The sequence below is a fragment of the Perca fluviatilis genome, chromosome 4 (assembly GCF_010015445.1).
Source record: "Perca fluviatilis chromosome 4, GENO_Pfluv_1.0, whole genome shotgun sequence".
Lineage (NCBI taxonomy): Eukaryota > Metazoa > Chordata > Actinopteri > Perciformes > Percidae > Perca > Perca fluviatilis.
Genome location: NC_053115.1, coordinates 33,479,145 through 33,551,233, shown reverse-complemented (window position 1 = coordinate 33,551,233; position 72,089 = coordinate 33,479,145). Strand labels below are relative to the sequence as shown.

At 39.3% G+C, this 72,089-nt stretch overlaps 7 protein-coding genes and 2 pseudogenes across 7 annotated transcripts; 6 read left to right on the top strand and 3 right to left on the bottom strand.

The window, feature by feature from the left end:
- The first annotated feature begins 20,366 nt into the window (after positions 1-20,366).
- On the top strand, positions 20,367-24,737 carry LOC120557840 (small vasohibin binding protein). The gene is made up of 3 exons (XM_039798476.1): positions 20,367-20,520; positions 21,438-21,572; positions 22,727-24,737. The coding sequence occupies exons 2-3, from the start codon at positions 21,459-21,461 to the stop codon at positions 22,811-22,813; spliced, it is 201 nt and encodes a 66-aa protein (XP_039654410.1). The 5' UTR covers positions 20,367-20,520; positions 21,438-21,458; the 3' UTR covers positions 22,814-24,737.
- Positions 24,738-33,109: 8,372 nt separating this feature from the next.
- LOC120557830 (histone H3) lies at positions 33,110-34,396 on the bottom strand. Its single transcript, XM_039798464.1, has one exon. It carries the CDS (start codon positions 34,331-34,333, stop codon positions 33,923-33,925), a length of 411 nt encoding a protein of 136 aa, XP_039654398.1. The 5' UTR covers positions 34,334-34,396; the 3' UTR covers positions 33,110-33,922.
- A 312-nt stretch (positions 34,397-34,708) lies between these two features.
- On the top strand, positions 34,709-35,125 carry LOC120557834 (histone H2A-like). Its single transcript, XM_039798469.1, has one exon. It carries the CDS (start codon positions 34,722-34,724, stop codon positions 35,103-35,105), a length of 384 nt encoding a protein of 127 aa, XP_039654403.1. The 5' UTR covers positions 34,709-34,721; the 3' UTR covers positions 35,106-35,125.
- A 1,705-nt stretch (positions 35,126-36,830) lies between these two features.
- Positions 36,831-37,215, top strand: LOC120557838 (histone H2B 1/2-like). The gene has a single exon (XM_039798474.1). The coding sequence runs from the start codon at positions 36,838-36,840 to the stop codon at positions 37,210-37,212; it is 375 nt and encodes a 124-aa protein (XP_039654408.1). The 5' UTR covers positions 36,831-36,837; the 3' UTR covers positions 37,213-37,215.
- Positions 37,216-38,685: 1,470 nt separating this feature from the next.
- On the top strand, positions 38,686-39,029 carry LOC120557844 (histone H4). Its single transcript, XM_039798478.1, has one exon. The coding sequence runs from the start codon at positions 38,698-38,700 to the stop codon at positions 39,007-39,009; it is 312 nt and encodes a 103-aa protein (XP_039654412.1). The 5' UTR covers positions 38,686-38,697; the 3' UTR covers positions 39,010-39,029.
- Positions 39,030-41,220: 2,191 nt separating this feature from the next.
- LOC120557837 (histone H2B-like) lies at positions 41,221-41,764 on the top strand. The gene has a single exon (XM_039798473.1). The coding sequence runs from the start codon at positions 41,255-41,257 to the stop codon at positions 41,630-41,632; it is 378 nt and encodes a 125-aa protein (XP_039654407.1). The 5' UTR covers positions 41,221-41,254; the 3' UTR covers positions 41,633-41,764.
- Positions 41,765-43,502: 1,738 nt separating this feature from the next.
- On the top strand, positions 43,503-45,599 carry LOC120557825 (annotated as a pseudogene).
- A 1,326-nt stretch (positions 45,600-46,925) lies between these two features.
- Positions 46,926-47,436, bottom strand: LOC120557832 (histone H2A-like). The gene has a single exon (XM_039798467.1). It carries the CDS (start codon positions 47,424-47,426, stop codon positions 47,043-47,045), a length of 384 nt encoding a protein of 127 aa, XP_039654401.1. The 5' UTR covers positions 47,427-47,436; the 3' UTR covers positions 46,926-47,042.
- Positions 47,437-65,547: 18,111 nt separating this feature from the next.
- LOC120557843 lies at positions 65,548-65,888 on the bottom strand (annotated as a pseudogene).
- Positions 65,889-72,089: the final 6,201 nt, after the last annotated feature.

Below are 72,089 nucleotides of genomic sequence, written 5' to 3'. Positions count from 1 at the left end.
AAGTCTACCTCACCCCAACCAGCATTGCAGGTCCTCAGTTGTGGGCTTGGTAAAAATCCTCTTCTTGGAGCTTTCCAGAAATCTGATCCAGGGATCAGTTGAAATATCTGTGGTAAATTACCCTGCTACACTGAGGCATTGTTTGTTTAGTAGGTATTAATATACTGACTGTAAAAATGCTTTCAGATACAAATCATTTGCACTAGTCTACATTTGAAAGGTGATATGGTTAAATGACTGTTTGACACTCAAAACTAGACCATTACAGTTTAAAAATGTATTCTGTTCAGGACTTTTCCTAAACCCACAATCTTGAATTTAAGTGTTTTAACTGTCTGTGCACAAGCTAAGCCCCTAAATTCATTATCACCTCTGATGTGTATATGTTGAACGAACAAAACACACTCTTGAACCCTTTTTGTTTATCAAACAGAGAGCTTGGTGAAATATCTGCCGCTTCAAAGGGAAAAGAAAAACGTCTGTCCATTCTTGAAGGGAGAATTAAAGTCCCGTGTCGAAAGACAACTGATGGAACGGAAGCAGAGTTGTTGTTTGTTGGCCGGTCAGGTGTCATCTCTCCCCTGACCCCAGCCTATGCTGGAGCTTTCAGACAGCACACACATCTCCCATGTGGAACAGCTAGTACAGGAGTAATTTCACTTTCTGTTTTTACAATAATTCTAAACAATTTGAATGTAATAATAATATTAACAACAATAATAATTAATTACATTTATATAGTGCTTTATTATAGCGCTTGGGGGGGGGGGGTTGACTACTCTGTACCACCACCAACGGCAGCCTTAAGACAAAAAATGTAATTTTGCACACGTTTTATTATTTAATCACTAAACAACACCTGTGAAAATACATTAAATCTGGAAATAGGTGTTGCTGTTTAAAATGGCAAGATGGTGAACTAGAGGTTTTCATGTTTGTAAAGGAGAATTACGGTCGATTTCGACACGTAGGTATGTTGTTTGTTGTCACGTAGTGCTGTCAGTAGCGAGAACAACGCAACTAATCGGTGTTGCCTTCACCGAGTTATGCTACTGCTAGCTTTCGCACCCAGGCGGCTGAAACAAGGCAGGTTTTAAACGTGCTTTTAGCCTGTTAACATGTTCGAGATGTCATTACAAGTGCCTACCCATGTGAAGTGATTCCTTCCAAGTGAAAACAGTGAATATGGCTGCAGTAGATGTGAAAGAAATGCATAAAAGTTGTGCTAATTCATACCTCTGTTTGGTTTCGGTGTTTAGACGGAAAGACGAGTGCTTAGGGACCGTCTACAAACTACAACACCGAAAAGAGATAACAAAGATACTTATTAATTTAATGATTAAATAAGATAGTGTCTCCAAACTTACCTCAATTTTAACTTGTCTCCTACTAGTTGTACTACAGTCTACTTACTTAAAAAATAAGCATATGCCTATTTTTGAAAATCACTTTTCGATGTTTAAAAAGTTGAAAGTTTTTGACCAATATAGTGCTATTCAGGAGTGGGTCCCAGTTGTCTTTGTATCGGGCAACTAACATGCAAAGATTTGAATTTTCAATTTGTTTTTATTTGAATTTTTGAATTACATTTAAGTTGGTTTTCAGGGTGTGTTTCCTAGTTTTAGTTTAATTTCAGTTTTTCAGAAAGATTTAATTCAATTAGTTTTATATGTTTAACTTGAGTTTTATAGTAGGCTAGTTTTTTTTTTACAGCGCCAACTCGGTTCAGTTTCTTTAAAAAACAAAAACTGAAATGATTTGCGTTTTTTTAACCTGGCAATATGGTCCGTGTATCTTTGGTCATTCGATTTTCCTTTTATAAATGGGTATTACAAACCAAAAAATGAGTAGCTGTTTGATTTTCGTTTTAAAATAAAAAGATTTAGGGGCACCTGGCACCTTGTAGAGCGTGGGCCCCATGTACAGAGGCTCAGTCCTCGCCGCAGCGGCTGCAGGTTCAATTCCGACCTGTGGCCCTTTGCTCCATGTCGTTCCCCCTCTCTCTCCCCGTTCATGTCTAAGCTGTCCTATCAAATAAAGGCCTAAAATGCCAAAAAAATTATCTTACAAAAAACAGTCTTCATAGTCTAAAAGGGATGAACGAAATAAAAATGCTTTGATTTTCATTTTCTATTGTATATAAAAAAAACAATCACTAAAAAACAGAAACAAAAAAGGCCTGTTTTTTATATTCTGAGACTGTATGTTGTCATTTTTTATTTTTCGCTCATCCCCTTTTGACCATGAAAACGAAAAAAATGCCTTGTATCAACAATTTTTATTATGTATTTTAAAACAAAAATATAACAAACACATTTTTTTTGTTCTTTAATACCCATTCATGAAAGTAAAATTGAATGACCAAAGTTACACGGACCCAATATAGTTTCAGTATAGTTTTTCTTGAAGGTTTTAGTTTATATTTAGTTTGTTTACTGAAAATATTTTCACTGCTTCTTTTTGTTTCAGTTTACAATATAGCTTAATTTTAGTTTACTATAATAACCCTGGTATACAGTTCAATCATTTATGTAAATGGCAATTGTCACTGATGACTGTCCTGTTATAATCCTGTTAATGGCCTCACCTGCTGGGAATGTGCAGGATCAGACAAACACTACATGAGGTGAATGGGGCAAAATGGGGAAAGTGGGAATTTCCTGTAGTGCTGCTAATGCTAAAAACTCTCCTTATGATGTTTCATAAATGGGGCGACCCTTGCGAGCTAGTTCATGCAGCCAACTCAAGCTGCCATTTACCAAACACCCCCCCCTCAATTTGGCTGTCTATTTAAGCTGCCATCTCTGCCTTGTCAATGCTGCTGCTGTCCTGCACCTGTATCACTGACCGATGTTAGCCCCACCACCACCCCAGCATCCACCTGCAGGCTCTGGCCAGGGGGAAGCTACTTTATCATCACTCCCCAATATCTCATGTAAACCCATACTGTGAAGTGATGAGGTCGGAGTCTGGCCGTCAAACACAATGTTCTGCTGTTATAATAAACATTTCAAACGTGAGTTGTCTGACTGAACTGTTAGCTTATTGACTCATTAAGGCAAGGGCTGTGGATGATCATCCATAGACCCAGAAAATTAGATGTGCGATATGACGGGGCACTGGCATCACGGTGCCGGGAGCCTGCTGCAGTTGCTGAATGACGGCGGCTGGGGAAGCTGGCATAGCAGTGCTAGATTCCCCTGCTGAAACTGGTCTTTGCGATCTATGTCTTAATATGTATACGTAAGTATTTTAACAATAAAGTTTTACAAATATAAACTCCATAAACATAAGAGCAAGTTGTGATCGAAAGATCTGGGATAATTTCTTCTCGGTCTGCTATGACATACTTGGTATCACTAGGAACTAGAATTTCTGACTTTTCCAAAGACATTGAATGCAGCTCAATAGGAAAAGAACGATAAACGCTTTTTCCGGGTAAACAAGCAGTAAAACTTCAAGTTTTACTGTTAACACTGTCAAAATAGTCACCAAGGCTTTGTTATTTATTTATTTCCTCGAAACTGACTGAAAGCAAGTGTTACCCTCCTGATAAATCAGCAGAGAGCAGAATCTGCCCTTTGGATCAAATAGGGTTCAGTTATAATCACAGTGGGAGCCCTGGTTTTTTGTTCTTTGTCGCCATCTGCTGGCAATATCAAAGTGCTGATACTAATGAATATATCGTATAGCGTATATAAGGATTAACATTGCTGGACCATGCCAGAAGATTGATGAATGTGGAGCATCTAACTGAGAACATATGGACACTACACTGCATTTGCACTACTTGCTCAACGCTGATTGGCTCTGGGTTATGGACAGGGCAATATCTAGCCCCAGCTACAGTGCTGTGGTTGTTGAAAGTGGGCAGCGACATCCCGATGCCAGGTCCCCTAGATGGGGCTGGCTGGTGCTGTATTGCTGAAGCTTTGGGAAATTGTGTTGTTGTTGATGATCCTTTTTGTTGTTTCTGATGCTTTTCTTTTTGCTGTCTTGGAGCTGGAGAATGTGAATAAATTTCTTTAATGGGGCTCTAACATCATGACTTGTTACGGAAGTGAGTGTGATGATGATAAATGATACTAAGCGATGGGTTTGGTTTGCAAGTTTGACATTAAAGTATTAAAACATTTTGCATTCCTTTTGTGAATTGTGGCTACTGTCAGGTTGGATATTTTTGAAGGCTTGAGGTTGACGGTTTTAGCTGCTAGCTAGTGTTACCTTGCTTGCTTGCTAACTGGTCAGCAATACAAATCAAATCAAGAAAAATGTAATTATGTGGGAAACTGCAGCTATTTCATTAGAATGGCATGGATAAACGTTACTTAACATGGTTTATGATGGTGAAGAATACTGTACTCACTGACACCTTGACTTTCTTTGCAATTTGGCCATTTTTATAGCAACACGCTACTTTGTACTACAGTTCAATACTGTTCAAATAATGCTCACGAGGGTATGATACCACAGTGTGTTACAACAATACTTTTATGCAGATCGAGGGGGTTGAAAGTAATCCAGACAAGTTGGGACACCTGTGGGAATTGGTAGCACCAACTTTTAAGGCTTGATCAACCTCCATTGCTGCAGAACAGCTTTACGTTGTTAACCCATGTCTTGTTCCCTAAAAAAGGCCTTTTTGTATAATTCTGAAATCTTTTGAAAATTTTTCAGTTTTGGTAAAACCGTACCTTTTTTTAACCTCTGGCAGTTTACTACTTACCTTTATACCATTTCAAGCTATTCATTGGACTTGAACTGCTAAAATTTCAATAAAAAACTGAAACAATTGGGGTGTTCTAAAACTTTTGACCAGTAGTGTATGTATATATATAATATATATATATATATATATATATATATATATATATATATATATATATATATATATATATATATATATATATATATATATACACAACATTGGGTTGCGTTTCTTCCAAAAGTTGAGTCAGTCTCCACTTTTCGCGGTTTTTGCAGCTCCCCACCACTACAGCCTAAACGCACTATCGCCATTCAAAAGGAATGGGCAGACCTGTTTTTTTGTCACACTGTCTGACAGGTGTCGCAGGCAGTGTAAATGCAGGCTTATAATGGAGTTAACTGGAGCTACCCGTTAACCGGAGTTAACCACAAACTGGTGCTAACTGAGCCTGTTCCCGTTCTCTCCTTTTCCATGCCCGTACCCATTAACTGTATTTATGGACTTGAACCCAACATTTTAATAAGTTGGCTGTTGTAATAAAAATTTGAAACTACAATTCAGAGTTGTTTGAATGACAGAAATCAGTTCAGATAAGATCTTCATAAGTGCATCACGGACACATATATAATACAAAACAGCATGTTTATTAGGATCCCAAAAAACATGAATTAAAACACTTTTTTAAAATGTATTTTATTTGATCTGTTCCAACATTTTAATGGAGAAAATGAGGCAGTATGATGCAAATCCACAAGCAGGTAAAGAAGAAGGCATTTTCAGTGTTTTCAGTCCCTCCAATCCCACCTCCTCTTCCCCTACCAGTTCCTTCAGCAAAAAAAAAAAAAAAGGGTAAACAAAGAAGGACATTAGACTAAGAATAAACAAATGCATAAGCAAACAGATAAATAGGATAAGAAACTAAATTAAAATAAAAAAATAAAATAAAAAGGAATCTGTCTCCGCATGGCATACGCATATCAAAATTGTTGCAGTACTTTAAAATTCGGCTTAACGGCCATGATATAAAAGATGCAGAGCAATCAACAACATGTTTGTAACAAATGTGGTGGCGGACAGGCAGCAGCAGACAGACCCCCAATATATATATATATATATATATATATACACTCACCTAAAGGATTATTAGGAACACCTGTTCAATTTCACGTTAATGAAATTATCTAATCAAACAATCACATGGCAGCTGCTTCAATGCATGTAGGGGTGTCGTCCTGGTCTAGACAATCTCCTGAACTCCAAACTGAATGTCAGAATGGGAAAGAAAGGTGATCTAAGCAACTTTGAGCGTGGCATGGTTGTTGGTGCCAGACAGGTTGGTCTGAGTATTTCACAATCTGCTCAGTTACTGTGATTTTCACGCACAACCATTTTCATTTCTTATAAAGAATGGTCTGAAAAAGGAAAAACATCCAGTATGCTGCAGTCCCGGGGGGCGAAAATGCCTTGTTGATGGTCAGAGGAGAAGGTCAGAGGAGAATGAGCCGAGTGATTCAAGCTGATAGAAGATCAACTTTGACTCAAATAACCACTCGTTACAACCGAGGTATGCAGCAAAGCATTTGTGAAGCCACAACATGCACAACCTTGAGGCGGATGGGCTACACCAGCAGAAGACCCCACCAGGTACCACTCATCTCCACTAAAAATAGGAAAATGAGGCTACAATTTGCACGAGCTCACCAAAATTGGACAGTTGAAGACTGGAAAAATGTTGCCTGGTCTGATGAGTCTAGATTTCTGAGTCTATATATATATATATATATAAAAATAGGAAATTGAGGCCATAGTATATAATAAATATACTAGCAACACAGGAGCTGCCACACGTGTCGCAAGCTTCTTCTTTTTTGGCGTTGTCTTTCTTTGTATGTTTGCTCTGCCCAACCAGTAGTCCGATAAACCTACTGGTTTATCGGACTACTGGTTGGGCAGAGCTAATGAAAAAATTGTAAATACCTCGGAATTGATGAGAGCAATGTTGGTACACATTTTGTGAATATCAGAGCAGCTATGTCCAAATTAGGGCATTCCACGCATAAGGAGGCGCTATGGAGCCCAGTAAACATGCATAAACTAAATTGCTGTATAGTCTTGCAAGTGTTTACAGATTTTGATGTCTGCTCTAACCTTTGTGCAAGCAGCTACAAGCACCTATGATCAGGCCTTCGCACCTCCTTGCGGCTGTGCATTTCCATGATCATAGGACACTGCGCAGAGAGCCAGGTGCTGTATGTGATGTACTGCAAGTTTTGGATAACTTTTTGTCCACTCTGTGTCCCACTAAACAAGCATTATGTTGCACTATATAAAGTGTAGACCACACAATGTCAATTTTATGTAATTTTAATGTTTGTCAACTAAGGCTGATTTCCTGTTGCCAGTAGGTGGCGCTATGACAATGTATTAATATTGTCCATCAAGCATGAGCAATTTGTGTAACATCAAAATTTGCCGTGCCAACATGGCCACCCTGTTAAACAAAAACATACAACACCTTTTTTTTCAACCTGCACCCTATTTTCCTATGTTTTTGTGTCTAAGTGACTGAATCTTTGAAATTGGTCCAGTATTAAAGCAAAACTAAAGAACTTTTCCTGCTATGGTCCCCCTACAGGTTGGAATTGTCCATTACATTAAATTGTCCAGTTCATTCGAACTACAGATCCGCTACCCGATCTGGCAAACTTGCATAATGTAATGTAATGGACAATTCCTCTTCCAACCTGTAGGGGGACCGAAGTGGGAAAAGTTCTTTAGTATTGCTTTAAGCGATTTTGCTGCAGTTGGCAGTGGCGAAACAAGCTACAATGTGAGTTAATAGGACAATTGTCCAGCTTGTATTTACCTTCACAAAAGTGTTTGCTTTGCCACTGACAGGCTTAGATTAATATTCTAAGTGTCCAACAACATTATGTAAAGGATTTCTAAGGATGTCGAGCGTTCTGTTCAAGAGTAAGATCCTTTTTTTTTTTTTAAACATAAAAACATCCATGAAATTGTATTTGCTAAACCCACCAGACTCCATGTAAATAAACAGCAATTTTAGTGTCGTAAACTACACTTCATTCAAAGTCGACAGAAAAAAAATAAAACTATGAAAGTCGTTTTGGGTCCCTTTTCCAACCATCATAACTCTAGTTTTGGTTTTAATAAACACATAGTTTAACGATTTACACATGGAAATATGTTGGCTCTATACACGCTAAAAGTATTGCTTTTTTAAATGTAGTCTGGTGGATTTAGCGCTAGCGACTTCAGAGCTGTTTCTTGTTAAAACAGAAAGGTCTCAAAGAGGTTTTAAAGGTCTATCTCTGAAGGGATCCCTTACATAATGTTGTCAGACACTTAGAATATTAATCTCAGGCTATCAGTGACAAAATGAGCACTTTTCTGAAGGTAAATACAAGCTGGACAATTGCCCTATTAACTTACACTGTAGCTTGTTTTGCTGCTACGCTTAATACTGGACCAATGTCAAAGATTGTTGTTCCCATCGGTCACTTAGACACAAAAACATAAGAAAATAGGGTTGAAAAAAATGGTAGTTACTCTTAAAGGCTTTTCCGACCCCATTGCAGGTGGATCTGGCCAACCCGCTAGGTCGAGAACGACTGTAACTTCCTGTTGCCAGTAGGTGGTGCTATGACTTTAACTCAGTATTGGCTTGTAGATGCCAATATAAAATTTTATCAAACATGTAAAGTTTTGGACAGATTGCACAATGTACAGTCTAGTTACAAACCTGAGAGTAGTTACAAACTACTTCTGTTTGCGGCCTAACATGTCTACAAAATCAAAAGCTGCGCATTTAGCTTTGCCAAACAATTTTAAAGTTAGTTGGGTTAAAGTGGCTATAAGTAACTTTGAGTTTGTGTTGATTATAGTGGCTCCTTTAGATAAAAGCAGTAGTGTTTTTACCACACCTGCTGTCGTAAAGATCTTTTCTATGACATGTAATGTCCACCGGAGGAAAGCATATATTACCCACTGAAAAACTGAGTTAGCCTTACCAGGAGGTCATATAGTTGCAATGAATGTTTTGCTTGAACAGAAAATTCTTCACTTATTTACAATAAGAGAATAAGTAACTGATGCGTTGTTGCATTTCAAATGTCACTGTTTCACTAGCCAAAGTAATAGTTTGTTGTAGCAACTAACATAATAATAAGATATTATTATATAGAGCATTTCATGAAACCTAAGGATGCTTTACACAAGTGCAGGGGGACTAAGAGAAAATATAGGATAACACAAACATGAACTGAAAATAAATAAAAACTGGGCGCTACATGAAAGGGGGGCGTAATATCATGTAGGCTACTGAAAAACAATCGCGTCTCGCATTGTGAAATAGACATACCGTAAAACTTCAAATAATAGCCCGGGCTTCTATTTACCCAAATCGCCGAAATGCACCGGCTTGTATTTGAGACAGGCGTCTATAAGAGACAGGCCTTTAATTGACATGCTTTGCCCGCATGCTGTGGATCCACTCACACACGCTCACCTCCAGCTCTTCACTGACCTTCTTCCTCCCTCCACCTCGCAGTCTGGCGCTTTTGTCGTCTTCCTCGGACAGACGTTGCAGTTCTGCTTTATGTTTACGCCATTCTCGCACTCTCTTAGGATCAATCGAGAAATGTCTTGCCGCTGCTTCTCCCGAATTTTGTTCGGTAAATTTGACAACTGTCAGCTTAAATGTCAAATCATACTTTTTTCTTTTTGTCTCCATGGTGGTATTGAGAGAATTAAGAAAAACTGAAGACTAAAAGAAAGTTCGTTAACCTGTTTGTTATGTTGCCATAGTGATTTGTGTCGAGTCGTTTATGAAGGGTTGCGTCTGTCACGTGAAATCAAATCAAAACATAGAACAAACGATCTGACGGGTTTTAAAAGATCAAATACAACCCGACACGAAAAAAAACAAAAAACAGACCAGGCCTCTATTTGAGACCGGCCTTTATTTACCCAAATCTGTTGTCACACCAGGCGTTTAAAAGAGACAGGCGTCTATTTGGGACTCGGCTATTATTTGAAGTTTTACGGTAATACATACCTGTCTAAGAGGGGGAGGGCAAATTCAGGGTCGGTATTAAATACGACGTCTGTCACCCAGGCTTCAGTTGTTCTTCGTTTTAGTTCTTTTTTTTTTCCTGTGTTGGCCTTGTCCCAGTATGAGCCATAACTACAACAGATAACTTCTAAGATAAAAATTAAAATACAATTAGGCCTGTATAAAGAAATCTCCTGCTACCTTTTACCTGGCTGGCACTCACAGGTGTTACACCGAAATCTGTGCGCCATTAGAATGTGTTAGTGAAGAGCGGGTCTGCCTCGTGTAAATCATTTTGTGAAATTGGACCCAGTCGAAGGCATTAATAAAACCTATATTAAAATAGTGCTGTACTAGAATTACATTAAGGTACAGCCCCTGCAAAATGTAAAAAATGACACTAAATTCAATATGGCTGACTTCCTGTTGGGTTTAGGGTATGGCACCAATGTCCAGACACACATGCCTACCGAATTTCTTACATTAAGGTGAAAGGCCTACTTCGTTGAAATTTTAGTTGGGCCACTATCGAGCCAATTTGCCATGCCCCAGCCCAAGAGTTCTGCAAATTCTGATACATGTGCAGTTATCGGTGCTGGGGCCCTAATAATCCTATCAACTTCACTAGGGCCTTTGCCGACCGACAATGTCTGAATTATCTGCGTTACTGAATGCATCAAAATGAAAACTTTCTGAAGGTGTGCTCCATGAACATTTCATGCTGAAATGAGTCAAACATGTCTGTGATGATTTTGTATCATGTAAACCAAGAGGAATGAGTGCCAAAACATTATGTACATAGATTTTTGGCCAGAGGAAGAGAGAGACTTCCTGACATACCAAGCACTGACTCTCCCTACGGCACTTACAGTATAAAGGGGGAAAAAGATTAAAAGGCTCACTTAATCATTCCTGAAAATAATTGTTTCCGGCCTTCAGGGAATCTGAGTGAAATGTAGCTGCTCCCCTTGTCTAAGTAAGAAAAATTACCTTTCTTTTGAATTTGAAATGTATTGCTTTAAAGAATATGCGCCTCGTACGAGCTGCGGTAACAGAAACTTTAGGAAGTAAGCTCTCCTATTTATGTCCACAATGGAGTGTGATGAGGATATTACCCTTGTCAAAAGACAAAGAGAGCTACATCATTGTATCTTATTGGAATTGTGTAGTAATCTACATTTGTAGTGATGTAATGTCACAGACCGGAGCTCGATAGTCGAAACCAAACCTGCACTGCACTAACCATATAGGTCAATGCATTGTATCAAACGAATGTCTGGCTCAAAAGAAAGAGGAATCTTCCTCTTTCATGTGAGTTAATGAAGTTCAGAGCTGAGTGCTGTGTTTGAAGTTGTCCAGCAGTGTGTTTTTTTAGGCTGGGTGGGTTCACGTCTCAGTTGGCTTGGGTGCTGCAGGTCAGCAACACAGTGGGTCAGCCTGACAGCACAGGCCTTTGTACTTAACAACAGATGCTCGCACAGGAAGGCAGTGCTGCTTTGATCGTTGGGTCAGCTGAATCACCCACAGGTCACTCGAGAACTGTGATTATTAAGCTCAAAGCTGCACTCTAAGAACAAAGCTTCTACATCTACAAAGAAGTTGTCTTTTTGAATTTCCTCATATTACTATATCCAATTCATATTTTTTACTTCTAGTTAATTGTGTTCACTACAAATTTCAGGTGACACATATAGGCAATGAGAAGTAAATGCCTTGTTTTCCTTTCTGAAGATAGCATAGTCATTTAATGGTGGCAGCAATGTATTCATTTTAAAGGTCCCAGGGCATGAACATTTCACTTTATGAGTTTTTTTTTAACGTTAATATGAGTTCCCCCCAGCCTGCCTACGGTCCCCCGTTGGCTAGAAATGGTGATAGGTGTAAACCGAGCCCTGGGTATCCTGCTCTGCCTTTGAAAAAATGAAAGCTCAGATGGGCCGATCTGGAATCTTGCTCCTTATGAGGTCATAAGGAGCAAGGTTACCTCCTCTTTCTCTGCTTTGCCCGCCCAGAGAATTTGGCCCACCCATGAGAGAGAGACATCATGGCTTTCAAACGAGCAAAGTGGCAGTTGGTCAAGGCCAAAATTTGGACGTTTTAGCTCACAGGGATTTGTCTAAAATATGTTTACCTCATTATTCTGATGGCATCTGTGGGTGGCTTAAAAGTGGCAAAGAAACTTTATTTTAATGCCGATATGGGACATAACTACGGTGTCCGACAGGGGCACACGCCCTGCAACTTCAGAAAACACATGCAAGTAGACAAAACACAAGCAAATTAAGAAAACAACTTCATTAATTTGACACGTGCAGCATTCAGCAAACGCGCCGCAAATACACACAACACGATCAAATACACAAACGCGTTGCAAAAAGAAAAGCACACAAACCCCGAAAAAGAAGCGATGCAAAATAAAACTTCATTAATTTGACAACACATGCGCAGCATTCAGCAAATGCGCTGCAAATACACACAACACAACCAAATACATAAACACGCTGCAAATACACATAACACAACCAAATACATAAACACGCTGCAAATACACATAACACAACCAAATACACAAACGCGCTGCAAATAAAAAACGATGCAAAAAGAAAAGCACACAAACCCCGAAAACAAATGCAACAAAAAAATGCTGCATCCAGATTACACAACGGAAGTTCTCCAGACCTCTAGAGGGGGAGTGGAAAAGCTTGATTTTCGACCCCACAGGGAGAGAGCACTTTGCCTTTTTATTTGAGTTGGCTCCCGTCCATAGACTGTATATTAAATTCATATTATTATAAATAACATAATATAATATATTATTAATAAACAGCCTATGCTCCTGTCTCATGCCATCCCCGAGCTTCGACTTTTCAAAATAAAAGCTTGTGTCTGGTCCGCTCTTCGTACTTTGGTGTTTTGGATGTTTTTGAACTAAACAGTACGGCAATCATGCTAATGAATACAATAACTTTTTCAGCAGATGTCTTACTTACAACATGATGGAGCAAGCAAAGCAGTTTTGTGTTTATGTGCGGGCGGGATTTATTCAGTTTGATAAATCCCACGGTAAATTGACTGGTTTACTATTACAGGGAGGGACTATAAATCCTGTCTGTTTTTTGTATTTCAAGAGCGAATTGCTCCACAATATGAATACAGATTGATTACTTATTTTGTTGTATAATCACAATATTACACTTGAGGAGGCCTTACACTTCAGTGATGTGCCTTTCAGACCTCGAAATTAAACCCTTTCATGTAATATGGCTTAAACAAACGTCAAAGATAAACGCTGATGCAGTTTTAAATGTTTTATTACCACGAGACACGTCTCTGCTGATTTAGTATCACCTGTGACCTGAGCCGAGACACACCCACCAAACGAGAGAAAACATATCTCAAACATAGACTTAATATTTACAGTCTATGATCTCCCCGTTGCACACCGTTCTGAGATTGAACGTCTCTCTCTCTCTCTCTCTCTCTCTCTCTCTCCCCCTCCCCCATGTGGGGTCAAAAATCAAGTTGTTCCACTTAGCTGCTCCCTCAAGAGGCCTGGAGAACACGTAATCTGGATGCAGCGTTTTTTTGTTGCATTTGTTTTCGGGGTTTGTGTGCTTTTCTTTTTCTTTTTGCATCGTTTTTTAATTGCGTCGCGTTTATGTATTTGGTTGTGTTGTGTGTATTTGCAGCCTATTTATGTATTTGGTTGTGTTGTGTGTATTTGCAGCATGTGTTGTCAAATTAATGATGTTGTTTTCTTAATTTGCTTGTGTTTTGTCTTTGTGTTTTCTTAAGTTGCAGGGGGTTTGTCCCTGTCGGCCACCGTACATAACACAGAGTGAATGAATGAAAGCCAAAAAATGCTTTTTATTCACAATTCTGCTTTGTCATACAACTTACAAAACCTTAGAACACTTTCTTGGCTTAAAATTACTGCAACAGCTGCTGAAATACCACTACCTTGCTGTCCTATCTACCCGGCTGACAGACACACTTTTTTGGATTAAAATTACGGCAAGAACTGCTAAAAAACACCACTACCTTGCCGTCCTCTCTACCCGACTGACAGACACACCAGGGTACCCCCAGCATTCTTCAATCTAAATTTAAGACTTTTTTAATACCATCTAGGATGAAATTTAAAGCCAACTTCATGGCCATAAAATGGAAAAAAATGTGGATTTTAGGCCTGAGAAAAGAATGATTTACCAGGTAATGTCACCTGAATTTAATAAAACATTTTATTAAATACACAACAATCATATGTTCACAATAGCTTTTTTAAGGCATGTTTGTACTCTAATAACATAAGATAATTAGTATTTGTTGCATGAAGAGCTCTTATGCTATGAAACTTAAAAACACAAAATAAATGATATGATAAAAAATATATATATTTCACATGCATATATTTTCACTCTCACACACATACATACTCCTTTCACATACATGCATTTTCACTCTCACATACATATATTTACACCTTGATGCACATGTATTCTTTACTTTTACATACATACAATCTCTTACATATACATATTTTCAATCTCACGTGTTCACCATTTTCTCAAATACATATACTATATCTCAGCCACATACTTATATTGTCACTTTAGCATATGTATATTCTTGACGCTCATCTTTTGTGGTATCCATTACTTTCACTGACACAGGAAGTTCCTACTTAAACAGGAAGTCACTCTCAAACCGAGAAATACACGTGCAATACTTGTTTAGCTTGGTGTTAAAAATATCCAAAGAGGAAATACAGATTTCTTTGTTCATGAGAGGCTGTATGGAGAACTTCGTCATCACCAGATTTGTTGAAGATTCAAGAAATAGAGAAACGATCAATACATTAGAGTCTTTACATGGATATCTTCATTTTTTGGTGAGTGCTCATGAATGCAGGCCAAGAACCAGGTATGAGAACAGGTATGCCCTGTTGCCTCCACCTGTGATGACTGGGCTTCAAGGAAGGGCTCAATACAGCATTTCAAAGATCAAATCTCTCATCTAGTATCCCTTGGAATCAGACCTGTATAAAGTACTAGAGACCCATACTTGAGTAAAAGTACAAGTGCTCTATCAAAAAAGTGACTTGAGTAGAAGTAGAAGTGCTCTTTAAGCACACCACTTAAGTAGAAGTACTAAAGTATTCAACATTTTTTGTACCTAAGTATTGCAAGTAGTTTATTTTAAAATCTACTACTCAAGTACTGAAAGTAAAAGTACAAGTATTGTGTTATTTAGTTATTAAAGAAAGCAGTCAAAAGTTTGAATATCATATTGTTTATATTATGTCAAATGTTTAGCCTAAGGCTGTAGCCAAAGGAATTAACAAATATTAAATATATTAAAAATAACAAATATTAACAAATACTGAAATAAAATGTACAATTATCACACTGTGCAAATAAAATGAACATCCTCTCCAGCACGATTAAAGCCCCAAAAAACGTATCACACACTAGCTAGTAACATCTGTGATGTAGCTAGAGGAAAGTAAGCAAGCTAGCAACATACAGATAAACTAGCAGCTTCACATCACAGGGTCAAACTGTTAACATTCAGTACTCACTGCAGACTGAAACCACTCAGGAATAGATTAATCTGCTGCAACACTAGCTAAATAGAAAGAGTACAAATTTACATCGTCTCTGACTTCTGAATGGGCAACCGTAATGAAAAGAAACACGACGCGATCTCTGGGATTTCTTATGTAGGAAAATATACTGACAAAATATCTTACAAATTTTATTTTGCATCTCCAAAGCTATATTTACTATATATATTTTTTTTAAATCCAGGACCAAATAATAGGTGTGACTTTATAAAACGTCTACACAGAATCCAAATTTGGTTAAGTAGCAGACAAAAATATATTTTTTTTAAATGAAAGTCTTTGTGTAGGTAAAAACATATTTATTTTTATATTAATATTTTTATTTGATTACTGTAAAACATTCAGCAAAAGTAATTCATAAAATGTTATTCTTTCTATGTGGGGTGATTTCTTTTGTCTGAAATCTCAGTCTGTGATAAGTTTTAGGGAAAAAAAACTGGGGATTTCATGGGTGTTTATTACAAGTTTCAACCTAACCCTGTGAAAATTAAGCAATTGATTAAATTTATCTGCAAGGGCTATACTCATAACTAAGAATTTGGAGTAGGAATTTTGGGAGGTCCTATGGATTTGAGATCCTTCATTTGACATTCTGTGGAATGACTCCTGCTAAATTGACTAAGCATCCAAAGCAAAACAGAATTTTAACATTTTTAACAATTGTTGATGCACAGTTTACAATTTCTTTTTTCCCCTTTTCCTAATTTCCTTAGGCACAACCTAAAAAAAAACTAAACCGTTTTAAACAGTTTTATAATCTGTGCTCTCGGTTTTCTAAACTGTGCGCACAGATTCATAATCCGTGCTCTCGGTTTTATAAACGTAAGCAAAATTAGAAAGATATTCACAGATTCGAACTTCTGGGATCAATTATCTATAGCGAAATGTTATTAAATCACAAACTATGCATCTAGTAGTAGTAGTAAGGTTAACAACGAGCTACAAACTCATTGTCATCAAAAGGAGCCATCCTCCGACCAGGAGAAATAACATTATTGGTCTCTAGCAGCCGGCGGTGAGAGCTTACTTTTGGATCTAGCGATCTCAATAAATTGAATTAAAATCTGACTTGTTTTAACATATGTCCATTGTTGAACAGGATAAAAAAAAATCTAACAACACATAACAATACATTGGAAATCTGCAGAAACGGACATCAAGAGAAAGAGGGTTGGTCCAAGATGGCGACCTGTGCAGACGCTTTATTCTGAGCTCCAAGACTCTGACCGAGTACCAGTGATTTAAATTGACTTATTGAGACTATATCAACATATCATCGATAAACGAAGGAGTAGAACGTTGCTCTCGCATCCAGTAAGTTCATTCGCCCGAACAAAAGGACTTTAACTGGTCAAATTTAGTGATATAGCAACTAGCTAACGAACTGTTCGCTGTTAGCCAAAGTTGTGCTAACAGCCAGGACACGTGTGCTAAGATGTCAAAGAGAGATGCCAAGAATGTGAGAAAGGGAGGCCTGATAATGGATATAGCTCTGATATTTCCTACCTCAGAGTATTTATTTTTCTTTAACTAGTTCCTATAACCTTAATAGATGTCCAGTTCAGATTTATTTTCTTTTTTTTCTTTTATTATGACAGACTTCCATTTTAGTTCCTTAAAAATAATATCTTTTAATGTCAGGGGTATCCGTGACAACAAACTCACCAAACAAGACCCAATGGAAATGGAAATGGATAAGGCACACACTCAGAAGAAAGAAATCAATCACTAAACAGGCACTGACGTGGAACCCAAAGGGCAGGAGGAAGAGAGGCAGACCGAGAACCACCTGGCGAAGAACCACAGAACAGCAGATGAAGAAAGAAGGGCTGACGTGGCAACATCTTGAGCGGAGGGCCCAAGATCAGAGAGGATGGAAGAGCTTCATCGATGGCCTATGTTCCAATGGGAATTTAAAGGCCTAAGTAAGTGAGTAAGTATCCGTGACAGCAACAAAAGAAAATCAATCTTTTTGTTCAGTAGACGAAAAAATGCTGATTTGATATTTTTACAAGAGACTCATTCAGTGGGCAGTGATGTGAAATTTTGGAAAGCGCAATGGGGCGATCAATGCTATTTGTGTCATGCCTCTCAACAATCAGCAGGTGTCACCATTCTCCTTAATAATTTTAAAGGAGATATAGTTGAATCAGTGATCTCCAATGAGGGTAGATCTTGGTTTTCAAATTATACAATTCCTTCTTTATAGTTTGCAATTCATATAACTATAACAATACAGCTCTAGCAAAAGTGTTGGACTATTTTCAGCTGCTTCGGGTTTAACACTTAACAAATCTAAATGTGAAATTTGATGTCTGTATCAGACTGAAGAGGAAACATTTTTTAATATACCTGTTAAGAACTGTGTAAAATATTTAGGTATTCATATCTGGAAGGACCACATGGAACGTAAACAACTTAATTTTTCGTCTAAATTGAAGAAGACCAAAACAATACTGAATTTATGGCTTCAAAGAGACATTTCTATTTTAGGAAGGATTCTTTTGACTAAAGCAGAAGGGATTTCAAGATTTGTTTACTCTGCTCTCTCTGTCAATGTCCATGATTCAACATGTAAAGACTGAAATACCATATTTACAAATTTTGTATGGAAAAACAGACACCATCACTTAAAAAAGCAGTGCTCTCTGGTTCTAAGGATGAAGGTGGATTTGAACTTCTGGACTTTTGGGTCTTGAATTGCACCTTTAAGGTGAAATGGTTGAAGGAATGTTTGAGAGCACCAGAGTCTTTATTGTACCTTATCCCCAATAACATTTTTAATAGAGTAGGAGGTCTTACATTTTTATTGAAATGTAACTACAACATTATAAGATTGCCGTTAAATTTTAACGGCAATTGGGATAGTTTTAACGGTTAAAAATATGCCAATTTTATCAACAAGCTGTTTTGGCCTGGAAGCTGTGTAACTCTCATAACTTTTCTCTGCACAAGTCTATCTTATGGAATAATGAATGCATCACTAAAGGGAACAAGTCACTCTATTTGCAGAAATGGATCGATAGAGATATTATCTTCTTTTCAAAGATTTTTTGCGCTTTTCCACCTTTAATTCTTGACAGGACAGCTAGGTGAGACAGGTGAGAGAGAGGGGGAAGACATGCAGGAAATTGTCACATGTCGGTTTCTGACCATGGACCTCTGCGTCGAGCCAACCCAGCCACGAGATATTATCTTCTTAAAAGACTTTAGACCTTTTTGATTGTAATAGCCAATTACTTAACTATGAATCCTTTCTCAGAGAGAAGGCATTCCCAAAAACGTTCAAAGAATATAACTCAGTTTTCAAATCTATACTTAATGGCATATTAGAATTAATGAAAAGTTATAAAAAATTAAATGAAGTTCCTGGTTTTTATTTTACTCTTTACATAAATGATATTATGAGCAGCAAATGTACCTATAAGCACATTAGATAATGCTTTCTAAATGTAAAGAAAATAGAACCTCGTTGGAAATTTTTCTGGAATTCTCATTTTACTAATGCTTAGTATGGCGTGGCTTATTCCTTTTAGATATTGCATCACCAACAAAGTTAGGGAATTACATTTGAAAATATTGCATAATATATATCCTACAAACCTGTTTATCTCAAAATGCATGCCTGTTGATAATTATTGTAGTTTTTGTAAGACTGAACAAGAATTGTTAACCCATCTTTTTTATGTTTGGTCTTTATGTATTACTTTCTGGAAAAGTTTTGAAAATGATATGGTAACTAAAACAACACATACAATTACACGTGAAGGGGAAACACATTATTACATATTTTGAAAATATTTTGATGTAAATATAGGAATTTATGTAATATTGTAAATCTCTTCATTTTATTAGGTAACACCATGTTTAAAACTATTCCAAATTGAAACTGACATATACTTTGAGACTGTAAAATTGGTAACAAAAAGAAAGATATTTTAATAACTGATATCTACTCAAAATTATTTAATTAAGAACTCTGGCTGTCAATATCATTAATGAAGTTTGCAAGTCTGTCACTTCTTTACTTATGTATTTGTTTCTTTTTAAATTATTACTTCCATACTTACTTTCATATTATATTATTTTCTACTTATTTATGTATAGTTTTATGTTTACGGACTAAATAAAAAAATAAAAAAAATAAAAAGAAATAACTCATGCTCTTTGTTATAAACACAACTGGACTATTATACAAGAGCGACATCTTGTGGTCAGACCTACATGAACTAGTGGAATGAATCGATGGTACAATTTCACTCTTTCCTGCTGATAGCCTACTTCTGTTGGGAGTCCTTTAGGGAGCTACCCTCCACCCGGGCGAGCATGCAGTCAGACAGCAGAGTATTCAACCTGCTAATGAGATTTAGTGCACATTTAGCATGTTAAGAGATAAATGGTATATCTGAAAATTGAAGCATTGCTCGTGATTTACAAAGAATGTAAACGCTGGCTACATTTGTTACAAAGGTTCAGTTCACCCAATGCACAAAAACACTTTTTGGACTTAGAACTAATATTTAGCCATGCAAATCATAGTTTGAATTGATAAGGTTTCTAGATATCTTCATCTGAGATTAAATACAATGGAGATGAGGGGAATTACATTTGTGGTGCTCACAGCAATGAAGTGTAGCTAATGTCTGAGTCACCTAATCCACAAAGTTTACTCTTTTCATTGTATTTTCTAAGATAAACCAAAGATAGTTTAGTCATTTCGGATTAGTGGAAGGTGACCCTTCATTTTGTCATCGCATGCACTATTTAAAGAAATCTGGTAAAAAAAGTTAAAAACAAACAAGGAAGTACAAAATTGCTTTCTATCTTTTATCTAAATTCTTTTATTTTGAAGACAACGCCGCTGGATGGCGGTAAGGCAGGGGAAGTTTTAAATTTACCCATTTAACAGACAGACGAAGAAAAAACGGAACCCGCACAAAGCAGGAACCTTTGAACGAACGCTGCAAAACTCGGATTTGTTTATTGGTGACACCTGGGGAACAGCTGTTTTTGATCGGCTAACGTTGGTAGCTAGCTAGTTACAGACAACTTACTGGCTAACTTAACGCTAATCAAAGTATATTACTGGTTTCCGCCTTGTACAATTTAAAGGTATGTACGCCATTAACTAGAATAAACATGTTATTGTTGGTTGGAATCTTACTCTATAAAAAAGTTAACAACAGCTAACAAGCTAACGTTAGCTAGAGTAGCTAAAGCAAAGATCCTTTCTAAACCGTCTCCGGCTAAAGTTAACGTTATAGCTATTTATATCTATGGTTTAAAGCGTTAGCTAACCAACGTTTAACTTAATGGTACGTTCGCTTAAATGTAATAGGTAACGGATAGCCTACCGCTACACTAAAGAACAAGATTTAAGACCTCTAATGCACTGTTACGATTTGCTCTCCTATTCAACACACAACTAGCTAACGTTACTACATTCAGTAACGTTATTTTAAGTAATTATACATTGAGAAATGATTCAGATGTTGTAATTCGTACGTATGTGTTGATCAAGGGCTCGGTCGAAGACTTGTATGTTGGTTTTATTTAAAATTATCTCAAAAGTTGTTTGGGGTTGTTTTTACAGATAAGCACGACTCTTTAACTTTACAGTAGGGCTGGGCGATATGGAGAAAATTAAATGTCATGATATTTTTGACCAGATACCTCGATATCGATACCGCTATTAACGATATTGTAGTGTTGACTATTGGTGCTTTCACAAAATATTTACACAATGAGATTTTTGATAAATAATCATCAGTAATGTGGATATAATGACTAAGTGGGTAAAGGCAAATAATAGAACAGTTACAACAGTCTGGTAAGTTCAGAAAATGACATCACTTTACTGTAATGCAGCCTTTAAAACCAGGAAAAGACAACACTTATGCCATATTACGATATCCAAAATCTAAGACGATATCTAGTCTCATATCACGATATCGATATATTGCCCAGCTCTACTTTACAGTAAATATTGTCAAAAAAGTCAAATATCTTATTACCTCAAACCCACCCAGGTTGATTGGAGGGCTGTTGCCATGGAGCCTGCCTGCCGTAAAGACAAGCCAAAGCTGAACTCTACACCGACCAGAGGAGACAGAGCCAAACAGAAGTCCGCACAGCAAGAGCTCAAACAACGACAGAGAGCAGAGGTGACTAACATCACCCTTTTTAAATTACTTCTCACTCCTTCAAACTGTCTTTATTTAAACAACATTCAAAGACAGGCAGTCATTACTTCTCACTGCTGAAAAACAGAGATGGGGATTTAAAGGTCCAGTGTGTAGGAATTTCTCCCATCTAGCATTGAGATCATATATCGTAATCAACTGTCTCTTTCGGGCCACGCAGTTCAAAGTACTTATTACAGCTATGGTAGCCTTCTCCTTTTTTTCTGATGATGCCGGTCTCTTGCTCTTTTCAATATCTTTTTCTTTTTTGGGCGAAGAAGAAGACTCCTGTTCTTGAAATTTGGATTTTGAATATGTGTGCTCCTCCATGTTTCCTTCTTCAAACTTGCCGGGGCCGGGAAGCTATGATACCCATTAGCAGCATTAGCAGCACCTGTTAGTTTATCATCTGACAGCGAAAACGCGAAAGGCGGAGCAGTATATCCTGTATGTCTTGGGAAAAAAAAAAACTTGGAATTGATGGTGGTGGTAAATATTCATGAAAAAGGACAAGTTTGTGAATGGGCAACACAGATTTTGATAATGAACTAAACACGTTACACACTGGACATTTTAAGTCGCACACACTCTGTCCTCGAGAGACTTGATATTCGTATTTGTAAACAAAACTTTATTGTTTTGGTACATTAATATTAAGGAAATGCACCAATTCCCTCACTTGTTGTTATGCGGCCACCGATCACTGTAAGCTGCAGCAACAACACCATGACAAGCACACCTGCAACTGTTGTGCCATTTGTCATTACCTTTGGCTATTATAACTTCATGCTTTGAAGAAAAGCTTTCATTTAGTTTTAGTTTTCATATCTCATTGTAGTAGCCTTTTTAAAGTGATCATATACCAAACTAATCAACGCTGATACGGTATGCTAATAGATAAAAGAGTGATGATACAGTACATGCTTTGAATGCCTTAGATATAGCTATGCAGTGTTCTAAGTAGACCGGATGGCATGCAGCAGATGACAGAACACTCATTATAACCATAAGAGACTCAAGAGTTGACTTTGACTTGTGACCTGACTTGGACCTGCAAAAAATGGCTTGAGCATCTCTGCTTTTTTTTTTTTTTTATAATCAACTGCGTCAACTTTCTTCCCTTCTTTTATTTACAGATTTATGCCTTGAACAAGGTGATGACAGAGTTGGAACAGCAGCAGTTTGAGGCCTTTTGTAAACAGATGCAATCACAAGGAGAATGAGTCCCGCCTTCCTTTTTCATCTGGACCAGGACCCTGTCGCCCTGCAAAAACACAATGTACCGATACACAATCACACACTTATACTTACGCTGATGCTTGATAAGACAATCTTTCTGCTCTTGATGTGTTAGCGATTCAGATTCCTCACTCTGTAACCTGAATATGCTGGAGAGTATTGTTATAATTACCTGACCTGATTGGTAAATGAAAGCATTGTGGGTAAAATGTTGCCAGACAGGAACAACTGTAATCAGAGTTGCATATTTCCTACAAAAACATCAGGTCACTGATATTTATCAGTAGCTGCCAGGAGTTCCTCACCGGACACTGATTGGTTCGTTAAAGCACACTTTAAAAAAGCTTTGAAGCTTTGGTATCATCCGCCCATCACGTCTCAAGTCAGAAATACATTGTACTGTAAGCTAGGGTTGGTTGCAAATGTGTCGAAATCGCAATATGGACTAGTGCAGAGATCTTCAACAGGGGTTCCAGGACACCTAGGGGGTCCTCGGAAATGCTGCAGAGGGGCCACCAAATTACTGATCGATGGTTTTAAAAAAAAATATGTCTGAAAATATACATTAACATGAATCCAACATATTATTAGTAAATGTACACAACAATGATGATAGGCTTACTGGCCTATAGGTAAAGTAGCCATATGGTTGCCTTCTACATACAGTTAAGCTTAAGGATTCAATGTGCCACATTTCAGCATTAAAACTTGATGTTTAAATCTATGAATATGCCAACAATTTTTATTTTAAAAGCTTGGTATTTTATGCACCATTTAAAAAAATAAATAAATAAATAAATAAAAAAGGCCCAGTTTAATATGCAACTCAATTGTATGCAATATATGTATTAGGGGGTCCCTGCTTTGTCTCTAATCAGCTAGGGGTCCTTGGCCTAAAAAATGTTTGAAGACCCCTGGACTAGTGCAATATCCAAATTGCAGGTGGGGCACAATATTTGTTAAAGGCAAAATATGTGTCAAACCATTCTGAATTAAGTATGGTGGTGCTGCCGTGACGTCCCGGCCTACAAATCGTATCCAACAGACTAAGTCCTCGCAAAAATAACGCTATAATCAATTTAATTTTAATATTTTTCAATGAAAATAAGTGATACAAAATTGATCATTCCCTCCAATATCGTGAATCATATTGCAATTGCAATATCAAAGTAATCGCAATTAGATATTTTCCTCATATCGTGCAGTCCTACTATAAGCTTCTTTTGATTGATTGATTGATTGATTGAAATTTATTTCGAACATGTAAAAGAAAACAAAGGGTCATACAGAAATTAATACACAAAATAGAAAGCATATTGAGATACATGAACGACAAACGCAATGATTTTTTTTAAATATCTGAAAAGGAGTGGGAAGAAGTTCACTTATTTAATCACACCTTTACATAAATAATTGTTGACAAGCTTCCTCAGTCATTTTTTAAACTCATCCAAATATATAATTTTACTTGCCACGTATCTTATAAAAGATACCATTTGTTTCTCATACATTCATATCAAATATTTATTATTTCTTGCACATTCTTGAAGGTTTCACATCCAGTGTGCTTCTGATTTTCAACTACCAACAGCAGAACAAGAGGTTGTTTTTTTTTTATGGTTTTTACATATTGCTTAATGTAGCTCTAAAATAGACGGTGCCCTTAATATGCCAGTGTTATTGGTGCTCACTTTGAACACTATCTTGTGAACAACATTGTATGCAGTTCCACCTGGCCTGTACATATTTAATATAGCATTTTATTGTCACATTAACGTTTTGCAATCCAAACAACTTCTATTTATGACTGATAACTGTAAAATATTTATACTAAGTACAGTATGGCATCCACCTTCACTTGAGTTAAACATTTTTAATTGAATGAAAATAAAAGTGAGTTTAAAAAAATTAAGTGTTTTTATTTATTAGTTTCTGCATTTTATCCATATAAAGACCTCCATGTAAAGACATGTAAAATCGAAGATAAGGGTTGTGGCTACATGTCTAATCTCATCTTCCTTTGTAACTCCTGGCTCCTGTTCTTTAAATCTGGTTTTAGATTAATATAATCCTGTTAATTGATATTCAGCTAAATGTTTGAGGATTGATTTGTTAGTTTTCTCGAGTAATGGTGCACTCTTATTTTGAAATAAAGGCAAATGAGTAGAGAGCATTATCAGCATTCATATGATTGGCTAAGAGCTGATCTTGTGATTGCAGTTTGAGCATTTAATGACCAAGCCAGGACAGTTAATAATATTAAATCATCTGTGTAGTTTAGAGACAATGGTAAAAAGTACCTAAGGATATTTACTCAAGCACTGTACTAAGTACAATTTTGAGGTACTTGAACTTTACTTGAGTATACAATATTTCCCTCTGAAATGTTGTGTAGTAAAAAGTCGCATAAAATGGAACTACTCTACAACTACCTCGAAATTGTACTTAAAGCTTTAGTGCGTAACTTTCTAATTTTTTTAAGATTATTAGCGCCACTGTAGGACTCCGCCAACATGGGGCAAACGCTCTTACTGGGTGAGCTAGAGGCCGCCCCTAGTGCGTAACTTTTTGATATTAATGAACGTCCGTTACATTCAAGCCATTGCCAAATTAGTTGCTACAAAGCTAATTAAGACTATCAGCTCCACACAACTCTCTCTGGATTTCTCAGTATGGCTATGTTCAAAAGATTATGGCGTCCGGTGACTTTCCCGCGCAGAAACTCAAGTTAAGATAATGACCTCTTCTGAAGAGTCCATGTTTTTTTTTTAAAGCCTCTGAACACCCACACAGGTGTTTTCAGTTATTCTGGCTGATTATTAGGTCACAAATTCGTCGGTCATCTGATACGTGACGAGGCATGCTAGATGTAGCGGAACCTCACATATCCGGCAACGTTGAGTAAACTTTTAAATAGGCTCTATCTTGATAAATCGACCATAGATTTGAAGTTTAAACAACTACATTCTCGCATACAATAATCTTAAAACTGCATTTCGCGACACAACAGTAGTATTTTCAGGATTTATAATTTACAGTTAAATTCTCTCCTCCGCCATTGCAGCTGGCTCCACACACCAGGGATGTATTGGTGTTTTTCCATTACATGGTACCTGCTCGACTGAGAATGGTCCAGCTGCCACGCCCACAGGAAATTACGTCACTCACGCCATGCCCCCGGCCGCTCACGCCACGCACATTTCCGACTTTCAGACAATAAGGTACAGCTTCATCTTGCCGGTGATGGCAGCAACGATTACCGAGAAGCACCAGGTATGATTTTGATAATAGAGGTATTTAGCCCGTTATCGCTTGTCTAAAACCAGAAGAAACAGAACTGATTACTTTTCATGTATACCCTGACACATGGTCCCCAGGACATTTACTTTGTAATTGAACTTTTGACAAATAGCTCTGTGCATCTGAAAAAGGAAAATTAGTTTCATGTAACAAATAAATAATACAAATACTATTCTTCAGTACAGGAGAAGCTCGCAGGCAGTTTCGACTTACATTAGCTGTTTAGGTTTAATTACTAATGTTAACTAGCATTTTAGTTAGCAATAATTAGCCTGTGCCCCAGGCACGGCGTTATGGGTGGGCCTGACGGTCCTAGGCCCACCCACTTTTCAACAGGCCCACCCAAAACTTTTCTTCAGAAAACATTAATTAATTAATATATTATAATTTGGTGAAGAATTATTAAAAATCTGCAAATAATCTCATAATTTGTGCTAAAATTGTCTAAATGTTTAGTTTTCAAAAACAATTTTAAAAAGCTGGTCATGTCTATTTTTACTGTATGTTTCTGCGCAAGTTCAGCAGACAGTGAGGTTCGGGATCGGTCGGTATGCTAGGCTAGCTCCAAGTGATCTGAAAGTGTGAAAATCATTTCCAGTAAAGGACAATGTTGCAACAATCGTTGTTTAGGTACCTTAAACGTGCACGAGCGGTCTCAGAGTCATCCCTGCAACCAGGAGATGAAGCAGAGCTGAGATCCACAACACCTAGCACATCTTTGTCTCTGCCACCCCAGGATGCTAGCATGGTTAGCACGGCTAGCGCGATAGGCGCCGGTGCTAGTGCCTCTGACTCGCGAGTGGACGATATAGCCCTGTGGATCTGTCTTCCGTGGATGAGCCCGCAACTCAACCAGTGCTAACGTATCCGGTCGCTTCTTCTGCTTTAGCGAGTTTAATTGTGTAGGACCACCAGAGGATAACAGTAAGGTATGTGAAGGCTACTCTGCCTGTATTGTATTATGTCGTTATATGAGATATATGGATTAAAATAATCGATTCATAACTCGCTACAGAGCTCCAGGCGCAATTCTATTTCTACAACAGCTTGTTACTGTTGTCAAGTTGTTTTTCCCTCATGGTTTTCTCTTGTTATGGCCAATGATGCTTTAGGGCTTGTTAATGTGATTTATTTATTTTGTTACATGTTTATAACATGAATCATCACACTAAAGTAAGGAAATCACTTGAGTCTTGTTTTACATGACAGATGACGTTGTCAATGAACAAGTTCTGTGGCCGAGTATTGATTGAAACTGTCGGGCAGTGTTGTTGATCTGTATTGTTGAAAACTTAAAACAATTGAACAGAATTGTGAAATATTCGGCCTCATGTTATACGAGCAGAACTAAACTATGTTTTGGGGAAATATTAGATTCCTGACCACTTTTACAGTCTATAGGCCTTAGGTTAGGAGAGATGCGCTATAGCACAGCCAGGTATGGTGCGTAATGGAGATTCCAAAGCGCTCTTCTTTTGGTCAGAACCAAGAACGATTGTGGATAGGTCCGTTCTTTGCCCCCGAAAATTTTTAAAATGCAACAACATATTTAAAGAGCATCAAGCTATTACAATCTTTATTATGTAAGCACATATAATATATATAATATAACAGTATATTAGTCAGTAATTTGTATTAGGTTAAACAGTGATTTGATAACGTTTTTATTTTAAGGCCCACCCACAATTGGTCTGGCCCATCCAAAACTGGAATCCTGGCGCCATGCCTGCTGTGCCCATGTTATCTCCTTACATATACCTACGCTCTCCGTCTCTGCAAGATTCAGAATGATTGAGATTTCTCTTGGCACAGCTACCAGAAGACTTACAACTTTCAGACAGGTTGCTAACGTCACATTTACGTCGTCTCTCTCAGTTGGAGGTTGCGCAGTAACGCTCAGCGCTCACTGGAAAAGTGCTTCTAATGTCCTTCACTGGTCTCCGTCCAGAGCAATGGGATCTGTTGGTCCAGTTTATATACTGTCCATAGTAAGTACTGAAATGTACTTTCACTTTGAGTCGTGTTTTTAGTCAAACTCACCTTCACTGTGTAGAGTGTCAGCAGATTGAAGCAGCAGTGTTGCAGTTTTATACTTTTCTCTACTGTAGCTGAACTCACTCCAAGGAAGTTGTTATGTTTGAAGGATAATCTGATCGTCTGTTTTTTCAATCTGTGTTCTTGGGGTCTGAAATTCCCGGATGTGATTTGCTCTGCCCGTTTTATAGTTTCATCCTTATTGGGGATGCATAACATTAGATGGAGGTGACCATAGGCTAGACTGTAAATATTAAGAAAATCCAGCAGTTTCTAGAAGATGAAGAGGTGGCCAGGTTGGTTGCACTCTGGGAGGAAAAAGAGCAGAATAGTCAGAGGATGAAGGAGAAGATGGGGGCTCTGAGCAGAGAGATAGCAGCTCTTTCAAACACAAGCTAAGTTTCCATCCACTTGTCAATCGAATTATCTGAAGTTCGGTAAAAAAACTCATGCGAATAAAGCTGGTGAAAGTGTGTTTCCATCCAACAGCTCTAAATCGAATAAAAACCTGTACGTAATGACGTCACATGCTGTTTTGCGATTAAATTGCTATATCGAAATTGATTTGAGACATTTTATGGTGTTTCCATTCATTTTTGCACTGAATCGCACAACATTTGAGCGAACTTTTGCGAACAAAGTTTTGCTAGACAAAAGTAGTAGTTGTTGTTAATATTAGAAGCCAAGCTAAGCTATGATGGGCCTTTGACCGAGGATCTGATCCAGCTCATCAAAAAGGTGGAACTTGCCTTTTATTTTCACTCCGGCACCGCTGCGAGACAACTCTCTTTATGAGCCGTGTATCGCTGTTTGAGCGCCTTCCATTTACTCCGCAGGACGTCAAAGCCTGTCAAAAAAACAATCGAAATCCAACGATTATAGAAGTTATCTCACGTTAATGTTTTCGTCCATAATATTTGGACATTGGGTTAGATTTGACCGTTTTAAGTGGTAATGATGAGCAATATAGGAGAGGATTTTTTTGGTGATGATTGATCGTTGTTTAGGTACATTAAACCACGTTAAAGTGCCCATATTATGAAAAAATCACTTTTTCTGGGATTTGGGGTGTTCTTTTGTGTCTCTGGTGCTTCCACACACATACAAACTTTGAAAAAAATCCATCCATGCTGTTTTGAGTGAGATACAGTTTCTGAATGTGTCCTGCCTTCAGTCTCCTAGTGAGCTGTTCAAAATCGGCTTGGACTGTGACGTCACAGTCCGAAATGAGCTGGCTAACCACAACCGTTAGCTCGTTAGCATGCTAACCGTTAGCATTACCATGCTAACGCTAATGCTAACGGTAGCATGCTAAGTCGTTCTCAATAGCAAAGCACTGCTACAACACACACAAGTTCACCATAATCTACAAAAGAACTACTTACATGTGCGCCCTCATTTAGAAGTCTCCCAGCTAATCCTGCCTTGTAACTGACCAAAGTTGGAGAAACAGGCTCTCTTTTACTGTCTCTAGAGTTAGCTAGCTGACATGATCTACATCTGAACTACTGAGCATGTGCGAGTGCAATCAAAGATAGTACAGAAGAAGAAGATGAAAAGAGGTCTCACTCTGTAGCTAAAACAGAAACCAGGTGAAAAGAGGATCTACAGCAGTGAGAGAGAGCTGTGCAGTACAACAACAATATGGTGTTTTTTGAAAATTAAACCATGTAAACCTATTCTGGTACAACCTTAAAATACAGTTATGAACCTGAAAATGAGCATAATATGGGCGCTTTAAGCTTTTTCACATTAAGAGTTATAAAGCCAATGAGAACCGTGGAGAGTCAACCCCCAGCCGCTCCGCTGCCCTGCTGTGAAGCAGAAATGCTTTATGTCAGATAATGTCCATAATAACTGGACTTTGGGTTCGAGTTTTTGACAGTTTTCAGGGGTTATGAGGAGCAATATGAGAGAGAAATTAGGTAATCATTTATCATTGTTTAGGTAGGCTACATTAAACCAAAAAGCTTTTTCCTCGCCATAGGGCGCAATGATGAGAAAACATTGACAACACGTAAGATAACTTCTACAATCGTTGGATTTCGATTTAGTTTTTTTGACAGGCTTAAGTGTTTATGACAAGATATGACCATGATAAATCTGGTGATGATTGATCGTTGTTTAGATACATTAAACCACATTAAGCTTTTTCACGTTAAGCGTTTTAGAATGTCGTAACCTTTGTTGGTCATTTCCTTCACGAGCTCCAGATAAATGATGGCGTTTCTTAGATTTTTGCTATCTAAAAGAGCCGTTATATTTTTCTGGTAAATTAAATTAAAAAAGTATCTTGTCTCCTCGTTTGTCCGCTTACATCTGTTTTTGTTGACAGCTGTCATGTGTGCAAACAGAGCGGAAATACTGGGCGGTAATGAACTGAAACTTCTTCTTCTTCGTTTTATTGCGGGTTGCAACCATAAAATGACCTAAAACTTAATCGCAATTCATTATTTATTTGGCCAATAACGTTTCCATCAGCGTTTATCGCATAAGCCGTATATCGATCAAGAGAAAATCCGATGAGACCGAACGTATTTTCTTTGAGTCGATATTCATGAAATTCAGTCGGATTTTACTGTTTCCATAAGGCATTTTTCATTTGATATCACTTAATTCAGATAAAAACGTGTGGATGGAAACATAGCTATTGTCAGAGCAACAGAGGAGGACCTGAGAGCTAAGGACATCTCATTCCTGATCAACTACAAGGCTGCAGTAGAAAGAGTCCAGCAGCGCCCCCTGCTGAATGATCCACAGCTGCTCTCAGGAGCTCTGATAGATGAGGCCAAACACCTGGGCAACCTGAGCTTCAACATCTGGAACAAGATGAAGGACATGGTTCCTACACTCCTGTGATTCTGGATCCAAACACTGCTAAACCCAACCTAATCCTGTCTGAAGATCTGACCAGTGTGAGACGAGGAGAGGAACAGCAGCTTCCTGATAATCCAGAGAAGTTTGATAAACACCTCTCTGTCCTGGGCTCTGAGGGCTTTAACTCAGGGACTCACAGCTGGATGTTGAGGTTGGAGACAGTACATACTGGTTTCTGGGTGTGTTAGCAGAGTCCGGCCAGAGGAAGGGAGACATAGAGTCTAGATTATGGGGAATAGGGTTCCGTAAAGGTAAATACGTAGCAGTTTCACCAGATACACACTGTTCTCGTAGTCCAGAAGAAGCTCCAGAGGATCAGAGTGAATCTGGACTGGAACAGAGGAAAGCTGTCATTCTCTAATTCTGATACTAACACAAACATACACACCTTCACACACACTTTCACTGAGAGGATTGTTTCCATTCATCAACACTGGGGAAAAAGTCCCACTGAAGATATCACCATTTAAGGTGTGTGTGACATTTAAACAGCGCAGTTAGAGATAAAGAGGATGATTATATTCATGATGTTGTTTACTTCTTAAAGGGAAAAGTCACTTAACACAATTTAACCTCTTAATCTGCACCCTTCCTCCTGCTGTCTCAGTATTACACAAATTGGTTTATTTTTTCAGTTTGACAATCTTTTTAGTCGACCTTTAATGTAAAATGATTTAATTTAGTTTCTGCTCTTTTTGTTTGTTTAGTCTTTTCATTTTTGTATTGATATTGTTTCATTTTAAATTGTTCATGTTTTATTATTTTGACTTGTGTGTGGAGCCATGAACACCAGCGTAGGGGAAAAGTAAACTCTTATTGTAAATACTTTATTAGTATTATTTTAATAGATATTGTTTTGTTAAGTTTAGTCTTGTAATGTCTGTAATGTAGTCAGTTATATTCAAGAAACCAGATAAATGTAACCTTACTTATCACACTTTGGGATCCAGATCATATAGGTCCCACACACATTCACTTTTCTTTCTGTAAGTTTAGCAATATTCACTATCACTCATGTATCAAGATGGGTGTTCATGTTGTGATTTAGTGTATCATGTTTTAAGCCCAAATTAGGCCCCGCGGATTTATAGAGGAGGCTCTTCTCTCTGTGCGAGGGAGCCAGAAAGTGCAGGTTGAAAACTGTCTTTGGTTTGAACGACGATGAAGTGAAGGAGATGTGAGCGAGCAGGAACAGGGAAGGTAGAAAAGCCGATGTGCATCCTGTCTGTGAAGAGTTTTCTCTCTGAGACAAAGCTGAGATAGGCATATGATGTGTGTAAAACTATAAAACTCACTTGTACCTGGCTCCGTTCCAAAGTAATATGAGCAACCAAACAGAAATAATTAAGACACTGCAACATGAATTGCGTTCCACTCTGTTTACTTGTAAACATGTAATTGTTTAAATAAATCTGCATGCAGTGAACTTATGCAATAGACATGGAGTCGTCTGACCATTTATTCTGTACTGAGGCCGCTGTGGGGTCTCATGCAATTAGCAAGTAAATTACTTTACTTTCAATTTCATGGATACGCCCTTTAAGTTTAATTAAATAAGTAAGATTGAACCGGCAAACCCAGAAAACCACTGCAACAGTTGTTGAGATATTTCAGTCTGGACCAACGAGGTGGACAGACAGAAATCACCAAACATAATGAACTGGGAAGGCTGCTTCAGCAGTGAAATGTTAACAAAGAGAAGAGAACACGTTTTGCAAGACAAAGTTTTACAACTGGGAATAAAAAATAAGTGATACCACAGTGTAACAGAGACGTATGAGCTGGAGACAGGCTGAGACAGAGAGGCGGAAGACTTCAAGATAAAAGCATGTATTTTATTAAAGTTATATTCCTTTATTTCTTCAGAAAGAGTCATATCAAACATGTGACAAACTGGAACTTGTTGTCACTTTACTGCAAAAAGGGAAATATACTTACTCTAACCTCAAACGATGAGAAGCGATGGCATGAGTTTAGTTTAAAATCTTAAATTTCAGCAGGTAAACTGCAGTCTGGAGGTGTCTTAAGGCCAGATACTACAGGCAAAAACATTTTTCAGACAACCCAAATACACAGCCAGCTGTTTATTTTAATACACTTGCCTCTTTTGCACATTTAAACATAACATTTCAGAAAACTTGCAATACAAAAAAGAATTGTCTTAATGTCAGTAATCAACTGGGGAACTTTCATGGTGAAATCTTTTATTTTTATAGTATATAATATAGTGTCCTTAAATGTTGTGTATTCTGAGGAGAGGATCTTGTAGCAGGACTTTTCTGCTGATGCTTTATCGCCCTCTGCTGGTCAAAGTGTTCCACTGAACAGGATTCAACTGTAATAAATGTGACCTGTTCAATTCTTAATTTAACCACCAGTTTTTTCACATTGTTCTAATTATTTTTATTTATAGAAGAATTTCTCTCCTGAGCCAACACAGCTTATCTCAACATAAAATTCGTTTAATTATAATTACTTAACCGACAAATTAATAAGCTACTGCTTTTTTTTAGTCCATTATAGATTTTTTTATTTTTTTCGAAATGGACTTTATAGGTCGTCATTGTATTCATGTAAATATCACTATACACATCTGTGTAGGTTTTATACGACTTCACATTCAGATCACTGTCTGTAAATATGAGTGAAAATATGTTATTGTCATAATGTTAACAGCATATATAAGTTCAGATATTTTCAACATGATTTGGGGTTTTCTCTTTCTTTGACTTCACTTCAGTTCAAGTGTCAATACTTCATAGTAAGTACAGATTGTGGGTTTCGTGTTTAAGACAGAATAGAAATAAAAAGGAAATACTCTTTAAGATGATTTGGTGGCTCTTAAAAGAGCCTTTGTGGTGTGTGGAGAAGCAGCAGACAGTTTAAGCCCTCTCTCCGCGGATGCGGCGGGCCAGCTGGATGTCTTTGGGCATGATGGTGACCCTCTTGGCGTGGATGGCGCACAGGTTGGTGTCCTCGAACAGGCCGACCAGGTAAGCCTCGCTGGCCTCCTGCAGAGCCATGACGGCGGAGCTCTGGAAGCGCAGGTCGGTCTTGAAGTCCTGAGCGATTTCTCGGACCAGGCGCTGGAAGGGCAGCTTGCGGATCAGCAGCTCCGTGGATTTCTGGTAGCGACGGATCTCTCTCAGAGCCACGGTACCGGGCCTGTAACGGTGAGGCTTCTTCACGCCGCCGGTGGCCGGGGCGCTCTTACGGGCAGCCTTGGTGGCCAGCTGTTTCCTGGGGGCTTTACCTCCGGTGGATTTACGAGCGGTCTGCTTGGTTCTTGCCATGGCTTTTTCTCTCTACGATCAGGAAAAATGTAAAGTGAAACGGAGAGACCCGCGGCTCTTAAAGTGTGGGACCGGATGTAAGACCTGGTGTCGCAGCTTAAGACCTCCGGCTCGGCGGCTCCTGATTGGTGAGGGGCTCCTCTGGAGCTTAGCACCGCCTCAAGGAGCGACCCATCGCCCGACTCTCCGTCGCTTATTGGCGGACAATCCTTTCAAAAAGTCCGCCAAAATGTGAGAGCGGGCCGCCCTCTGCTTCTCTGTTGGAATCCTCTTTTCTGGTTGGTCTGGCAGGAAATGACCGGCTCCCGCGCTCCGCGGATATAAAAGGGAGAGTTTCAGCTGTTGGGAAAACATTTCTCTGAGTCGTAACTTTAGAGTGCATCTGAAAATGAGTGGGCGAGGAAAAACCGGAGGAAAAGCCAGAGCTAAGGCTAAGACCCGCTCCTCCCGTGCTGGGCTCCAGTTCCCGGTCGGCCGCGTCCACAGGCTGCTCCGCAAAGGAAACTACGCTCAGCGTGTAGGAGCCGGCGCCCCCGTCTACCTGGCGGCTGTGCTGGAGTACCTGACCGCTGAGATCCTGGAGCTGGCCGGAAACGCTGCCCGCGACAACAAGAAGACCCGTATCATCCCCCGTCACCTGCAGCTGGCTGTCCGCAACGACGAGGAGCTTAACAAGCTGCTGGGCGGAGTGACCATCGCTCAGGGCGGCGTGCTGCCCAACATCCAGGCCGTCCTTCTGCCCAAGAAGACCGAGAAGCCTGCCAAGAAGTAAAACTAGAGACTCTGGCTGCTGGAAACCAGACCCAAAAAGGCTCTTTTAAGAGCCACACACTTGCCTGATAAAGCGCTCTGTTTTTCCTCATGTGTCTGATAAAAATATAATCAAAGAATTTAATAAAATAGGTCTGCTAGTCAGGTCAAGCCGGCCAAGAAGAACCCGGCTTCAACCAGACACAAAAAGGCTCTTTAAGAGCCACACACTTTCGTATGAAATTAAGTACTATTCAGTTGTGTTTTTTTTTATTTTTTTTTTAAATGCAGACATCAAGCAACTAGGCTACTTACGAGATATCACCATGGGTAGTTAAGGGATGGTCCCATTTCAAAGAATTATTGATATGGGTAACACTTAAAGACTTGATCTAAACATTTCTTCTCCGCTATATCTCAGGCAAATACTAAATGCATATTATCTTTACTCCATTTGATGATTTTAGTTTGTCTTCAAATTAAAACCAAATATTAGGAAATGAATATTAAGAAAAAATGTCCGTTTGTCAGTCAATGAATCAGTTATTTTTTTTGAAATACGATGATGATTTATTGACATAGCCTATTTGATTTAGTCATAAAATAAAGGAACAAGAAAACTATCTAATATGAGCACTTATGTTCACTGGTTTCACACAACATTCCCATTGCAGCATTTGGGGGCGGGGGCAACTGTCATCACGTCGTTGAAACAATCGCCAAACAAAGTCTAAATGAGTTTATATTATCCTTCACAACCAGATCTCAATACAATTTTCAGGAGTGTCCACTGGACTACAAAGTTTACTGAGCACCTGCATGTAGTTCCCATTTCATTTTCAAAAACAATACAAATGATGAAAATTACTGATTCAAATGTATTTAATTCTAAAAAATCTGGACTGGTGTTTGTGTTTAGCAGCCTATCATATCCCCATGAGAGTCATGGCAGGATGTGTAATTTTCACCTTAATCCTAAATTGAACCATTTCTTACTATTTAACTTTTTACTACAACATAACTTTTTATCAGTTTCTTTTTTTTAAAGAGCTTTATTAAAGTTTTTACAAGTTACAAATTATAAATTAGACATACAGTAGGCTACATGTTACAATAATCAAAATATAAACAATACAACAATTACAAAGATTTAACTAATGAAACAAGATGTGCAAATTGAGCTTAGTCCAGTTCATAGAGCCTCTAGTAAAGTACATAGTCTTTCATAAAGTGCATTTAGTCTTCCGTAAAGTGCATATAGAGCCTCTCATAAAGCGCATATAGAGTCTTTCATAAAGTGCTGAAATTCATACAGTCAAAGTGTTCCAAGGAAGGAGCTGTTTTTTGTCCAGGGTTCTTCTTCTCCTGAAGATGCCATGGCCGTCTATTAAAGAGGTTTATTAGCCTACCAATAGCCAAGGTTTTATTAAAGTTATTAACAAGACAGCTTGTAGGGTGTATTTTATAGAAAATTATACATTCTTCATAGTTTACAACTATTAACGGTGTAGTGATATTTCTCTTAATGCAGTCAATCCCAATCACAAAACACATTACTTCTCTTTGTTCCCGACAATAAAAAAAAAAATCTGCTCACAGGAACGGCTACTTGTTAGCGCATGCTCAGACCCGCGCTCAGAAGACAACCAATCCTGTGCGCGCGACAGCACAGTGACATTTGCAACGAGTGGATACAAATTGAACGTTCGGTGGCGCGTCACTACATTCGATTAGGAAAACGCTCAGAACTAATTATGCCTGAGCCCAGCGTCAAAGCGCCCAAGAAGGGCTCCAAGAAAGCCGTTTCTAAAGCCGTCAGCAAGACCGGCAAAAAGAGGAGAAAGACCAGGAAGGAGAGCTACGCCATCTACGTGTACAAGGTGCTGAAACAGGTCCACCCCGACACCGGTATCTCCTCCAAGGCCATGGGTATCATGAACTCGTTTGTGAGCGACATCTTTGAGCGCATCGCCGGTGAGGCCTCCCGTCTGGCTCACTACAACAAGCGCTCCACCATCACTTCCAGGGAGATCCAGACCGCCGTGAGGCTGCTGCTCCCCGGGGAGCTGGCCAAGCACGCCGTGTCTGAGGGCACCAAGGCCGTCACCAAGTACACCAGCTCCAAGTAAACCTGCTGGTAGACCTACAACACAACGGCTCTTTTAAGAGCCACCCACTTCATCTAAAGAGGTTTTCCTGTTATCATCGAAAAACGTATTTATGTTTAACACTAACATTTGAGCAATGTTAAGGCTAAGTCTAGTAGGCCTAACAAAATAAACCGTAAAATAAATGAACGAGCCAGCATTTAGGTCACTATAGTGTTGAGAGAAAATCCCGCACACTGACCATTACGCAAGCAATAACTTATTTACAAAAATACGTTTCGGTCCCAGACCTTCATGAGATCATTATACAGTAAAAGATGAGATGCATAAGGGCTCTATATGAGAATAAAATTATTCAAGTATTGAGGACTCCTTCACTTAAATATAGATATCAAGTTTAATGTGAAAAAAAAATTGCCCATGAATCAACACTGACATAACTTTCTCTTTTTAAATTGATCATAAATTTGCAGCAATATTTGGGTTCTTTACTGGATTATAAGAATTGTGCAAATACATTGGGTAAGTGTTCTTGTTTTGGTAAATAATTAGTCTAATTTTTAAATTGTTTTCTTTACTGGTTTATCAGTTATTTCAATTAAACGATCATTTTTAGTCCTGTGTGAAACCACTTTAATTTAGACTTGATTGAACTTCCACATACAAGCTGATGCTCACCTTCTCTGGGATTTTGAAGCAATTGTGAAATAAAAAAACAAATTTACGAGCTAGTCGGTTTTAAAGGGTAAACAACTTTCTCATTTAAGTAGGGCAGGTTTCTTATTGTACAGACTTAAATTATAACCATTGTTTATTGTCCTGATATGTGCTGTTAATGACAGAATAAGATTAAAACGGAAAATGCTCTTAGATGATGTGGTGGCTCTTAAAAGAGCCGTTTGTTAATGAGACTGGTTACAGCTCACTTCTTCTTGGGTGCTGCCTTCTTTACTTAGGGCTTGGCAGCCTTCTTCGCGGGGGCTTTCTTGGCTGCAGGAGCCTTTTTGACCACTTTCGTGGGGCTCTTGGTCGCCTTCTTGGGGCTCTTTGTACAATAAATCTTGATTTTAGAAAAAACCTGAAACAAATCAAACTGTTATTATCAGGACTTTATTTACAGAGAAAGATGACAGGAAGGAGATTCCATGAGTTATCATAATTCAGGCCCAGAAAAGAAAGGACTTAATATTATTATAATAAATGTTAAACAAAGGTCAGGTAGGCCTATATGAGGCTGTAAACCTTCACTCTGAACCTCAGAAGTATAACACTACTGTAGAGGCAGGAAAACACGAAGGATAAAACAAATACTAAATACATAATCGTCAAAAGGAAAGACGTTAAGTTTTGAAAAATAATGTGGGAAGGGCTTGCTGGGTTTGGCTTCCCCCACCGAGGTTGGCGCCACCTGTTCTCTCTTACGTCCGCAGATAAGATGTAAATACAGCCGGTCTGGTAGCGTTGAACTCATTCGTTTCTAACGATCCATCATCGACTGAACTCAAAATGAGCGGAAGAGGCAAGGGAGGAAAAGGACTCGGTAAAGGAGGCGCTAAGCGTCACCGTAAAGTCCTCCGTGATAACATCCAGGGCATCACCAAGCCCGCCATCCGCCGTCTGGCTCGCCGCGGCGGAGTGAAGCGTATCTCCGGTCTGATCTACGAGGAGACCCGCGGTGTGTTGAAGGTGTTCCTGGAGAACGTGATCCGTGACGCCGTCACCTACACCGAGCACGCCAAGCGGAAGACTGTGACCGCCATGGATGTGGTGTACGCTCTGAAGAGGCAGGGCCGTACTCTGTACGGCTTCGGAGGTTAAACCTGATCCGGTTAAAATCCAAAAACACAACGGCTCTTTTAAGAGCCACCCACTTCATCTGAAGACCAATTTCTTTTTATCGTAGCTGCTTGGTAGAAATTAAGTAACGTTACGATAGCGTGTTTTTAATTTATTTTTCTAAATGAATTAATAGATAACATCAATATAAATGGTTTAATCTACTACAAGTTAATATTTACACAAAAGTGATAATGCAATTACAAGGGGCAGTTTATAACTTTAAAAGTGTGTGCAACCCTATTTCCAAACCAGTGATGAGGGCTTTAAATATTTCTATAGAAGTTTCAAGTGAAAGACCAGTTTACATTATGTGCTATACTATATATTTTTAAACACTAAAGCATGGTTAGAGCCGACAGTGCAATAACATGACGAAGCGCATGTAGTCCATGGTTCTGTTGGTCAATAGTAGTTGTCTGGCCCACATCATCTAAAAATTAATTTGGGATGTAGCTCAGTGTCATAAGTAAGTAATAAACATTGTGTTTTGGTAAGGTGCAGATTCAAATGTTAAGTGTGCTACAGTTTAGGACATTATGTATATGATTGATCTTCCTAGCAAATTTGGGGCTTGATCCCAGATTTGGTGCTAAATGAACCCATTTTGTGGCGCATTAGTACACTGAGAATTTGAGGAACACCATAGGGAAAAAAAAAACACTGATTTGTTATCAAAAACTTCAAATTTCTTTATTTGTCATGTGCACGACAATACGGACAACCTATTTTGTTCATGTTAAGTCTCAAGCATCTCCAACACTGCTCAATATCTAACTAAAGAGGAAACTACCAAGAAAAAGCATAATCTTGTATTTAAGACAACAGAATAATGTATTGCAAATTAAGATACAGGGCTAAATGTTAACTGAAATACAAAAAAGTGAAATTACATAAATACATTTGTGTACACAGTGAGATGAATAACATTAAGAAAGTGTATATATGCATGATGAGAAGCACGATGAGTTCAATGGCCTGTGGGATGAAGCGGTGCCTGAGCCTGGAGGTGCAGAACCGGATGCTTCTGGAAAAAAAATCCTAATAGATTAATGTGGATTAAATGTGATTCCATGTAGGTGATGCCACAAAACTCCACTGCCAGGTAACGTGTGTACAAATGTAAGATCGTGAATGAAGAAAAGTGCTGAATGCATCAGCCGCTTTCAGTGTCAGTGTCTAGCAAAAATGTCAGTTTCTTGGTTCTGAGAGTAGCTACTCGACTGGATCCCGCGAGCGTCCCAGGTGGATACTTTAAGACAATACATGGTGGTTTGGGGGAGAGACTATAGGCTTACTATTGCGTTGGTTTATCATCCAGGGGTTATTTTTATTTTGTATAAGTTGTCTCTCTTTTTCTTTGTAACTTCCTCAAAGGGAGGTTCATGAGAGGTTCAGAACCGTTCAACGTCTCCTAACGGCTCTGGCTCTGGAAGGATTACTTTACTTTTTACTCTGGGACAAATTAAAAGTGTATGGTGTTAATTTTGTAATTTCATATAAATCTGTCATGTATTGTATTGTTGTTGAGACTCTATCAGAAAAACAAAAAGAACTTTTACAAATAATCATATGTATTGTATGCATCAAGCTATGGAAAACAAGATGTTGTATGGTTATTCAACAAACAGTCATAAATAGTGACGATGTGTGCAAACAAGTGCTAGCTGAACTCAGGAGAAGAAAAACTCTGGACAAAAAACAGCTCCTTCCATGGGACACTTTTAACCTGTGAACTACAGCACTTTATAAAAAGACTCTATATGCACTTTATAAAACCGCTCTATGCACTTTATAAAAAGACTCTATATGCACTTTATAAAATCGCTCTATGCACTTTATATAAAAAAAAAAAAAAACTCCATGCACTTTATAAATATCTCTATGCACTTTATGAGAGGCTCTATGCACTTTATATTTTAGTTTTGTTTGCACATTTTGTTTTATTAGTTATATTCTTGTAATTTTTGTATGGTATATATTGTCAGGTAGCCTACTGTATGTTTAAATGTATAAATTGTAATTTTGTAAAAACTTAATAAAGCACTTATAAAAAAAAAAAAAAAAAAAGGATTACTTTGTGTTGGCGCATGCTCAGTCTCAGTCACAAAGGTCAGCCAATCCTGTGCGAGTAACAGCACAGTCTCATTTGCATCAAGTGCACATAAAGGAGGCATCCGGGACGTCATTTTGTTATCTGGTTCAGGAACCCCAATCCGGAGTAACGATGCCAGCAGAAGCCACCGTGAAAGCGCCCAAGAAGGGCTCCAAGAAAGCCGTGACTAAGACCGCCGCCAAGAGCGGCAAGAAGAGGAGAAAGAGCAGGAAGGAGAGTTACGCTATCTACGTGTACAAGGTGCTCAAGCAGGTCCACCCCGACACCGGTATCTCCTCCAAGGCCATGGGTATCATGAACTCGTTTGTGAGCGACATCTTTGAGCGCATCGCCGGTGAGGCCTCCCGTCTGGCTCACTACAACAAGCGCTCCACCATCACTTCCAGGGAGATCCAGACCGCCGTGAGGCTGCTGCTCCCCGGGGAGCTGGCCAAGCACGCCGTGTCTGAGGGCACCAAGGCCGTCACCAAGTACACCAGCTCCAAGTAAACCGTCCCGCTGCTGCAATCTACTAAACCAACGGCTCTTTTAAGAGCCACGCACTTATTCTTAAAGAGCAAAGTTTTATTCCGTGATGTTTGGATACAAAGTATCATTTTTACATCCTTCTATGCTTTCTTACTGTCGTAAATTTGCATATTTGTGTATATGTTACCATCTTTATACTTTCTGTACCTGCCTTCTTTCACTTTAGGTCAGTGGGAAACTCCTTTTCATTTCTTCTGTCCTAGCACATATTGCAGAATTTACTTTAGTTTACTCTCCTTGAAATGACAAAAGCTCCTTGTAATCAACCCACAAATTTATCCAATTGACTATCCTTCCTTGTAGACTTTATAGGTTAGTTTTGTTTTTACTCTATAGCTGTGACCAGTGTGTCAAAGTAAACCTGCTGTTAAACCAACAACTCGGCTCTCTTATAAGCCGCACAATGACTTGAATAAGAGATCTTTTGCTGCGAAATTTATTAAGCTTAAAGTGATTGTTCGGAGTAATTCACCATAGGGTCCTTTGCACCATGACCTCGAGCCAAACACTCCCCCAGAAGCTTTTTTCACCTGGGTCCAACATTGGGAGAGTTAGCGTAGAGTAGCGTTATCAGCTGAATAGCTTAGCGCAGGGGCTAACGGACCCACGTTTGTATCTCGTAAGTTACCCCACTAATAATGCCCGAAATGATACCAAACGTCTACAAGTAGTACAAATAGGTTATGCTCTCAAACGATGGATTGGAAAGTTTGTAAGTACACCAGAAGTTTATGTAAATAACACTTGCCTGCTGGCTTCTGCTCTCTGCTGTTGTTGTTGCTGTACGATGAGTGCTTAGGGTCGTCTACAAATTACAACACCGAAAAGAGATGCAACAAAAATATTTATTAATTAAATTTTTTTTTTAAGTAAGTGCTGTAGTATAACTAGCAGGAGACAAGTAATAATTGAGGTAAGTTTGGAGACATTACGTTATTTAATCATTGAATTAATAAATATTTTTGTTGTAACTCTTTTCGTGTAGTAATTTGTAGACGGCCCTCGTCTAACTGCAGGTAGCAGCAGCAGCAACAGAGAGCTGAAGAGAGCAGGCAAGTGTTCATAAACTTCTGGTGTACTTACAAACTTTCCAATCCATCGTTTTATGAGAGCATAACCTATTTGTACTACTTGTAGACGTTTGGTATCATTTTGGGCATTACTAGTGGGGTAACTTACAAGATAGCTACAAACGTGGGACCGTTAGCCCCTGCGCTAAGCTATTCAGCTGATAACGCTACTCTAGCTAACTCTCCCAATGTTCGACCCAGGTGAAAAAAGCTTCTGGGGGGGTGTTTGGCTCGAGGTCATGGTGCAAAGGACCCTAGGGTGAATTACTCCGAACCATAACTTTAACAGCATTTAATTCTCCAAGAGCTATGCTCTTAAAAATATATATGGTTGTTGCATCTGCATTCAGAGTAGGTCATTTAAAACAATATTTGGGATGCACCTTTATCCATTTAAAAGAATTTGTGTGTTTTGAACCTCTTATTTATTTAGGGTTCATGCAGTTACTTTAAGTAACTTCGTTCTGCCTTCATGGACAGTAATTGTAAATATATTGCATTTTAGTCTTTACGACAAAGAACAAACCACTGCACACACAAGGACAGTGCTTCTGTTTCCGCTTGTTTCTTGTTAGTTTCTTCCCAGGAGCAGCATGGTAAACTTTCCCCAAAAAAATCCAGTAGGAGTTTTGCAAATTGTAAACTTGCAAGATCCCCAGTCTTTGTCATAATGTCACTGAGGTTTGAGTCACAGACTATATAAGATTTTGCAGATTGTCTTTAGGTTTGCTGTGTGTCTTTTCACAGTCTTTTCAGAGTCTTCCAGTGGTCTTCATGAGAAGAAACCTAAAGGTAATTATTAGTAATAGTTTTTTGCGCTGTTTCATGCTTTTAATCAGATAGGTTGTGTGCTCAAGCACTGTAGGCTACTTAAGAAATGATTGTGCTTTTTACTGCACTACATTGTCTCAAAGCTGGAGTTACTACTATAACCGTAGATCCCAAAGTGGAGTCCGGGTCCTTGAGGGGTTCCCAGGAAATACCCAGAAAAAGGGGAATCATTTATTTTTACTATAATTCCATCCATAAGTAACACCATGACACAATGTATGACTATTTTGGTCATGGATTGTAAAGCACTATTTAATCGCTCACACATAAAAACAGAGGTGAAAGGAAATTGAAGAGTCGGAAATAAACTCAATCCCATTCACGCCAATGTGATGAAACCAAAGGAAGCTGTTTAAGTCATTATGAGAAACCTTCTCAAAAGAATAACTCTCAAAATAATTATGTAGTAGGCCTAGGCCTATCCCGCACTAACCCGTTATTTTGACTTGAGTCTTTTTTCATCACATTGGCGGAAAGTGGCTTCCATCGACCTACATTACCATCTGAAGCTTTCTTGTGAAGTCATATTTTACAAAAACACATTTGCGATCCCACATTTCCTTGCATTTTTATTAACCGACAAAATGACTAGTCTATAGGCTTTTATAAAAAAAAGTGACCTGATTAGATCATGTTACAGAAAGATGTTGAGGCAAACTGAAGCTGGTTGCAGTGATAGACACAGAGTCAGGGTTGTGTACAGCAGAAGAGAGAAATATGAACCTGTGTTTGGAGGCCCATCATGTCAAATCCATCATGTTAAGGATCAATGCCAGCAGAGAAACCTGTCAGGTAACCGCTTAGCTTCACATCCAGCACCCAGTGTGTTTACCACCACTGAAAACTTCCCCAATTTAAACTAAATAAAACACATTAATGCAGTTCTTTCACTTTCATTCTATCCACACATGTCTCTGCTTACTTGCACACTACTGTCACATTTAATACACATTACTTTTAGATAGTTTTTAAGACAAAATGTGAGGAAAACTCGCTGCGAGTAGTCCAAAATGACTGTGTATCCGAAAGGTTTGAAGCCTCCTGTAATCAAATAAACGAGTCCTCGTCGCCAAACATGAGCTCAGTGTGAAGTGGAGAAGGTTTGCTCACCACTAAAGTAATAATTTTGTTTTAAAACGTTTATCTTCTATGAATTTTATCCCCAAATTGTGGAAGAGAAAACACAAAGTGTCGCCACATTTGCAGCAGGTCAGCGGAGCGGCTGTCGATTGACTCTCCACGGTTCTCATCTGATTTATAAGTCCCGCCTCCTGCCCGAGCAGGAACACAGTAGACTGTAACGCGACAGAGAAAGAGACATAGACATGGCAGAAGAAGCTCCAGCAGTTCCCGCGGCGAAAGCCCCGGCCAAAGCTCCAAAGAAGAAGGCAGCTCCCCGGGTAAAGAGTGACGGGCCCTCCCTCCCGAAGCTCATCCTTGACGCCGTGACTGAGTCCAAGGACCGTAAAGGCACCTCGCTTCCGGCTATCAAAAAGACGTTGGCCACCAAAGGCATCGACCTGGAAAAAGCCAACAAACGCATCAACACCGCGGTGAAGAAGCTGGTGACCGACGGTAAACTGGTCCAGAATAAAGGGATTGGGGCTTCCGGATCCTTCAAGCTCCCCAAGGCTCAGCCTAAAGCCGCCAAAACAGGCAAGAAAGCTCCCGTTAAGGTGAAGAAACCCGCTGCCAAGTCCCCGCAGAAGAAAACCGCAGCTAAGAAAACTGCAGTGAAGAAGACGCGCAGCAAAAAAGCGCTAAAACGGCTAAAACAGCCAAGAAACCAGCAGCCAAGAAGTCTCCTGTAAGAAAGCGGCCAAGAAGCCAGCAGTGAAATCTACTCCCAAGAAGGCTGCTCCTAAAAAGGTCGCAAAGAAGAAGACTCCTGTGAAGAAAGCTCCGGCAAAGAAAGCTGCAGCGAAGAAGTCCAAGAAGTAAAGTGGCTCTTTAACCTGCACTCAGTGCACCAAAAGGCTCTTTTAAGAGCCACCACACATTCACAAGAGAGCTGTTTTCCTACAACATCATGTCTGTTTCCATTGTTTGTTTTTCTATTATTTATTCTACGAAAATACGTTGATCTACATGAAATATGCTGGTGAAGAGTAATTTGTTTGCAGTTAAATTTTTCATAGTACAAAAACATAATATAATTAGATATAATTTCCAACACTAGTCTTTAATTGCTTTGTCCTCTCAACACCACAAGATGGCGCTAACACACAATAAGTAACTAACTCTTCAGCCACAGATCATTTAAAAAACATAGCAAAAACCCAACAATTTGTAAAAAAGTCTCCATTTTAAATAATACAATTACTGAAAGTTACTAAATCAAAATTCAAACATGCAACAATACCAAACAGCAAACCATTTGAAGATAAAAACAAACTTATCTAACATTGGGAACCCTGCTTTTACTCAATTTACTACTCCCGTGTCTCGCTGACCAACCGCGCTGCTGGCACAAAGCCCGTCGCCATATTCCTTGACTGTGAAACAGAGCTGAGAACAGAAATGCAAACCAAGCAGACCGCTCGTAAAACGGACTGCTGCCACCAAGGCTGCCCCCAAGAGCCCCCGGCCACCGGCGGCGTGAAGAAGCCTCACCGACACCGACCTGGCTCTGAGAATCCCGCTACCAGAAACCACTTGATCCCAAGCTGCCCTCCATGTCCGAAATCGCTCAGGACTTCAAGACCGACCTGCGCTTCCAGAGCTCCGCCTCATGCTCTGCAGACACGGGGCTTACCTGGTCGGCTGTTCGGACACCAACCTGTGCCCATCACGCCAAGGGGTCACCAAGCCCAAAGACATAGTGGGCGCATCCGGGAGGAAGCTCCCTACAACCGCCACACACAACGCTCTTTAAGAACAACAAACTAACAGACAACCCTGACACTATTATATTCTATGATAAATTTATATGGTAGATCTTGTCTCTTATGTACTACAGATGTGCCTGCCAGATATACAAGTATTGAGTCTCTTTAAACCCGGACTAGAAGACGAGACTAATTTTAAAATACAATGGCATAAAACAGATTAGACAAATTGACAACTCGGGCATATGCAGTGTGCTCTACGTTTGCCTTAGCTTTATGACAAGATATGCGTAACTGCCTGTGCAAAAGCATCCCGTTGGATTTTATGCATGACATTTACCCGCTTGAATGTTGCAAAGATTGCCTAAATGGATGCTTAAACACTTAGACTGTTACCCTAGTATATAAAGTAAATCGCAATATGCCTATAGACTGAATATTAGTGGGCTGTTCTTTTGACTGGGGAAAGTGGGAGATTTATAGAGTGGCTTGTAATATGCATAATTTGAGATTCAGGGTAACTCTCAAATGTCACCTACAATTTAATGTCGCAATAGTCACAAATTAGGATTTGTCTTTAGCTGGACGTGTGTGGCTCTTAAAAGAGCCGTTGTTGGTTTGGTTGAAGCCGGTTCCTGGGATTTACTTCTTGGCGGGCTTCTCGGTCTTTTTGGGCAGCAGGACGGCCTGGATGTTGGGCAGCACGCCGCCCTGAGCGATGGTCACTCCGCCCAGCAGCTTGTTAAGCTCCTCGTCGTTGCGGACAGCCAGCTGCAGGTGACGGGGGATGATACGGGTCTTCTTGTTGTCGCGGGCAGCGTTTCCAGCCAGCTCCAGGATCTCAGCGGTCAGGTACTCCAGCACAGCCGCCAGGTAGACGGGGGCGCCGGCTCCTACACGCTGAGCGTAGTTTCCTTTGCGGAGCAGCCTGTGGACGCGGCCGACCGGGAACTGGAGCCCAGCACGGGAGGAGCGGGTCTTGGCCTTCGCTCTGGCTTTTCCTCCAGTTTTCCCTCTTCCAGACATTTTTCGTGTTTCTTATTTCTTCGAGTACGCGAATAAGTACATGGCATTGCCTAAACCGGCCTTATATATACATAGCTGCTTCGTGATTGGCCAGATTGGCGTAAGTATGATCGTCCAATCAGAGAAGAGTTCAGTCGAGGAGCCGTAGTCACAACAAGACTCCGTTTAAACTGCACAGCGTTTAAAAAATAGCCTAAAGCTTGACAGATTACCGGGGCGGGGGGGATTTACAGTCTTGGATTTGGTTGCACAAAAGCAGAGGCACCTAAATTACCATGGAGATTTATTCTGTGCAGCTAGCCTGCTCCTCACCAGGCTAACAGCAAGGATTTATTAATCCTGGGTCCTTTTCTGTTCACTCTTTTACCTTATTATTATTATTATTATCAGCCTGTATTAAAATACAACAGGTGCATATTGCTGTTCAGTAAAGCACTGTTATATAAAGTTGTGACCATTATTTTTTATAATTATTCATGTGACAGTCATTGTTACTGTTATATTGCTGTATGAAAACTGCTGTTCATATTGTTGTTAGAAGTTTGATGAATATATTATGGCAGTTGTTGAGATAATTAGAAAAGGCTGATACAGTTGCAAATGTGTTTTAAATGAAGCCAGTGATAAAGGATAATATATAAAGTGCTGTACATGTGTTAGTGGTTCTAACAATAGCAGACTGGTCAGGGACAAATACACCTTTAACTATTTTAGTTGATTATTTATTTTAGTATTCCTTAATAAAGGAAATGTTCCTCTTCCATGTGCACTGTATTTGCCATTCTTGGCACACAATTTGTGTTCTCTCCAGTGAACTGGGACTATAATTTGGGAGGGTTGAACAATTATTATAGGTTTTTATAATGTACAGTCCTCCCTTATTGTAGTCTTAGTTCACTGGACCAGTAATGCTACTGTACATACTGTACATTCGTGAAACAACAGGGAGAGGACACCTCAATGGTTTTTAACCTTTTGCTGGGGGGAAACAACTGATGAATACACTGTGTTACAGTCATGTTTAAAGTGTGCATTAAATGTATCACTTAATTATCTTCATAGTTTCTAGATTTTAGAGTCCAATTAAACGAATGCTTAGACCAAAACCTCAATACCTAAACTTCTTGTAGCACCTTAAACACAGTGTAACCATAGCTCAAACACATTGTCAACTTTGCACTTTGTTTGCAATTCTGTAACACACTTATTGCAAAACACTACACACGTTTTCTTAAATTAGACACTTTGTTCAAAAATCAAATTTGCTGAAAACACTCTGTTCAAAATGCAAAACTCATCTGGCAATTGTAGGCACTTACATAAACCCCTGAAAACACAACACCAATCGGTCCGAGCCTTAGCACTACAAATAGGCCTCAGTTAAGCCATTTTGAGAACTTTGCAAGCATGGAGGCAACAAGAGTAAGAGGAGGACAAAGAGAGAGAGAGGAGTCAGAAGTGGAAGAGGCATCGCCTGTAATGTTGACATGGTCTCGTGGCCATGTCCGAACAGAAGGCAGAATCCACATTCACTCAGCATGTCGTTCATACAGTCCGTGTTTGTTATTATTAGGCCTATATTTAGCACATTTGTTGAAGTTATTTTCTTTATTCATTTCAACTTTTGGTTTACATTTATATATGCACAACCATCTTGTTACTTAAATGACAGTAGGCTAATAGGCTTCTGATCCGAGTTGAATCTTAAACATTCCATTGAATTAAAATGTATTAAGTAATAAATTAGGACAACAGTTTCCCGTCTTAAGATGAAGCATGTGGCGCTTTAAAGAGCCATTGTCCTTCAATGCTTCCGATCTGTTTGACATTTATTATACTACACACAGTAGCATAAACTAAGCAATGTGTAATAAGAAAAAATAAAAATGTAAGGTCTTAATCAGGTGGAATATGCCTACACAGACAGATGAATAACTTGGAAAGGTCTGAAAAATCTTGAATTCTGAAGACTAGCTGCAGTTTTAGAGTTTGATTGTGTGACCAGAAACTGTTATATAGATCATAATAAATACAGTTCACATTAGGAAAAAATTTCTCTCTAGAGGTATTGTGTGGGTGGCTCTTAAAAGAGCCGTTGTGTTGTTGTAGTTTCTCCAGATCAGGTTTAACCTCCGAAGCCGTACAGAGTACGGCCCTGCCTCTTCAGAGCGTACACCACATCCATAGCTATTTTGGGGAAAGAATATTGATATTTGCCTTCCACGCATACTTTACAATAGCTGTTGTTGAAACGAATGGTTTGATCGTCGTCGACCGGCAGTATTTACATCTTATCTGCGGACGTAAGAGAGGACAGATGGCGCGAGCTTCTGTGGGCGGAGCCAAACTCAGCAGCCATTTCAAAACTGAACCTTTTTTTTTTTTATTATTTCCTTTATGTAGGAATATATTTTAATCCTTCGTGTCTACCTGACCTTTGGTTAAGATTTTATTTAATAATATTTACAAATACGTTTCTGAGTGAAACGTCTTATTCCTGCCAGAGCATCTTTCTCTGTAAATAAGTCTTTAAAGTCCTGTTAACAATATTTAGACTTGTTTGGGTTATTTTCTAAAATCAAGCTTTATTTTTCTTGACTCTAGTTCACAGCGACCTGCCATCTTCAGTCCAGTTTCAGGATAGACTTTACTTTATATCACCATTGGAATCCAGTCAGTTTAAAAGGTGTAATGTCTTGATATTATCCAGTTCACACAGAGGTTGATGATGGCTGTAATGTGTTACGTTGGTGAACACCAGATGGCAGCAGGAGATAACATGATGGTGAGCTGGGAGGGAATCATTTCCTAATGCAACAAATCGCAGAGAGGAACTCTCACTTTATATGTTGAGAGTATATGCCTACACTTACAGTTACAAGTTCACATAGGTAACATTTAGCTCAATGCAATTTGGCATTTTAATCAAAGTCAAAGTAAACTTTATTATCCCACCAGGGGGAAATTCATGTGATCTGACACGTCTCCTCAAAAGAAAAAGAAACACAACACTTTAAAACATGGTCTGCAGGGTAGGGAGAATCCATTAATACAGTTAGTGACAAAGAAGTAAATTTCCCCGAATACAAACGTTTGACTGCAAGTCTTCGGCCAGTAGTCAGCGGATGGTCGGCGAAAGATAAAGAAGGACATTCAGAGCCAGAGATGATCTTTTTTACCATGGGTTTGCCATTGGTGTGCAGGGACTAAAGGGCAAAAAAGATAGTGAAATGTTGTTAAAAGCTCAGAAGACAACACTATACCCTAAACATCACACCAAGTAGAAAGGGACCTTAAAACAATTGACAAACTATCCAAAATGAATGTTCCTGCCACATTTGAACTCCCCAAAATACATTGTCAGAAGATGATATTAGGAACACTGTAAATATACATATATTTAATTTGTTTTACTGATAATTTGTTACACTGCTGCACAATGTTTGAAGACTGAGTGTAACAAGTCATATAGCTGAAAAGGCCAGAAAATATATAGGCTTAAGGGGGAACATATTTATATGACAGGTCAGTTAGCAAGGTAGATGGCACATGATCATTTGATTAATGTGAATGTTCAATAATATTGTCTTTGTTTTAGTTTTCTTTTGTTTTGTCTTTTTTAAATGCATTTGTATGGAGATAAGTGTTGTATTTGAGTTTAACACAGTTGTATTTACAACACATTAATTGACTTCCCTTGAAGATCACTTTGCCATTTCATACCCAATTTAAGTTATCTTGTTTCTAACTTTTTTTTTATAAAAGAACTGAAATTAGTTCTTTTATTAAAAAAAAAACTGTCAGCAGGTACATAATCTAACTTGGTTGGTTAGTGCTCCTGCTGTTGTAACGACAGTCGTTATGGTCGTTGGAGACTTGAAGCCACCATCGTTCCACATCAGGCCAAATGGGAGCGTTTGTTTAGGCTCATATCCCACGCCCAAGTCTGTCCTTTTGTTTGTGCTGATGGGCCATTTGTCATCAACATCAGTGTCCACTCAGACTCAGACTGCGCCAACGTTTGCATCTCTATAGACATCTTTGGATAGCTATAGCCCCCACAAACACAGCTAGATAGTTTATCTGACAGATGGTACAGGCCAACAAACTGGTAAACGCTTAGCAGTCAGGATTCGGAACCTTTAACTTAGTGTCCCTTTCCTTTATTTATTTTACATGAGTGGATGGATATTGTGTTTGCACCTGTCGGTCTTGCCAGACTTGTCAACCCATCTCTCCATTGTTGAGTGTGTGTTGTTCAGTTCAGTCAACATAAAACCTGGGAGACTTCTGTGAGCAAACCCTGCAAAATATGGTTTGCACCTCACACAGTTCTCCTTGGTTTGGGTGGCATATTTAGGAAAAGTCAGGGCAGGAAGGAAACATGACCAAATAACTAAAATTTTGGAACCGCACTGTTACATGCCATGGGTTAGATACTTTTTCACCATCAGTTAAATAGTGGAACTGTAACCAGTGGAGAAGTGAGCAGCCTATATTAGGTAGATGGTAGATCACTACAGAGAAAGGGGATATAATATACTACTATTTAATTCAATGGCTTTTTGGCCAATGGTGATTAAACTGTACAAAGACAAAGAGGAAAAGAGATGGATATGTTCCATTTTGTGATCATTAATATAAGAACTATTACCTATATCTATTAAGCAGAGGAGCTGTTGACAGCAGCAGTTCTGTTAGGAAGTGTGGCTAAACTGCACCAGTCTCGACCATCTTCGGTGTGTTTGCTGCCACCAGAAGAACTTCCGTGTATTACAGACTCATCAACAGCAGGTGGTTGCCGCCATGGATGTGGTGTACGCTCTGAAGAGACAACTTGATCCGGAAAAACTACAACAACACAACGGCTCTTTTAAGAGCCACACACTTCATCTGAAGACCAGCTTCCTCTTGTCATAATAATTATTAGGCAACATTACAGTAGCCTATAATAAAATAGATTCCGTGTGTCCTTGTACCGGTTCTTCTCTATGCAGACATGAATAAATTGTTAAAATATGTGTCTGTGTGTCACAGTCCACCTGATTTATTTCTAATTTAACATACATTGATTGTCAGGTGCCCTGCTTGTTCTTTATCCATAATTTCATCTAATATGTCATTTAATCTAATCATACTTATTGTGGCACCTTGATAAAAGGACCTTCATTCGACACAGAGAGGAAGAGGTTATTTAATTGGTAAAACTCAGTGGGCAGACCGTCGGGACTGACTATTACCATTGTTTAGTTGTTGATGGCCCCCAGCACCTCGTCTATTCTTCTACGACTTTAGGTTCTCCACGCTTTCTAGAGGTCCAGTTTGTTGACCAATTTGTGGGAGATTACCCCATTAAATTCAGATCTACAAATAGCAGCCATAGTTTAAGAAGCTGGGCTGATGAGCCACGGAAAGCAGGTGGGTGATTGGAGATTGCCTGCAGCTGCGAGTAATCCAGGGAGTGTCCAGTCACACACACTGCACTGTGAGAAAGGAGAAACAGAGCGAGCAGAGGAGAGGGAGAGAGAGAGAGAGAGAGAGAGAGAGAGAGAGAGAGAGAGAGAGAGAAGGCTCCAGGGAAGCCCAGCTTGTCACTTCCCCACTAGTGGATTCGTGACAGTTTTGGTGCGTTCAATTGATTTTTGTGATTCTAACAAAACCAGAAAAGTGTGAATTTAAGATGTTAATATGTGTCATAATTACAACAGCAAAAAGATAAAATAAGATAACCAAATAAAGACTAAGCAAAACACTTGAATTAGACTTCTAGATAACCGATTTGTATCAACTGTTCCTATCTTGTTCTAAAGGATAATCAAACTGTAAAATATTGAAACATATATTCAACTAATCAGTCAAACAGGCTTCAGTTTAAATCTAAAAGTTTTTTTCTTAACCGGAAATGCAGCAGTTACCTAGATAAGAGAAAGAGGAAAAGTGGCGGGCTGGGCTGAGACTGCCTGTCTTCAACTCTGCATCAGGGGTTCTAATTCACGCCGCTCTCCACTGCTGGTCATCAAGTGTCGACCGGTGTGGCAGTTCACTGAGGCGTCGCTCGCTGTGGCCGAGCCAACCCCTTTTTATCGCCTTCCCCTCAGCAAACCGCCGGCCCTACTGTGCCCTCTTTTGCCGTACGGACGAACGCCAGTTGCCCGTCAGCGGGGCGGATGTTTTGACCTATACTAAAAAGAGTTGATTTTGACGCTTCCCTGATTAATTTAGTTTATAGAGACACACACGCCCTCCGTCTAAGGAGAAGCCCTCGCCCGGATCAGGGAACCCGAAGGCGAGACAAGAGGTTAGATACACACTACACCAGACGTCCCCAAAAACACGGGCTCTTATCCCCCTGTATATGACAAGCACTGCCCGAGGGGATCTTTAAAACCAATGATTTTTCTTTAGTACTTACGGTCTCAGCCGTCCTCCCAGGGTCACGGAGGTCCCTTCCTTCTCAAGGACGCCCGCCTTGCCCTTCTTGGTCGCCCGACTGAGAGAGGGGGATGCTCAGAGGATATGACCAGGCCGCGCGCATAGGGAAATGCACTCCCACTAGGAGATAACAGGAGGTCTGCGTGTCCAAGTCGATCCCCGCCGGGCCGCAACTGGCCACGGGCGGTTAAAGAGGAGTCGCTAACCCCCGTAAGGGGGGAAACCCCACCCGCTTGACAGCGGGCGGCACGATCCCAGAGAAAATAAAGAACTGGCAAAGATTGGGTCCCCTAGTCTAAAATCAGACTCAAGTGATTTTTATTATTTTGTGACAAAAGCAGAAATTAAAAGCAAGTGGTCCTTTACAACATAAAACTAAAAATAAAGATAAAGCCTCCGCTCTAACAGAGGTATTTAAAGCTGCTTCTCTTTTCCTCCTGGCCCTGTCTCTCCCACACTCATAAACGAGCAGGTAATCTCCTTCTTCGATGTCGAAGAGGGTAAATAAATCTTCCCCACAACGCAACGAAGAGAGCGTCTGGGTAAAAACTAAGAGAGAAGAGCACTTTTTTTGGCCTCTGTATAACAGAGGTATTCGAAGCCGCTTCTCAGAGATAGTCTTTTTTTTCTTTTTCTTTTCCTCCCTTACACTCAGCGAGCGCAAGGGAACCCCTCTCCAGCTGGGAGAGTTATAATGAATTTTCCCCAAAACACAGAAAGTGCAAGGGTAGATGGAGAAGGCTTCATGGTATCCCGATGCCACGTAAAGCACTCGGTAAAAGAGCCCGAAGGGAGCCCAAAAGGGACCCAAAAGGGACCCAAAAGGGTAAAAGGGGCCAAAAGGCACCCAAAAGAGGGGCTCACCCAAAAGGGGCCGCTACTCGGCAAAAACACTCATATTTATACACAAAAAACATTTTACTCCTCCCAAAGTTATCAAAAGGGACGTACTATATGTACTTCCATATCCTTGTAAGGTAATGTAGGAAACACTTCACAAATTACGTTACAGTAATGAACTTCATGAACTCTACAGCTCGTGTGCTGTGTATGGCCACACATGTGCCTTCAAGACGCACACACACACAGCTGCATGCACCCATCAAGGCCGCAGCTCCTGCCTGTGCCCTTCTTATCTCTCTAGGTGCTTTCCTACACCTTACAGTTTCTCAAAGAAAGCTCTTTCTGCCCTAAAATGCAAAAACAGATCTGTATGTAAGCAAAAGACAGATTAATATATGAGCAAAATATATATTATTTTTTGGGGTTTTCAACACACACACTCTAAGCAATGATATAGTTTGCTTTTCAAAACACATCTATCTAAGTGATTATATGGTTATCTTGTTAATACTGACAACGCTATATATGTTGTAAAGCAAGAAATGACATGGATTCTGCTATTTCTTCGTTTTTGAGTTTTCATCTGGCCTCGCGGACAACACAAGGACATTACTCAGATCCCAAAAGACCACCACTCACTGGACCACCTGGCCACACATATTGGATCAATACTCACCCAGGCACGTTCTTCATGCATCCCACTACATACCTCCACTAAATCACAGCAACAGCTCCCACCACACATCCTGCACTTGATCAAAAGGAAAAGAAAACTATGCAGACACTACTTCAAATATAGATTACCAGGACCAAAAGCAGAATTAAACCGGCTTCAGAACCATATCAAACAACAACTCATTCTGCGTAATCAAGAAAAATGGAAATCATTCTACAATAAACTGGACAGTGACTCTAGAACTAATCCATATAGTTTCTGGCAAAAAATAAAAAAAACATGAATGGTGCACAAAACAAAAACAATATATCGACTCTCACATATCAAGGCCAAAACATTGAAAATAATCAAGAAAAAGCAACTTTAAAAACCCATTCCTGCCCCTCAGAGTCAGACTTTGAACAGGAATGGAAGAAAACTGTTGACATTGCCACAACAAATCCCCCATCACTGATCTCAGCAGATGACTAACTAACACAACCCATCACCCCCCATGAAATCAAAGTTCACCTGAAAAAAAATTAAAAACAAAGAGTCCGGACAAGACAAAATAGACACTATCCTGTTCAAGCAAGCACCAGAAGTTTATTTCAACCAGCTCTCTCTCCTTTTCACCACCTGTTTTACCACACTGGTTACTTTCCCTTGCCCTGGAAAACAGCCATAGTCACAGTGATCCATAAACCCGGAAAAGATCCTAAACACCCCTCCAGCTACAGACCCATCAGCCTTCTTAGTCACATTGGAAAACTGTTTGAACACACCATCACTGCACGTCTCACACAACACAGAAAACATAGGACTCCTGGGCATTCACCAAGCTGGCTTCCGCAAAAACAGGTCCACCACCGACAACATCCTCAGGCTTCAGAAGTAGAATTTAGAAAGAATTCACCCTAGCAGTTTTTTTTGTTTTTTTTTTATATAGAAAAGGCTTTTGATAAAATGTGCTCTACACTCTACAAACTACAGGACAAAAAACTACAAATACTTCCCATCTACAACATCATTTCAAGTTTCCTTTATAACTGGCAAATTACAATCAAGGTCTCGACTTCTCTCTCCACTTCCTTCACTCCTTAAGCCGGTGTCCCGCAAGGTGCAGTACTCAGTCCCCTACATTTTCTCATCTATCTCATATATCATCGTCTACTACCCCCAACGCACTAAAGGAGATGTCTCAAAATTTGCTGATGACCTCTGTTACTGGACACACTCAAAATCAATCCCACTGACTGCCAAAAAACTCCAGACATGCATCACTGAAATAGAAACCTGGTCAAACAGGTGGAGAACCAAACTAACCCCACCAAAACCCATCATCTTCACCAAAAACAACCAACTCAAACCAATGATCCCTCTCACCCTCCATAAAACTCCCCTCACCCTGGTCAAAGAAACAAAGTTTTTAGGAGTCACATTTCAAAGAAACATGTCATGGACCACCCACATCAATAACTTGGAAAAACAAAGAAATCAAAGACTTAACCACCTCAAAGCACTCAGCGGACACAAACACAAAGCATCACAAGAAATCATTCTCAAGGTCTACCGAGCATACATTCAATCCATTTTTTTATATGCAGCACCAGCCTGGACCACAGCCTCACAGCACCAATTCAACAGACTACAAATCATCCAAAACAAGACAATACAAATGTAGCTCAGTGTAAATTCTTTCAGGAAGACCTAACACTTAACAATTAATTACTGCTCTCTTCCTAAATTGAATCAGCTGTTGGAGGCATTCACCTTCCTGTTAAACCCATAGATATATATAAAGTGAAAAAAGGCTTATATATATCTATGGTTAAACCAAACAGAATCGGCCACGAATTCCAAGGGCCAATCACAGCGCCACAACCCTGCTTTAAATCTGTTTATCTCCCTGCTGCTGTCAGCTGTTATTTCAGGCAAAACATGCTCCACTGCCCCTTTTTTTTTTTTTTTTTTTATAAAAAGCTTTATTAAAGTTTTACAGGTTAAAAAGTATAGGCTACATTAAACATACATTAGGCTATGTGTCACAACAATCAAAAATTTATGGGATTCATTTTGTGACTTTAATTCCAAGCAAAACTTCTCAAGTATCAAACAAAAAACACTAACTCAAGCAAAAAAGTTGTCACCTCAAAGGTAAAACTTAAAACTTGCAAACAAAACATTTGTGTAGTTGTAAACTATTGGGCTTTTATTTGTTTGATATTATGTCCTTTTGTTTACAGTTCCCTGCTTCTTCCAATATCTCTCATAGTCTTTTGCTCTCTCCATCACGTTTGCAGTCATGCTCCCAGCTTTCTCCTTTGCGCTCCCTGAGTTTTTGCTTGCGATTCTGACACAAACATCTCGCGTGGGCGGGTCTTACAGGGGTGCGTCCCCATTGGCTAATGAGTGTTAAGGGAAAGTTAAGGGAAAGTTTGAGTGACAGCTCAGCCTCAGTGCTGGTAAACTAACGTTATAGACTCAGATTCTGGTCTGGAGGACACACAAGCCACTCCACAACGGATTACTACAAGATTAATAAAGTGTACGTATTGATCATATATATATATATATTATCTGTGATCTACGTTGCAAGTATGGTTACTAGACATTTGTTGTTTCGTTGTGTTAAGTTACTAGCTAGCTAGCTAGTTAGTAAAGCTTTTTTAAGTTAGCATTTAACGTTAGCTATACTGCTAACGTTATCTAAAACTTGTAGCCACCGGCTACCTTACTGAGCTAATTTACCATGGGAATCATGTATTCTTCGTGAGGCCTTACTCAATGGAGCTGTATTAATTATCGTCTTCTCTCTGTAGAGACCTGCAGGACCCGAGCAGAGCTACGATGCTCTCCCAGGTAACCTTAGGTTAGTAACGTAGCTATATTATGGTCAATTAGGAAAAATTATTATCCAGCTAACTACTAATTGTTGTGGTTGCTATTGGCCTGATAAAACACAATGCTAGGGTATTGGTTAAGTTGTACAATGTAGAAGTTGTGAATGTAATATATATAGAGTTCGACACATACATTAGATAATGTTCCATCTGTACACACAGTTTCTTCTTTCTTTGCACTACCTTAAGATAGCAGATAACGGACATATTTTTGGTATTTTTTAGCGCTGTAAATGTCAACAATGTCTGACAACTATAATAGTTTACAACTACACAAATGTTTTGTTTGCAAGTTTTAAGTTTTACCTTTGAGGTGACAATTTTTTTGCTTGAGTTAGTGTTTTTTGTTTGATACTTGAGAAGTTTTGCTTGGAATTAAAGTCACAAAACTAATCCCATAAGGAAGGAGCTGTTTTTTGCCCAGAGTTCTTCTTCTCCTTAGTTCAGTGAGCACTTGTTTGCACACGTCATCACTATTTATAACAGTCTGTTGTATAACCATACAGCATCTCGTTTTCCACAACTTGAAGCATACAATACATTTGATTATTTGTAACAGTTCCTTGTGTTTCTCTGGTAGAGTCTCATCAACAATATAGTACATAACAGACTTATATGAAAGATCAAATTTTACACCATACACTTTTAACTTGTGCTAGACTTCTTTATTAGCTCTGTAGCAGTCCATTAAGAGGTGCTGTTGTGTCTCATCTTCGTCACAGTAAATCATTGGAAATTTTTTTTGTTTTTACATAGCAACTCCAAGACACAACAGCTCTGACAGCAAGTCTGTTTATGGACATCAGCCATGTCACATCACGAATGCTCTCAGAAAGGTTCTTATTTTTTTTAAATTTCAGGAACTGAGTTCCTTCCTTGTGTGTTTTGTGTTTATAATTTATATACCCACCATATTTATAATCATTAATGTTTTTAAAAATCATTTTACTCGGGAGGCCATTCCAGTCAATTTAAAGTTTTTCATATTCATACATAAAATCACCATAAATGAGGTTATACTATGGACCTTGTCTGGCTCTCCCTCTCCTTTTCCTCCACTTGGAGCGATCACCGACCCAGAGAGCATTCCTTGAGATGGCTACGGACACATTTTAACAAAAGCTATATACAATTTTATACCTATATCTACTGCCCCTAACACCCCATATTCTTTGCTTTTATACATGATTTCTCTTTTTGTTACTTCTCTAGTTGTACCCCAAACCAAGTTTTCACATTGCTTATTTAATTTCATTATCATTTTATGAGATGGAGGAAAGATGTTTGCTAAAAACAGGAGCTTGGATAAGACGAAAGTTTTGACAATATTCACTTATAATTGGTGTTTTTATTTTCCCATTTTTTAACTTCTTCTTTAACTTCACATAGTTTAGTTTCCCAGTTTGTTTCACTACAGTTTTGATTACAAATGGTCAAACCTAAGATTTTAGTTTCATCCTTTACTTTAATGTTGATGTCACGTTTCTTACTTTCAGCTCCAATCCAAACTCCCTCAGTTTTATTATGATTTAATTTGGCACTGGAAGCTAGTTCATACAAGTTCAGGTTGTTAGTTAAAACATCCATCTCCATCTGGTTTTTTAATAAAACCTCCCCTTCCACCTCCAGTCATCGTCACCCAAAGGCACCCTGGGTCTTCCTCCTCCAGGACGCTCCATCGACTGCTTCGGTCTGGTCTCTGGGCTGCTTCGCCGCCACCTCCAGTGTCTAGACTCCATCGGGGGGATTGTCTTGGCTTCCTACCCTTTAAAAAATATTTTATAACGATGGAGTCTAAGTTTAGACTCATGTCTAAGCTTATGTACAATAAACCTTTGCATATCTGCAAACAAGTCTCTCCTGATTGAAATGGCATACAGACTCCCACAGTATATCAGCACCCATTACATCCACGGATTGTCTGGGCTCAAACCTCAAACATCACCCTCACAAAAAACTACATTCAGAGAGCCATCCACAACCCAGCAATGACACAGCTAATTCAGCTAATGCACCTTATTGCTAAGGCTATACCTTTTATAGTCCTACTATCCATTTAGCACATCTTATAAGCCTTCTTTCTTTATATTTTCTACTTTATTGTGTATATTTTAAAGTCATTATTATATTGTTATGTTACAGGCGATATCTTATTGTTCATCTTTTTGTTAATAAACCGTGGTTTTACGTAAGCTCTGTCTGCTCTTTTTGTGGTCAGAGACGAGTGAAATGACGTGGCTGAAAAACTAGCGTGACATAATGCTCAAAGCGGCATTAAGTTATAAAAACAGATAATTATTAAGTTATTAAGCTCGATACTTATAGTCATACACTTACAGCTAGCCATAGCCTACATTCTGGAATGTTGATGGCTGACCTGGGTACAGTTGCTAATGGGTACCAGTGGTGTAGAATAATAGACAGCCAGGTGCACAGGAAGACACTATTCATATAACTGCTGCCATACACTCTGGAATGTTGATGGCTGACCTGGGTACAGGTGCTAAGTAAGGGATAATGTAGAGCGAGGCGGTTGTTATAGCGAATACAACCCCGACTGTGTGATCAGGACTGTATCAGCCTGAAAGGGGTTTTATAAATTCAGCTACCTCTCCAACTTATCCCGCTTATTATATGGCTACTTACCAAATAAATCAATAATTTGACTAATAACTTGACAAAATATTGATTTAAATGGGAGTTTATTGATTTAAATACGATTGTATTGCTTCCACTAGAGAAATAGTCATACGTCGATCTCTACGGTTGGAATCCTGCGTCCATAGCAACGTAAAAACTCTGTAGCTTTTTCATTGACATATAGCTTTTTAATGCAATCCTTCGTCTATTACTCAACACCAGCTGCGTATATTTTATGGGGTGTTGCCGTGGTGGACAAATGACCCAGATGCTGTTTTAATCACTGCAGGAATTGACACAACATTAGCTGAAGCGTTGTAGTGAGCTAGCGGCGGGCTATCGGCTGCTCTAATTTACATTAAACTGAACATTTCTGTTGGCGGTGAAGTGAGGAACACGGTGAATGGCTTCTTTGGGAATATTTATGTGGATGTTTATGTCCTCATTCATCTTGTTTCCTTTTCGCAGCCCGCTGCATGTTGACACACCTGTAAGTTAACGTTAAACAAGTTGCAATGTAAGCTAACTAATTAGCGTTGTTGTCCCTACGGCTGTTACTGCGTAGCTTGCGATCATAGACGGTATAGAAAGATACTAGCGATAGACGCTCATCAGATCTGCTGTCATTGCTTGAATTTGAGGACAGAAGTTGCTCCACGTTTCCCCACTTTTTGCCACAGCTGATAGGCTAAATTATCCGGACTTCTTTCAGCGGATTGATTGATAGCTGTCCTCCAGAGTGAACAGAACTGCATCCATAGCAACGCTCTGCTTTTGCATGGCAACGGTGTGTTATCCTTAGCAGCGGTCTGTTATCAAGAAAATAACAGACCGCATTCTACATTAGAATTCAAGCAAGCCATGTAATAATACTGTATAATCATCCTAGTGCACCGGAGGATACTATTCATATGCTAACTTAAAAATATAGGCCACAGTATTGAAACAGTTCACCTCAGTATTATAAACGAGTTGAGCCTATTGTGATTATGTAGGGTCAAGAATAAAATTTTAACTGATATCAAAATAATGATGTGTAAGAAATTAAAGACACAAGGGTACCAGTATTAGTTTAACTAAATTGTATTACAACAGTATTACAGTATTACACACAACACAAGATCGGATCAGTTCAGGCAACCTCTCAGGATGACTGTTTCCTGCCAGGGTACAAGTCCTTGCCGTGTCTGAAAGAATGTTTTGAGGTCCTCCCTCACTGCACTTGCAGCACGGGATGCACGTGCGGTAGACATTCTGGCTACAGGTCTCAGGTTAGTGTCCTCTGAAACAACCCTCCTCCATTCACCTGGCTGAAGTTCACCTGATGGTGACGCGGAATCTACGTAATTCAGCGGGATGTATCTGCAAGTTGGAGTCTGCGCAGCATCTGTGTGTGTAAGCATGTTGTGAAGAGCAACACATGTCTGCACAACATCCACAACTTTGTCTGGGGAGGGGGGGGGAACTACACAGGTTTCTGGAAAATCCTCCAGTGCGCAGCCAAGATGCCAAAGCTGTTCTCAATGACGCTTTACACAAGTATAGGGGGACAAGGGGGAAGAAATTAGGCACAAACACGGACTAAAAAGAAATAAAAACTGGGCGCTAAATGGAAGGGAGACGTAATTCAATGTCACCTACTGACGAACAACCACATTGTGCATTGTGAAGTTATTTCATGAATTAAATAGATATATTACATACCTGAGGGCCAATTCGGGGACAGTTTGGAATCATTTACAATCCTGTAATTATCTCCATCTGTTGAAAGCCCGACCGAGATTGACTTGCCTTTTCGCTCGTTGTCTGTCACTTTTCCCTTTTAGTTGTTCTTTATTTAATTTCCTTCTTTTCTGTGATGATCTTTTGGTTTGTTTATTCTTTTTTATTGATACTGTTTCATTTTGCACTGTTGTTTATGTTTTATTGTTTTGACAAAAAAGATCATTGTAGGAGGAAAAGTACACTCTCAGTGGCTATACTTTATTAGATATTGTTTTGATAAGTTTAGTCTTGTAATGTCTGTAATATAGTCAGTTATAATCAAGAAACCAGATTGTAACCTTACTTATCACAACAAGATTCACTGTCAATTATATTTCAAGGTTGGTGTTTATTCAATACACATTGTGTTCATGTGTCTAATTATGTGTAGCCTATCATGTTTTAAACACAATTAGGCCCAGCTGACTTAGAGAGGAGGCTCTTCTCTCTGTGTGAGGGAGACAGGAAGTGCAGGTTGAAAGCTGTCTTTAGTTAGAACGATGATGAAGTGAAGGAGATGTGATCGACCAAAAACAGGAAAGTTAGAACAGCCGATGTGCATCTTGTCAGTGAGTGGAGGAGTTTTCTATCTGAGAAAGACATTATTATTATTATTATTATTATTATTATTATTATTATTATTATTATTATATGCATCAAACTGTACAACTCACCTGTACTGTCTGGAGGTCTTTTTAAGGCCAGACACTACAGGCAACAACATCTTTCAGACTGATGGAAAGAAAACATCCCAAACACACATTGAACTGTTTATTTTACACTTTGTCTACTTGTGTTTGTAGAGTTCTTCAAAATTCACCTAAGGTTAGCATCAGAAAATGCCTCATTTGCGCATATATATATATATATATATATATGTGTGTGTGTGTATATGTGTGTGTATATATATATATATATATATATATATATATATATATATATATATATATGTGTATATGTGTATATATATATACATATATATATATATATATATATATATACATACAGTACAGTACAGGCCAAAAGTTTGGACACACCTTCTCATTCAATGTGTTTCTTTATTTTCATGACTATTTCAATTCAATTCAATTTTATTTATAGTATCAAATCATAACATAAGTTATCTCGAGACACTTTACAGATAGAGTAGGTCTAGACCACACTCTATAATTTACAAAGCCCCAACAATTCCAACAATTCCAGTAATTCCCTCAAGAGCAAGCAGTGCGACAGTGGCGAGGAAAAATCCCCTCTTGGGAAGAAACCTCGGACAGACCCAGGGCTCTCTGGTGAGGGGTGTCTGACGAGCCGGTTGGGGGTGTGATGAACAGTGGCGATAGTAGTCGCATTAATAATGGAACAGTGACTGGATGTAGCGCGGAAGCCGGGGCTCAGCAGGTTCACGCAGCATGACATTGCAGGGCATCGCTGAGCTCAGCAGGGAGTGCAGCAGGACCACGCCGACAGCTGCAACCAGGGTCTTGGTGCCAACGTTCTCCAAGGAAATACGCTGGGGGAAAAAAAGCATAAGGACTCCGGGAGTAAACTCCCCCAGAAGCTAGGATTAGTAACAAGCATTTCTGGGATGGGCTGCACACAAATAGTAATAGTAATAGTAACAGTAATAGTAACAGTAATAGAAAGGGAGAGGAGAGAGCAGCTCAGTGTGTCAAAGGAAGGAAGTCCCCCGGCAGTCTAGGACTATAACAGCGTAACTACAACATATTTACATTGTAGATTCTCGCTGAAGGCATCAAAACTATGAATAAACACATATGGAATTATGTACTTAACAAAAAAGTGTGAAATAACTGAAAACATGTCTTATATTTTAGATTCTTCAAAGTAGCCACCCTTTGCTTTTTTTGATAGCGCTGCAAACCCTTGGTGTTCTCTCAATGAGCTTCATGAGGTAGTCACCTGAAATGGTTTTCACTTCACAGGTGTGCTTTGTCAGGGTTAATTAGTGGGTGGCTACTTTGAAGAATCTAAAATATAAGACATGTTTTCAGTTATATCACACTTTTTTGTTAAGTACATAATTCCATATGTGTTCATTCATAGTTTTGATGCCTTCAGTGAGAATCTACATTGTAAATAGTCATGAAAATAAAAAGGAAATGCATTGAATGAGAAGGTGTGTCCAAACTTTTGGCCTGTACTGTATATATATATATATATATATATCTCAACCCTTTTCACCTGTATAGTGTCCTTAAATGTTGTTTATTCTGAGGAGAGGATATTGCAGCAGGACTTTTCCTACAAGCACACGTGTCCTGTGACTTCAAATCTAGCTCATGTGTGAATATTTTATATAAAGTACAGATTTTTGTTCAAGGGATCACATTAAGTCTACAAGCACTTTGCACTATTATTTACCTTGATACTTTTAACGTCACTTTCCTTAGTGTTCCCATTCGCTTGGTAGCAAATATTGTTTTAAATGTGTAGAGATTAAACTTTACAAGAGCAGTTCACCGTAAATACTAATGATCAGTTACTGATGGTGAGACGTGTTGTCAGTAAAGGAATGAGCCCAAATGAGGATGGACCATTTAAATACACAGTCATTGTATTTATGTATATATCACTCTACATATCTTGTGTATGTTTTGAATTCTGTTCAGAAAATGGTATGTAAATATTATCCGAGTGAAAATGTTACCAGCATACAAGTTGTCATTATTTGTACAATTTGGTGTTTCGTTCCTTGACTTAGGCTACATTTAGCTCACATGTGTCAAGATTTCATAATGGGTAGGCCTACAGATTGTGCGTTTTGGGGAAAACGCAGAATAAGAATAAAATGGAAACACTCTTTGAGGATGATTTGGTGGCTCTTAAAAGAGCCTTTGTGGTGTGTGGAGAAGCAGCAGACAGTTTAAGCTCGCTCTCCGCGGATGCGGCGGGCCAGCTGGATGTCTTTGGGCATGATGGTGACCCTCTTAGCGTGGATGGCGCACAGGTTGGTGTCCTCGAACAGGCCGACCAGGTAAGCCTCGCAGAGCCATGACGGCGGAGCTCTGGAAGCACAGGTCGGTCTTGAAGTCCTGAGCGATTTCTCGGACCAGGCGCTGGAAGGGCAGCTTGCGGATCAGCAGCTCGGTGGATTTCTGGTAGCGACGGATCTCTCTCAGAGCCACGGTTGGTGGCCAGCTGCTTCCTGGGGGCTTTGCCTCCGGTGGATTTACGAGCGGTCTGCTTGGTTCTTGCCATGGCTTTTTCTTTCTGCGATCAAGAGAAATGAGACCCACGGCTCTTAAAGTGTGGGACCGGATGTAAGATATTGTGTCGCTGCTTAAGACCTCCGGCTCGGCGGGCCCTGATTGGTGAGGGGCTCCTCCGGAGCTTAGCACCGCTTCAAGGAGCAACCCACCGCCCGACTCTCCGTCGCTTATTGGTGGACAATCCTTTCAAAAAGTCCGTCAAAATGTGAGAGTGGGCCGCCCTCTGCTGCTCTGCTGGAAGCCTCTTTTCTGGTTGGTTTGGCAGGAAATGACCGGCTCCCGCGCTCCGCGGACATAGAAAGGAGGGTTTCAGCGGTTGGGAAAACATTTCTCTGAGTCGTGGCTTTAGAGAGCATCTGAAAATGAGTGGGCGAGGAAAAAAGGCTTTCTCGGCCAAGTTTGCTAAGCTCCCTATCCCTGTACGCTTCGTGTGTGCCTGAAATGGCATCTCAAAGCTCAGTCCCCTACGCTACCAATTTTGGCAAACATTGGGTGAGACTGAAATTCACTGGAGATGGCCCTGCGCCAGACAGAGATTACGTTGCTGAACAGTTATTATTCCAGTCATCCTGGGTGAGTCCCATGGACATTTACTCATTCATAGCTCTGCCCAACAGGAAAGTCTTTGAGTTGGTCTTCTACTATGAAGCACCCCTCTGACACTTCCTTGAAGTTGCCTCCGCCAAGTCAAACGATGCAAAATGGCGTACCTGGAGTATCGAGTCGTCTGTGGCTGTAGACATCATGACAATCGTCGTAAAGTTCTGGACGGGCAGAGTGTCCGATCATGACACTAAACTCTATTTAAAACGGTACTGCGATATCATTCAGTCAGTTTACAAGCCTCTTGACAAATTCGGTATATGGTACGGAGTTTGCAAATATAAAATCTGTATGCATGTCAACACCTCTGGTCACCTTGTTGATTTGCCAAATTCTATATCTCTGGGCCCATACAACGGCCGAATTATATACACCGGCCAGCAGTCTGGAAGATCGCAACAACAACTAGCGACCCAGCAACCAGGAAGACCGCTTCAACAACCAGAGACCCAGCAGTCTGGAGGACCGCTTCAACAACCAGCGACCCAGCAGTCTGAAGTAAACCAGCGACAGCCAGCTACTCTGCAGCCTGGAGGACAGCCACAACAACCATCGTCTCATCATCCTGGAGGACCGAAACATGCTCCAGCATCCCAGCAGCAGCAGCACTCACTCACCCCTCTACCTTGCAGACCAGGAACCCCCCTCCTGAGGTCTCCCTTCAATCAGGTGAGGAGAAAGAGTCGAGCATCAGTGGCATAGTAAGCATGGATGACGATAGTGACAGTGATGGTGATGAAAATGAGGAAAATGAGCAGAGTTATGAGAGCACTAGTGAGAGTCCCAGTTCAGATTTTAGCTCTACCGAGCTGACAGCCGGTCAGCGAGCCAGCAGCACCCCCGCTGCTGATAACGCTGACATTGCTTCTGGTGAAAGTAACTCTGGCTCGTTCTCCCCGACACCTGATTTCCCTTTCCAGAGTCTCAGCATGATCCTCCCTATGAGGAAGTTAAAAAGAGAGAAAAAAGAAATCGTACTGAAACATATAAAGAAAACAAATGCGTGGATGTTAAACCTTCACCATAGACTTAGCTTTTCCCCAAAAACATCACGTCCTGTTGAAAAATATCCACCTGGAACGCTTGTGGCGTCCAGTCTAAATCTTTCAGATCTAAGAAATTTAAATACCTTTTAGACACAGATTTTGATATTCTGTGTGCTCAAGAGCTCAGACTGAATACCCATAATGACGTCACTGATGTGTGTAATATGTGGAAAAAAGGACAAAGTGTAATATCTATTGGGGAAAGCAAAGCCGATGGTGTTGGTATTTTTTTCAAAACTAACGATGTTGTTATAATAAGAAGAAGAGACATAATTCCGGGTAGACTGCTTATGATTGATTGTTATTATAGGGGTGAAAAATATCGTATCATAAACGTGTACACTGCTCCGGAAAGAGTTAAAAAAACTCAATTATTTAAAAGACTTAGAGAGCTTTTGACAGTTGGATATAAACTTATTTTGTGTGGTGATTTTAATACAGTCATGGATGAAAATGAAATAGTTCCAATGTTTTTAAACTACAATCTGAAGGTAAGCTTTTAAAAGAAATATGTGATTCAGCTAAATTAATAGATGTGTGTCGTGATATTCACCCTGTCGGGTTCCAGTTTACCCGTTTTGATCATAAGACAAAGAACCGCATATATATCTCAAATCATTTTAAAATTCTTAATTATTTTACAATATTAAATGATTTCTCTGAACATCCTGGGGCTTCTGAAAGCTAAACTCTTAGAGCCTGAAGGACTCAGACTTATTAATAGAATTAAAACAAGAGATACATACAATCCTACAGTTGAAATGTTTAACTAGATCTCACATTGAGCTGTGGGAATTATTAAAACTAAGATTAAAGAACTTCTTCAGGTTTAAATGTAGAGAAATAAATAAGATTAAAAATATAAAATATAATACTTTGATGGAACAATATGTTAACTTAAAACAGATAAAGAAAAGATCAAATTCAGATGATGAAATCATGTTGGAATTAAAAACACAAATAGATCATCTTAATCTGAATAGATTAAATAATATATTAGATGAAATTATAGAAAAAGAACAAACATGTGCCATTAAAGGCCGTTTAATGTGGGACAATCTCTGCACACTGAGAGAAATGATAAATAAACCTGATAAAAAGGACTTGTATATAATTGGGCTGGACCAAAAAAAAGCCTTTGATTATATTTCTAGAGACTATTTTTGGGCTGTAATGAAGTCTTATGGCTTCCCAGAAAGTTTTATTCATTTGATCAGATGTCTGTATGTTAAGTCTAGTGTGTGTATTAATGTAAATGGTGTTTTAACAGAACCTTTTAATGTAGAGAGAGGGGTGAAACAGGGCTGTCCTAAACTGTCATAAACTCCGAGAGGCTCATATCTGGTACACGCGTTGGGCTCGCGCCCAAAATTACTGCCATGGCCTACGCAGATGACGTCACTGTTGTTATTAAGAACCAGATGGAGATGGATGTGTTAACTAATCACCTGAACCTATATAAACTGGCTTTAGGGGCTAAATTAAATCATGATAAGACAGAGGGTGTTTGGATCGGAGCTGAAAGTAACAAACGTGATATCAACATTAAAGTAAAGGATGAAATTAAAATCTTAGGTTTGACCATTTGTAATCAAGACTGTAGTGAAAAAAACTGGGAAAATAAACTATGTGAAGTTAAAGAAGAAGTTAAAAAATGGGAAAATAAAAACACCAATTATAAATCAAGAGTGAATATTGTCAAAACTTTCATCTTATCCAAACTCCTGTTTTTAGCAAACATCTTTCCTCCATCTTACAAAATGATAATGAAATTAAATAAACAGTGTGTAAATTTGGTTTGGGGTACAACCAGGGAAGTAACAAAAAGAGAAATCATGTATAAAAGCAAAGAATATGGGGGGTTAGGGGCAGTAGATATGGGTATAAAATTGTACATTGCTTTGGTTAAAAATGTGTCAGCGTCCATCTCCAGGAATGCTCTCTGGGTCGGTGATCGCTCCAAATGGAGGAAAAGGAGAGGGAGAGCAAGACAAGGTCCAGAATACAACCTCATTTATGGTGATTTTATGTATGAATATGAAAATCTTAAAATTGACTGGAATGGCCTCCCAAGTAAAATGATTTTTTCTAAAAGTTAATGATTATAAATATGGTGGATATATAAATTATAAGCACATTACATACGACGAAGGAACCCAGTTCCTGAAATTTTTAAAGAATAAAAACCTTTCAGAGAGCATTCGTGACATGAGATGGCTGATATCTGTAAACAGACATGCTGTCAGAGCTGTAGTGTCATGGAGTTGTTATGTAAAAACAAAAAAATGTCCCATGATTAACTGCAACGAAGATGAGACACAGCAGCATCTATTGATAGACTGTTATAGAGCTAAAGAGGTCTGGGACAAATTAAAAGTGTATGCTGTAAATATTGTTCTCACATACAAATATGTGATGTACTGTATCATTGAAGAAAAACTACCAGAAAAACGCAAGCAATTACTACAGCACTTTATGAAGACTCTGAATGCACTTTATGAAAGACTCTTTGCACTGTATACACTTTAATAGCCCAATTTGCACATTTGCCTCTGGTGTCCTTTCATTTTTTTGAATTTTTTGATTGCTGTATTGTTGTTTTTGGTAAATTGTGATGTTCAATGTATAACTTGTAATTGTGTAAAAGCTTTGTTGTATTGTAGTTTTTGGGATATTGTGTTGTTTAATATATAACCTGTAATTTTGTAAAAATTGAATAAAGCTCTCAAGAAAGGGGTGTCAATGGGATTTTGAGGTTCTATGTATGTCCTATTTACCCTCCAAGCTGTCATTATTCAACTATGACAGGGTAAAATCGGTTTTGCATTCTATCACCCCTTTAAGCCGCACAGAATAATTACCTGCTGCTGGTTTCACTGGTGGTGGGAAAGTAGAGATAAAACTACCAGTGTTACTTGATGTACCAACAGTCCTCCCTGGTGAATCAACAAAGTACATTTCAGAAGTCATAATACTATAAAATACATATGATTTGTGATTAATCAAAGTCACACTTAATATTTCTGAACTTTAGTGGACCTGATGTTCGTATTGTAGGCGTTACAGGAGTGGAAGCACCCAGGGCTGGACTGGGGTAAAAAATCAGCTCTGGACTTTTAAGACCCAGACCAGCCCACCACAATTGGCCGGACACCACCTGTCCTTGCACTCCCCTTCAACAAAAGGGTCCAAAATTAGCACCATTTAGCAGCCAAATGCTGTTAAAATATGCAAGTGGCTGGTAGAAGATGTTTAACTCACCAGCCAAAATTAAGTTCAATTTTAACATTCACTAGTATTACCTGGTGGACAAAAAGTTAATTTTGAACCCTGCATTCCAGCCCCTAATACTGCTACTTAGCTGAGTGGTAAGTAAGAGAGTATGATAATGTACTCACTAATTCAAAAAGGCTGCCTGGCTCCTGATGGCAAGATGGCTAAAGGTTGAGGGTGGAGCATGGCTGTCTTGTATTGTAAACAAATGAGAAGTCTGTATATTAAGCTAAAGCTGCATTTAGTACATGTGTTTGTGTTATTGTGGAATGTGGATAAATCAGAAAGCTACAGTAGGCCTACTATGTTTGCAAGAGGCTAGGCTTGCTAATACATAACTTACATTATCTTACTAACACAGACCTGCCAACCTTGAAAAACTTTTTTGAGTAGCAACTTACTGATTTATTGTCGAAGTTCTGGTTCATGAACACGGCGGCACGCACGCGGAATAAATGTGCCATTAAATGTCAAATCTGTATACATTTTAAACCCTAGAAAATAATTATGTTCAAGTAGGCTACTTGAATTAAATAAAAAAATGTATTTAAAATTATCGGTCATATTTAATACAATTAATTGGATCATAATATAATCCAATAAAATAAAATATATTACACTGCATAGTGAGCACTTTTACTTTTGGTACTATTACATAGGGAAGATGTTGAATGCAGGAATTCTAACTGACAAGTAATTTGTAACTCTACAACACTGTTTTTTCTATTTTTACTGCAATACATGATGTGAGTAAGTCTTCCACCTCTGGAAATCACCACCAACAGTCGTGCATGAATACCTGCAGCAGTGTTTAACACTGAAAACACACAGCTCAGTTCAGCGTTTCCTTGCAGCTCTGCTACAGTAGCAGCTAACCGCTAACGTTACCTGCCGGTCACATTGTCTCTAAACAGTCCGCACACAGTGAAGTCCTGCACGGATCAACAGATGTTAAGAGTCCGGCAGCTGCTCTCTCGGTTTGTTATAAGACGCACACCGAGCAGATTAATGCGCTCACAGAGCCAATCTTTGCAGATGTTACCGCTCGGTGTTTGGCTAGCTAATAAGCCGTTAGCCTGTTAGCTTGAGCTTTGTCTGAAGGCGCCGAACGGCCAGCCAAACTCCGACAGACACCGACATATATCCCCGCTTGACATTAGAGGAAGGGACCCGACGGTGTGATTGGTCGAACTCTTCTTTAGTTTTTTTTTTCCAGCATGCTCGTGGTTGCTACGCTGTTTTAGCCATAAGTTTTAGCTGCCTACTATCATCAA

What these genes read in the sequence shown, in the direction of transcription:
- LOC120557834 (XM_039798469.1), top strand. Translation starts at nt 34,722, where the DNA reads ATGAGTGGGCGAGGAAAAACCGGAGGAAAAGCCAGAGCTAAGGCTAAG.
- LOC120557830 (XM_039798464.1), bottom strand. Translation starts at nt 34,333, where the DNA reads ATGGCAAGAACCAAGCAGACCGCTCGTAAATCCACCGGAGGTAAAGCC.
- LOC120557837 (XM_039798473.1), top strand. Translation starts at nt 41,255, where the DNA reads ATGCCAGCAGAAGCCACCGTGAAAGCGCCCAAGAAGGGCTCCAAGAAA.
- LOC120557832 (XM_039798467.1), bottom strand. Translation starts at nt 47,426, where the DNA reads ATGTCTGGAAGAGGGAAAACTGGAGGAAAAGCCAGAGCGAAGGCCAAG.
- LOC120557838 (XM_039798474.1), top strand. Translation starts at nt 36,838, where the DNA reads ATGCCTGAGCCCAGCGTCAAAGCGCCCAAGAAGGGCTCCAAGAAAGCC.
- LOC120557844 (XM_039798478.1), top strand. Translation starts at nt 38,698, where the DNA reads ATGAGCGGAAGAGGCAAGGGAGGAAAAGGACTCGGTAAAGGAGGCGCT.
- LOC120557840 (XM_039798476.1), top strand. Translation starts at nt 21,459, where the DNA reads ATGGAGCCTGCCTGCCGTAAAGACAAGCCAAAGCTGAACTCTACACCG. An exon ending in AACAACGACAGAGAGCAGAG is followed by an intron (nt 21,573 to 22,726) that starts GTGACTAACATC and finishes TTTTATTTACAG; the next exon opens with ATTTATGCCTTGAACAAGGT.